Raw genomic sequence first — 70,586 nt, 5'->3', positions numbered from 1 at the left:
AACATTAAAATATAAATAAATAAAACCTTGGAAGCATTGCTGAATGTTTGTTAAATTTCAAGTGCCACTGTAGATCTTAAGTATGCACCTATCTTTTTTTCACAAATGTAAAATTCATGGGGCACCTGCCTAGGTGTCTCAGTTGGGTAAGTGTCCAACTGTTGATTTTGGCTCAGGTCATGATCTCATGGTTTGTGAGTTCAAGCCCCGTATCAGGCTTTGTGCTGACAGCATGGAGCCTGCTTGGGATTCTCTGTCTCCCTCTCTCTCTGCCCCACCCCTGCTTGCTTGTATGCTCGCTCTCTCTCTCTCTCTCTCTCTCTCTCTCTCTCTCAAAATAAATAAATAAAAAGAATGTAAGATTCATAAGGTGAAATGTTTTTGTCTGTTATAAATCCTCTTTATGTATGCCAGGCATGAGGGGACTTGAATAATGTCCTGATTTCCAAAAGCTTCGTACATAATAGTCTTTGAAAACTCTAAAAACCTGCTGAGGTTGTTTGTTTGTTTGTTTTTAATTTTTTTTTCAACGTTTTTTATTTATTTTTGGGACAGAGAGAGACAGAGCATGAACGGGGGAGGGGCAGAGAGAGAGGGAGACACAGAATCGGAAACAGGCTCCAGGCTCCGAGCCATCAGCCCAGAGCCTGACGCGGGGCTCGAACTCACGGACCGCGAGATCGTGACCTGGCTGAAGTCGGATGCTTAACCGACTGCGCCACCCAGGCACCCCTGTTTGGTTTTGTTTTTTAAGCATTTATGATCAAGTGGGTAAATTAATAGACATAAATACGCATGCATCTTAAAATCACTTGATTAGATTTGCCTTAATGACCTTTATTTACATCATGGTCTCTCCGTAAGAGAATATTGTGTAGCCATTAAAACTCCTGTGGTAATGACGTAGGAAAAAACTTATTGTAAGTTAAGAACAACGCCGTCACCCCACCAGATTGCATATAGATGATCTGATAGGAATTTTGGGGGGGGTGGTATGGAAAGCATAAAAAAAGGAATGAAAAGTAAACTCCAAAATGTTAATGAAGTTATCAGTGGTTGAATTTGCAGGTGCTTTGCTTGGTAGGTTCTCTAAAATTTCTGGAGTAAAGGTGTTACTTAAATCTACAGAGGTGCCTGGGTGGCTCAGTTGGTTAAACATCCAACTTCAGCTCAGGTCAGAATCTCACAGTTGGTGAGTTTGAGCGCCTGCATTGGGCTCTCTGCTATCAGTACAGAGCCTGCTTCAGATCCTCTGTCCACCCCCTACCCCTCTTCTGCTTTCTCTCTCTCTCTTATAAGTAAAATATTTAAAAAAAAAAAAAATATATATATATATATATACACACATACCTACAGAAAAAATATAATGGAAAACAGTAATGAAAGCTTTACTGGCTTGGCTTATTTACAATTTGTGGAACCAGGGGCACCTGAATGGCTTCGTCGGTTGAGCGTCCGACTTCGGCTCAGATCATGATCTCTCGGTCCGTGAGTTCGAGCCCCATGTCAGGCTCTGTGCTGACAGCTCAGAGCCTGGAGCCTGCTCCGGATTCTGTGTCTCCGTCTTGTTCTGCCCCTCCCCCACTCACACACTGTCTCTCCCCTTCAAAAATTAAATAAACATTAAAAAAAAAATTCAGGGGGCGCCTGGGTGGCTCAGTCGGTTAAGCGGCCGACTTCAGCTCAGGTCATGATCTCACAGTCCGTGAGTTCGAGCCCCGCATCGGGCTCTGGGCTGATGGCTCGGAGCCTGGAGCCTGCTTCCGATTCTGTGTCTCCCTCTCTCTCTCTGCCCCTCCCCCATTCATGCTCTGTCTCTCTCTGTCTCAAAAATAAATAAAACGTTAAAAAAAAATTATAAAAAAAAAAAATTCAGTTTGTGGAACCAGGGGTGCCTAGGTGGTTCAGTTGATTGAGAGTCCAACTCTTGATATCGGCTTAGGTCATGATCCCGGGGTCATGGGATCAAGCCTTGCATTCGTCTCCATGCTGAGCATGGAGCCTGCTTAAGATTCTCTCTCTCTCTGGGGCACCTGGATGGCTCAATCAGTTAAGCATCTGACTTCAGCTCAGGTCATGATCTCATGATTCATGGGTTCGAGCCGTGTGTCAGGCTCTGCTGACAGCTTGGAGCCTGGAGCTTGCTTTTGGATTCTGTGTCTCCCTCTCCCTCTCTTAAAAAAACAAAAACAAAAACAAAGATATCCTCTCTCTCCTTTCCTGTCTCTGTGCCTGGGTGGCTCAGTCGGTTAAGCATCCAACTGCAGCTCAGGTCATGATCTCATGGTTCCTGAATTTGAGCCCCACATTGGGCTCTCTGCCCCTCCCCTGCTTGCATGCATGCTCTCTCTTTTTCTCAAAAATAAATAAACATTAAAAAAAATTTTTTTTAAGATTCTTGGGGTGCCTGGGTGGCTCAGTTCAGCGTCTGATTTCGGTTCAGGTCATGATCTCATGGTTTGTGAGTTTGAGCCCCACATCAGGCTCTGCGCTGACAGCCTGCTTGGGATTCTCTCTCCTTGTCTCTCTGTCTCTCCCCCACTCATGCTTGCTAGGTCTCTCCCTCAAAAATAACGTTAAAAAAAAAGGTTCACCCCTGCTCACGCACTCGTGCTCGCTTTCTCTCTCTCTCAAATAAAAATAATAGGGGCTCCTGGGTGGCTCAGTTGGTTAAGCATCAGACTTTTGATTTCAGCTCAGGTCTTGATCTCACGGTTTGTGGGATTGAGCCCTCCGTCAGGCTGTGCACTGACAGGGCAGAGCCTGCTTGGGATTCTCTCTCTCCCTTTCCCTCTACCCCTCCCCTACTCGTTCTTGTTCTCTCTCTCAAATAAGATAAACTTAAACAAAGTAAGAAGTATTTTATGGGAATGCAATCCTAAGGGTCTTGTTAAAGACTCTAGGTTAATATTTGCATTGTTCTCTGAAATGTTGAGAGTTAGGGACTATACAGTCTTTCCCATTATTATTTGAGCTGGTTGGGTTTCCTCAGTGTTATAACTAATACTAAGCTGTCTGTGTTCATAACCTATGCAAAGGTTTATTTTTATAGCCCATGGGTGATGTTGAATTTTGTGGCAGATGTAATGAACAGGGAACAGCAAGTAGGTATAATTATTACTACTGTTGGAAGAAACCCGAGACAAAAGTGAATGGAATGAGCACCGGATGCATGCCATTTACAGCTGTACAGCATATTTGGAATCAGGTTGGAATTGAAGGTCTGGAGGGTATGCCTGGAACTCAAGGTGAGTGGCTTGAGTATAGTACCAATTCAGGTAGCAAAAGTGGCATTTCAGGTTTAAGATTTATAGACTTTCATTTTCACAGTCATTTGTGTTCATCCTCTACCTTGGAAATTGAACTCCCAAATATGGATGGAAGTGATACATAGAAAGTACAGCGTTTGAGGCTCTACTTTCTGCTGTTTCGATAAGAGTAAGTGAACACAAGGTTGCTCTTGGCACTTCAATACCGGTAGCAGCAGCAGTAGCAATTATCGGTGGAGAGTGCAGGTTACGACTGAGCTGGCTTGTGGTAATCTGTCTGTGAAGGCTGCCGCGTCTCGATGCTCCGCTTTGCGAGGAAAGCTGTCCGATGGGTGTGGAACCAGCTGTGCCAAAAGTGGGAAACGTTACCCTCCTTCAAGTTCAGAACCTATTCATGTAAAGGGGTGATAGTTACTCGTATTCAGAACTTTCTTCCCAAATGGCACCCAGAGTCTCTCTTTTGGTCATTGGCCAGGAAAGGCTCTCAAGGTAGGAAGGGTGAGTAGGTCCCCATGATAACAAAAACTTCACTTGAGCCCGTATGTTTGTTTCTCTGCAGTTATATGATAGTCTGTCAAGCAGCCAATCTACTTTATAAGGAGCCCTTTTAAAAATCGTTTTGGGGTGCCTGGGTGGCTCAGTCGGTTAAGCGTCCATCTTCAGCTCAGGTCATGATCTCACGGTTCCTGAGTTCAAGCCCCGCATTGGGCTCTGTGCTGACAGCTCAGAGCCTGGAGCCTGCTTCGGATTCTGTGTCTCCCTCTCTCTCTCTGCCCCTCCCTGACTCCTCGTGCTGTCTCTCTCTCTCTCTCTCTCTCTCTCTCTCTCACAAAAATACACATTAAAAAAATTAAAGTAACACACAAAAGTAAAAGACCTTAATGGACCTCCACGTGCCCATCACCTGACTTCGGAAATATCAACTGTCTGTCATGCTGTCCTTCTCCTTTCATCTATTATGCCCCCCGTTCCTTGTGGGAGATAGTCTGGAGTATATTAAAATCTTGGGGTACCTGGATGGCTCAGTCAGTTGAGCATCAGACTCTCAATTCTCTCTCTCCCTCTCTGCCCCCACCTTGCACTCTCTCTTCTCTCTCTCTCTCTCTAACTAAATAAACTTTCCAAATACTTCAGTATGTATCTGTACCAGATAATTTTTTTAATTTATGTTTTTTAAGTTTATATGTTTGAGTGAGTGACGGAGAGAGAGCAGGGAAGGGGCAGAGAGAGAGGGAGAGAGAGAATCCCAAGCAGGCTCCACACTGTCAGCACAGAGCCCGATGCAGGGCTTGAACGCATGAACTGTGAGATCATGATCTGAACCGAAATTGAGTGAGATACTTAACCAACTGAGCCACCCAGGCACCCCAAGAATTTTTAAAAATAGAGTTATAACGCCATTATTTACACTCAACAAAATGAGCAATAATTTCTTAGAATCATCCAATGTCCATGTTCAGTCTTCTCCATTTGTCTCAAAATGTATTTCTTTTAGGATTTTAAGTAATCTCTACACCCAACGTGAGGCTCGAACTCACAACCCGGTGATCAAGAGTTGCATGCTGTACCGACTGAGCCAGCCAGGTGTCCCTCAAAATGTGTTTTACAGTTGGTTTGTTTGATTCATGGTCCAGACCAGGTCCATACGTTGTATTTGGTTGATCTGTCTGCTTTAACCTGTAAACCCATTCCCCTGTCCTTTTTATTTTCACGCTATTTGATGAAGAAATTGGATTGTCACATAGTGTTTCCTTCGTTCTGGATTTGGCTGGCTATGTTCTTGTGGTGATGTTTAACATATTCCTGGGAATTAGGGGCTTGATTAGGTTTGAGTTCGATTATTTAGAGGGCCAGAATACTTTATAGATAGTGCTTTGAAATTCCTGTCATCACGTAAGGGGACACATGTCTACTTGTCTCATTTTTTGTGATACTAAGATTATAAAGTTCCCATCAACTTTTTTGAATTGAAATTTTCATTGAGGTCATTGTAGATTCACATGCAGTTGTAAGAAATACTACAGAGATGCCCTGCGTTCTTTAATCAGTTTCCCCAATGATAACATTTTGCAAAATTATTGTGTAATATCACAATCAGGATAATGCCTTTGTTCACAATCCACTGATTTTATTCAGATCCCCCCAGTTTTACTCGTACTCGTGTGTGTACTCAACTTACTTAGTTGAGTACAGTTTATTACATGTGTAGGTTTGTGTAGCCACTACCATAGTCAAGATACTGAACAGTTCGGGTGCCACAAGGATCCCTCTCCTGACCCTTTTATAAGCACATCCCTTTCCTTGCCCCTCCTGTGCAATATCGTGTGTATCTGTTTGTTCCTTTTTATTGCTGAGTAGCGTTCCGAGGTGCGTATGTACCAGAGCTTAACCACTCACCTGTTGAAGGACTTTTGGGCTGACTGCAGGTTTTGGCTGTTACAAATAAAGCTGCTGTAAACATTCACGTACACGTTTTTGTGTGAACATGAGATTTGATTTCTCTGAGATAAACGGCCCGAAAAAAGTGCAGTTTCTAGGTCCTGTGGTAATTGTGTGTTTAATTTTGTAAGAAACTTCCAAGTTGTTTTCTAGAATGGCCATTCCAGTTTACACTCCTAGCGGCAGCGTATGAATGATCCGCATTCTCTGTGTCCTTGTCAGCGTTTGATGTTGTCGCTGTTTTTCACTTAGCCATTCTGAGGGTGTGTTGTGATACCCCGTTGTGGTTTTCAATTACATGTTCTCTGATGATTAATGGTGTTGACCGTCTTTTTGTGTGCTTATTTGCAGTGCGCCTGTCCTCTTGGTTAAATGCTGTTCACGTCTTTTTGTTCATTTGTAAATACATATTTTTTACGGTTGCATTTTGAGAGATGTTTGTACTAGATACTCGTTTTTTGTCAAGTGTGTGGTTTGCAAATAGCTCTCCCAGTCTGTAGCTTGTCTTTTCATCCTCTTCGCAGGGGCTTTAATTTTGATGAAGTCCTTCTTACCAATTTTCCCTTTTATGGGTCATACCTTTGGTGTCCAGTATGAGAACTGTTTGCCCAGCCCTAGATGCTGAAGATTTCTCCTGTATTTTTAAATCAGTGTTGTAGTTTTACATTTTACATTTAAGTACATGGTACATTTCAAATGAATTTTTGGATGAGAAGTAAGGTTTAGGTTAAGGGTTTGTTTTAAACATGTACTCATTTTTGGGGCGGGCGCAAGGGGGGAGGGGCGGAGAGAGGGCAACAGAGGATCTGAAGCGGACTCTGTGCCGACAGGCTGACAGCCCGATGTGAGGCTCGAACTCACGAACCGTGAGGTCATGACCTAAGCCAGAGTCGGATGCTTAACCGACTGAGCCAGCCAGGGGCCTGTAGGTTGAGGTTCTGTTTGTCGCCTAGAGATGCCCACTTACTCCAGCACCCTTGGTTGAAAATGCTGTCCTTCCGCTGTTGAGTTGCTTTTGCAGCTTTGGCAACAATTAGTTGAGCGTGTTTCTGGGAGTTGTTTTTTGGATTCTTCCCCGGCAACTTTTTACCTAATAGATTTAGCAGCCGTTGCTGATTATTTCTTAGTTGCTCAGAGGTACGATTTATACAGGAAAATTCCAGATAAATGCTTGCTTTCTTCCTTTATTATTATTTTTTTTTTTAATTTTTTTCAACGTTTTTTATTTATTTTTGGGACAGAGAGAGACAGAGCATGAACGGGGGAGGGGCAGAGAGAGAGGGAGACACAGAATCGGAAACAGGCTCCAGGCTCCGAGCCATCAGCCCAGAGCCTGACGCGGGGCTCGAACTCACGGACCGCGAGATCGTGACCTGGCTGAAGTCGGACGCTTAACCGACTGCGCCACCCAGGCGCCCCGCTTTCTTCCTTTAATACTACCTGTTTTGGAATAATGACTTGATTCCCTTACTGATGCTCAAGTTGTCTCACTTTGCCGGTAGTAGTGTATTCAGATTGGCTTCTGAGTCCATTTGACACAACCCATGAGGTCTTTCATACCTTTCTTGTTTCCAAGCACAGTAATCTCTCCCACGTTCATCTTGTACATTTCCTGCTCCAGTCTTGGAATCAGCCATTCCTCTAAGGACCCCGGTTCCTTTTTGTGGGAAATGGCAGAGACCACAGTTTGGATGTTAACAACCCAGCCACTCTTAACACTCTTAGTACTTCTGTAAATATAGAAAGTGGTTATTTACATATAGTATACATATATGATAGAAAAAAATGAATCATGAGTCTATATGAGTACTTGCAAATCAAAGATAAGATCTTCCCCTAAATATTTTAAAGTTTATTTATTTATTTTGAGAGTGAGAGAGAGTGCAAGTGGGTGGAGGGGAACAGAGAGAGGAGAGAGAGAATCCCAAGTAGGCTCTGCGCTGGTAGTGTGGGCCTGAATTTGACGAAGTGAGATCGTGACCTGAGCCGAAATCAAGAGTCAGACGTTTAACCCACTGAGCCACCCAGGCGCCCCCACTTAAACTTCTTGATTTTATGTTTTGTGTCTTCTAATGAAATAACGTAATTACTCCTTTGATAGGTAAATGTTTTAGAGTAGATTCTTCAGTTTTATAGCCAAGATGCTCTGTTGATAAGGTCCTCTGGGAGCAATTACAAGATTGGCTCATTTAGAAGCTTTTTTCAAAATGACATTCTTGTCTGTTTTAACTATAGATTATATTAATTTAAATAGGTACAGCCCACGCCTGATGGAAAAAATTCTGCAAATGGCTGAAGGTATTGATATTGGGGAGATGCCTTCATATGATCTGATGCTGTCCAAACCTTCCAAAGGTCAAAAGCGTCACCTCTCAACATGTGATGGTGAGTATGCTTGTTTCTGGAAGGTGGGATTTGAAGAAACGACATGGCTTTTTCAGAATGATATGAGCGTGGTATGTGATTTTAAATAACATGGGTAACATTGGACTTACGTAAAAGAGTTTTAACTTTTAGTTATGTACAGTATTTTGTTGTTGTTGTTTTTCCCGAGGATGCTAAATAGAACTGAAAACTAAGAATATACTGAGGTCACACTATAATGCTATCCCTGAAGTCCATGCCATGGAACCTCCCTCCAAATAGAAGAGCCTTATTACTCTGATCATTAGAACATCTAAGTAACTAAATCCTCCTGGATGGGTCCAAGATGGACCAGCTTTCTACTGAACGGTGTTACAGGGAGGAAGCTCTAGTGTCTGCTATAGCCTCGACAGAGTTCTTCCATAGCTTTAAATTCGATGTCCCCCATAAATCATTAGTTCCCAGCTCCTGTTTGTTCTAGAAATGAAACATAGCAAACCGCCCTTTTGTGCTGAATAGGTCGGAACTAAGATTTTGACTTGAAAACCTTTGGGGTCTTTTGATAATTCTTATTCTTTGAGTTCTAGTCACAGCTCTGTAGAGAACGATCACAGAGTCACTCACCCCTGGTACCAAAGAGAGAGGCTGTGTAAACGCCACTGGCCGTCATCTCTTTTGCATCAGAGCCATCTGTTCCATTTGCAGGTTTTCAGAAGGGCGCTTGTCAGCACAGGTGGTGCGAGAGTATACTGGAACTACCTCTTCCCCAGTGCACTTCACCTGTGCTTGAGCTCATTGGCTACAAAAGTTTCCACCGGTCACGTGTGGTGGTGCCCTGCGTACTTGATGCGGTGGCATATTTTCTATCAAGGTTCTTCCCTTACACTTAGGACAGGGAACATCCGTCCTTATGCTGGAATCCTACGTTGATCCTTGAGTCCCTTTGCCTAGATGACCTGAAGTTTTTGTGATGGGAAGTATCTTGTACCGACAGTGCCACTTGCAAATAATACAGTTGGTACTCTTTTCCTGTTTGCTTCTTTTGAAATATTCCCTCCTTAATGAATTGTAAATTTCACTCATTCTGTAGGTCAAAATCCTCCTAAAAAGCAAGCCGGTTCCAAATTCCATGCGAGACCTCGTTTTGAGCCTGTACATTTTGTAGCTAGTAGTTCAAAAGACGAAAGACAGGAAGATCCTTATGGCCCTCAAACAAAAGAGGTAAATGAACAAACACATTTTGCCAGCATGCCGAGAGACATCTACCAAGATTATACTCAAGACTCTTTCAGTATACAAGATGGGAATTCTCAGTATTGTGATTCATCGGGATTTATTTTCACAAAAGACCAGACCGTAACAGCCAACATGTATTTTGACGGTGGGAACCCTGCCCCGAGCAGCACATCACAGCAGGCAAACTCTCAGTCAGCTCCTGAGCCTTCACCGTCACAGACATTTCCTGAGTCAGTGGTAGCTGAGAAGCAGTATTTTATTGAAAAATTAACAGCGACTATCTGGAAGAACCTTTCTAATCCAGAGATGACTTCTGGATCTGATAAAATTAATTACACATATATGTTAACTCGGTGTATTCAGGCATGTAAGACAAATCCTGAGTATATATACGCTCCTTTAAAAGAAATCCCTCCTGCTGACATCCCCAAAAATAAAAAACTTCTAACAGATGGTTATGCTTGTGAAGTTAGATGCCAAAATATCTACTTAACCACAGGTTATGCCGGCAGCAAGAATGGGTCCAGGGATCGCGCCACTGAGCTAGCTGTAAAACTCTTGCAGAAACGTATTGAAGTTAGAGTTGTCCGACGGAAATTCAAGCACACGATCGGGGAGGACCTTGTGGTGTGTCAGATTGGCATGCCTTCCTATGAATTTCCTCCAGCTCTGAAACCACCAGAAGAGCTGGTGGTGCTGGCCAAAGATGCTTCTGGGCAGCCGATTTTTAATGCTTCCGCCAAACACTGGACCAATTTTGTCCTTACGGAAAATGCAAACGATGCCATTGGCATCCTTAACAATTCTGCCTCATACAACAAAATGTCAGTTGAATACAAATACGAGATGATGCCAAATCGCACGTGGCGTTGTCGAGTGTTCTTGCAAGATCACTGTTTAGCTGAAGGTTACGGAACCAAAAAAACAAGTAAGCACGCAGCTGCCGATGAGGCTTTGAAAATCCTTCAGAAAACACAGCCCACTTACCCATCTGTCAAAAGTTCACAATGCCAAACAGGTTCTTCACCCAGGGGATCTGGAAAGAAGAAGGATATAAAGGATCTCGTAGTTTATGAGAATTCTTCGAACCCAGTGTGCACGCTGAACGACACCGCTCAGTTTAACCGGATGACGGTCGAGTACGTGTACGAAAGGATGACGGGCCTCCGATGGAAGTGCAAGGTGATCCTGGAGAGCGAAGTAATCGCAGAAGCAGTTGGGGTGAAGAAAACCGTCAAATACGAAGCTGCCGGAGAAGCTGTAAAGACCCTCAAAAAGACCCAGCCGACCGTCATTAACAACTTGAAGAAAGGAGCTATTGAAGACGTGATTTCAAGAAATGAAATCCAGGGCCGCTCGGCAGAGGAGGCTTACAAACAACAAATCAAGGAAGATAACATAGGAAATCAGCTGCTGAGAAAGATGGGCTGGACGGGTGGCGGGTTAGGTAAATCTGGCGAGGGCATTCGGGAGCCCATCTCCGTCAAAGAGCAGCATAAGCGAGAAGGGCTTGGTCTCGATGTAGAGAGGGTGAACAAAATCGCCAAGAGAGATATCGAACAGATCATCAGAAACTATGCCCGCTCGGAGAGCCACACGGATTTGACTTTCTCTACGGAGCTGACTAACGATGAGCGGAAGCAAATACATCAGATTGCCCAGAAGTACGGTCTTAAGAGTAAGTCGCATGGGGTAGGCCACGACAGGTACCTGGTGGTAGGTAGAAAGAGACGGAAGGAAGACCTCCTAGATCAGCTCAAACAGGAAGGCCAGGTGGGGCATTACGAGCTTGTGATGCCTCAAGCAAATTGAGATGTTGCTAATTTATTTTGGAAATGCCCGACGAGGCAGATTTGTGAATTAAAGAAATGCTACATGTCCTGACTGCAGAGTATATTCATTCTTAAGATGTTTCACCTTGTTCATTTCATATAGTGCTTTATTAGGTATTGGAACCCGAAGAATTCGGTCCGCTTGTATTAGCTTCATTCAGCAGAGGATACTGTGCGGTTATCGTTTGTGTCTCTGATATCGCTGTGTCCCTCAGATTTTACTAGTTTGTACAAAGCAAGAACACACGTCCAAATGGAATTTCACCCCGAGAAAGAAATTCTCATTTGAAAGGGCATAGCACAGCAATCTGCAACAATACGTAAAGTTGATATCGACGACGATAAAACTACCGTCTTAATTCCAGACTTACTGAAAACGTCAGATCGTTTTGTATTACTATTTTCATCTTTGTGTGAAGCCAGTTACAGAATGTTTAACAGTAAATTGTGCTGTACGTGTAAATGTCCTTACCGACTAAATGATGTAAAACTTTCTTAAAGTAATTTTAGTGTTCCTTTATTTATAACTTCTACCATGTGGTTTCCAGAATATTGAAAGTGATTTACTGTATCTTGTGATATAGGAGTTTTAACCAATTCTAGTTTTCATGCTGAGAGAGCACTACTTGAGAGAGCAGTTGAAAAGTTTCAAAAACTTTGATTCAGTCTGAAGAAAGGAAGCTGGAGCTGTTTGTTCTTGGTGCCTTGCAGAGAGACTCACAGCAACTCTCCGTTATAGCTTTTTCACACGGTTTGGACGTACCGCACGTCCAAGGCGGCCACAACCGTGGTAGAACTTGGTAAAAGACTGCAGATACATTGGTGCTTTGATGAAAAGGTCAGTTGGCCGGTCCCTCTCTCAAAAAGCTTACCAAGCCCCAAAAGCCAACTTTGTAACATATTTAAAACTGCTATTTTCGCTTATTTCTGGAATGTAAAAAAAAAAAAAAAATGTATAAAAAGAATTAGCATATGCTTCCTGAATAAAAAGGAGCCAAAGTTGATCAAAATGGTGGCGTGCTTATTTCCGGGCAGCAGCCTAGTGGCGGCACTTTGGATCTTTGGAGGGGGGAAGTGGTGTTTGCACAAAATATTTCCACCCCAGAGCGCATGTGGATGAACATAAAAGGACTTGGCAGATACGAACAGCTAGCCAGTCACCCGTCACGTTTTCCTATGGCCCAGCCTGCTGGCTGCAACCAGATCTCAGGCTGTTGGTTTACTTTTACGTGATCTGGGTTTTGTATCTCAGAGCAAGTATTAATATTTACAGTATTACTATTCAGAGAGGACTATTCATATCGATAGTTAAACACTCCAACGAAATGACAGGGCAGTTAGGTGGCTCACAGTGTCTTAAAACGTTTAGCACCGTATCTGAGATGCAGTCGGCCCACCATAAACAGTAATTTCCTTTCCCCTCTATTTTGCATGAAGAAGCTGTCCATGGTAGTTAAACCGATATTTTAAACATATAAAGGGATTCACTTTTACACCTGGATCTCCATCTTTTAGTCACCCACGGTGATTAACTGTGTGTGATGTTTGCTTCTCACTGACTCCCTTTCTTCCTACAGTGGGTGGCCTTTCCTGACGTTGGTAGAAAGAGCAATGAGGTGTGCGTTCTGTTTTGGCCCTTCACATTTTAACAATAGCAAAGGGAACAGAAGCCGGCATGTTTATGGATTTTACAGGATTTTTTCTTTTTTTTTCCACCCCACAAGGCTCATGCCAGACTTGAGAAGCTGTGGTTCAGCTAGTGAGTTGGAAAAGCCAGCCTTCGTTCCCTTGAGTAGGAGTTGGCTTTGGGGAATCAAGGGGTGTGAGAGAACTCCTTTCTCTCTTTACATTGCTTTCCTCTTCCCAGCATGATTTTGGGGGCGGGGCTGGGTGGGTGGGGTGGGAAGTAGGGAAATGTTATCTATGAATCTGGTTTACTTAGATGAAGTTCAACGGAACAGAATATTAATGTGGTCACAGTTAAGGCTCCCAAATAATTGGGCCAAGTGTGTGTGTGTGTGTGTGTGTGTGTGTGTGTGTGTACATATACATATATATGCACACGTAGACAATTTGTGTGTGGAGGGTGGGGGACAAGTATATATTTGGTTCTGGATTTGAGGGTTCAGATTTCCTAACTTCTTAGGTTAGCTTTGCTATTGATGTGGAATTAGGGTGAAGTCACTTACCTCTGTTTGAAAATAAAATCTGTTGAGAAATGGGTTTAATGAGAATGAGCTGTTGGACAACCTTGCTGCTCTATTTTGTCCCCATTCTGTTGGCTCCTGTATTTTCCCTTTCTTCAAAATTGCAGTCCTTTTTAACTCAGTACCTTTGCTATAAAACCAGCACGCATACATGAGCCGCTTCAAGTTTTATTTGAATTACTTAAATACGTTATACTGAGGAAGTAACTCTGTCAGTTATATATAGCCTTGAGTCTCACAGATTCACTTTCTAGATTTTTCTCCTCCCCTTTGATTGCAAAATGAATGGGAATTTCATGCGTTCTGTTGGGATTCTATTTTTAGTAGAATACAATGCATTCACTTTGCTGTGAGTAACCCCTGAAGCTAGAGATGGGTCCTAAATAAATAAGGGACTCTTGATTACAACTTTGGTTCTTCCTCATACCCCCACCCCGGTATCAGCAGGTGCAGAATTGAAGACTCAAGTTCAAATCACACTGTCATTTTATAAAGAGATCTCCAAATCTGTTTTAACTTGTTGGTTATAATTATATGCAGGCAGCCTGTGGCATTTGTAAAAAAAAAAAAAATTGTAAAGAAAAAAAGGCAAATTAGCATTAAATGTTTGAATGAATGGTTTTTGTAGTGCCTTTGACCTCGAGAAATGATGCTTTTCAGAGATCAGCTTGATCAGCTTGTTGACTCGGGTGCAAGGTTTTCAAAGGATTATCCCATGAAACAAATTGGGAATAGGGTTTCTCAGGAGGTGTGGGAAAAGAAAACAAAAATTAAATCTGCGCACCCCGCGTCTCACCTTAATTTTTTCAAGTGTGACTAACAGTGTCAATATTTAAGGTACCCAGCCACGGTAGGGTGAAAAAGTTAATGTCAAACTAATCTCCCAAATAAAGAGCAATGTAACGTGGCTCTACTTCGAAGCAGAAATGGACTTAAGGGAAAATCGTGAGCACATGTAAGGATGCTGCCGCCTGTGACGTGTTGAACGCTCTCTGCCACGGAGGCCCCTCTAAGTGCCGCGTCTTAAAGGCTGAGTGAGTACACACACCAGAAAGACTCCGCTTAATGTCATCTCGCCCCTACCCCGAACGAGAGCGGAGAGTTTCTGCGAAGTCACTGCTCTGGCGTCTTTAGCGCGAGCTAGGCTGCTCCTCGGGAGAGAGCGGTTTTGTTGAAACAAGGGCAGGCTGAGGCTACCTGTGGGCCCCAACTTCATCCGGGGGTTAAAGTACCGGTCTAGAGTAGTTTGGTGCTATTTGTTACAAGCCAGGGCTTTTGAAAGAGGTGGAATGTCAGGATCGACAAGTTAGGTCTCGGTAGGGGAGGGTGCCGGAAACACCCAGGTGTGTCCACGCCCCCAACCCCACTGCATTCGCTTGATTGACCATACTGTATGCTGAAGGAACTTTGTTTTATTTAACAGTTTTACATTCTTGTTAAAACGTTAAAAAAAGAACAGAGCATTAACACTTATGACAAGAAAGAAGGTCCTCTCCAACAAGATCTACTCCTCTTGTTCCTCTCGCAGAGTGTTTTAATTTTGCTTTCACCAGGTTTATTTCAAGGGGGAAAGTGAGTAGCTGTGAGATTCCAATAAGTTAATACTAAAAGTTCATAGTGAGCTAAAATATAATTATACCTTGACTACAAAATTTTAAGGTTATTTTTATTTACAAGTTTTGAAAAATGTACATTTTTTTACATGGGTTACTTGTGCAAAGTTTGATTTAGAAGAGTGACAAATGCACAAAAGGTGACGATGGAACATTAGACGAAACATGTACAAGCCTTGTCCCACGCTGCTGCTGAAACGTACTGTCTATCTAAAGTATAAATATCCACAGAAAGAACGTTAAGGTTCTTATAATACTGAAAGGGAAGAAGAAACTAAAAGCATGCAGCATGAACTCAGGAGTCGAGTGGAAAAACAGTTTGCCACAGACAGGCTCCCTTCCTTGGGCTAATTAAAACTCTAAAAAATGATGGGGGATTAGAAGTCTATCTAGGGTAGCGCTTCTCCTTTAAAAAGATTAAAGGATCTCCAACGTTCCCTAGCTGCAAACTAATGATTGTTTCCATTCCTCTGCTCCCACACCTCTTCGAAAAGCAAAAACCCAGAAGATGACCTCGGTCTTCTGAAACTTAGCATGGGTGAGCCCGGCGAGCATCCCGCAAGGAGAGGACGTGTCAGTTACGGCGATTGCTGCGCGCCTGTGGCGGAGCCCTTTCACTGACCGTTCCCTTCCTACCGGTAAAAACCATCTTGTAATTCGTACTGGTTGGACCTTACCATCCTAGCGTTTTGGGCTTCCATTGCTCTTTCAAAATGGGTGTTTACACGGATCTGTTCCCCCGTTTTCCATAGGCCATATCGCAAACATTCACGTCTAAATCCAACACGAGTGAAGGGCCGGCCAGGATGAAACACTCCAGCAGTCATTTTGTTAAAAATAACATCCTGGTCATCGAGCTGTGCGCAAGCACCACTTGTGTAACGGTTCACTTTAAAAGCTCAGTGTAAAGCACAGTAGCACAATCCTGCCCTAAAACTGGAGATGAGACACAACAGAAAAGGAGTTGAGCATTAGTCAATTTTGCACGTAACCCAGGTACAGTACATTTGATCTCCTAGAGGGTGTTTTCTGATGTTCAAGGAGAGGGGAGAAGGGGTAGGAAGAGCTTGGCAAGGGAAGATGGAAACAGCACAACAGCTATTTTGCTTTTAATAAAGTAAATGTAATGACACTGAAGAATAGGGAGGTGACAAACACATCAATATAGATTTTTCTCTTGACCGGCCTCTTCTTTCGCTGCACCCGGGTCAACAGTCACGCCAGCTCTGTTCTACTATCGCAGAGACACGTTTTTCATATTCCCGCTTGTTCTCCTGGTACAGCTGAGCAGCCTGGCTGTTTGCTGGACTATTGGGATTGGGTTCATCCAATAGAGACTATAGAAACAATTTGTAACAGGTCAGTCCCTCGAGGCAAAAAAGCGTATATTCCAAACAATCCGCTGAACTGTCCTAAGTAACGACTACATTTGCTCTCTTAGCATCCTAACCTAGAGTACCATCAATCCGCTGCTCGCTAGGCAAATACATGATTTCGGGGCGCTTGGGTCTTAATGACCCGCCCTTTGCCTTAAGGTAGGACTGTCAAAAACAATTCAAGTGCTAAAAGACACACAGCAAAGGCCATAGGTGGTCACATGAAGGAAAAATCACCTGTATGGATGTTAAAATGGAAGACACGTCATAGGTTGGACTCCAACGGTTCTGAAGTATGTCCAGACATATACTACCATCTGCATAGACTGAGAGCATAGAAATGGTACGTTAAACACAATAAAACCCATTAATATCGTAACATAGTCAAGACCAGTATAGTCAAGAATACTTTGCTCGTGAGGTTTAAAAAGACTCCAAAACTGCTTCTCACTTAGCTTCCTAAAAAGAGTCCTCATCACTGTTAGTGAAATAATCCGAGAATGTCAAAGAGAATTGGTATAAAACTAGAAGCTGCTTCGTGCTCTTTCTTCTGAAAAGACTGCCGTATTATCCAGGATAGCACACACGTTTTTCCAGCAGGGTCCCTAGGCATCCAGATTTGTGGGAAATTTATTCCACTAAATGTGTAAACTCGGTCTCTTATCTGAAATAACAACAGATAGCGCAGAGTTCGCAAAGTCTCGTTTTGACACGAAGATAAGAGTATCTGATATCCTGGAAAATACTTTACTAACCTGAATAAAAAGCAAGCTGTTCTGAAGCTTAGTACGAGGAGAGAAAGGGAAAAAATAAAAAAGGCAGAAGGTAAGTTAGGATCACCTGTGCTGCTTTTCCGATACACTGTAGCCCCTCAGCCACAGAATCTGACACTCACTGGCTCTGGAGTGGGGCCAAGGCATCTGTATTTTTGAAAACGTTCCACGGTAATTTTGATCTGCATCTAAATTTGAAAACTGTTGTTCTAAATAAATAAACTGTTCTAACGTGAAAATAACCACGCCACAAGACTACCCCAATCCCAGCCTGACATTAAAAGGAAACATCAAGAGCATTTATTTTTGTGCAATAAGTAAATGACAAAGATCGTCGGCACCAGGCGGCTTGCAGGCTCCAAGCAAAGGCAAAGTGCCTTCACTGCTTCAGTTCTGTCACTAGAGATCAAGACAGCAACAGACCCTCACGGACGAGTTCAGTTTTCAGGAAACAGCAAGATGCCTAAACAAATGCCCAGGTACTATAGACCGATAAGTAGGAAACGTGAGACACCTCCATAATTAACAGTGGACCCGTTTAAAACGTTGCATTAAGAGTGCTACTTGCCATTTGGATGGAACATCTTAGAGACAAATCTAACCGTAGGTGGCTTATTTGGATACTCTTCAGTGAATTCTATTGTAAGCTTGAATGTTCCTGTAGTTGGAAAAGAAAAGGTTTAAGAAACAGATTTATCACTTTGTTCAGTAGCACTTTCTTTTAATGCTAAGTGGCATTTTTTCCAGTATTAAATGAAATAATGCAGAGGTATATTGCAGAGAGGAAAGAGAGGCCAGGGAGGGGGGAAGGCAAGATCTCCAGAAACTGCTCTAAAAATAGATAGGGTAGGAACCACCGCCCAAAGGGGATTTTGTCTTGTTTTGTTTTGCCATCATTCTCCCCCGAACTTAAACACAGCCATCTTAAACGCAAAATTATGGCCTGCAGGATAACTTTAGCCACTGTACATTTTGAAGACATCCTCAAAATGACCAGAAACAAGAGCCAAAATTTGGCCTCCTTCCCTTAGATGGCTGAAAGGCCTCAAAGGCCTGTTTTAACCAGCCTCCATCTTGAACTCTCCGGTGATTTGGAAACGGACTAGAAAAGAACGGAGTACAGAGGTTCCAGAATCCATGCTAGAAATACAAATCGATAACCAAATTATTTTTTAACATGGAAGGGAATAAGTATACAAGTGTTCACTGGCTCCTTTTCGTATAATAGCAACACTATAACGAAAACATAATTGAACGCAAGCCAGGAAAAACTTTACAATCTCTCTCAAAAGTCCTTAAGTATGACTCACAAGGTACTTCACTATAAAATCAACTCAATTATTCACACTAATAGAGGGAATTAATGGCAGAAATAATTAAAAAATCACATTAGATTGCATTCATGTCTCCAGCAAATTTACCTTTCTAATGATGTTTGTTTAGGCCACTGGTGAAATGAATTTATTTCCCTTGAATGCGCGTCAACGAAGGTAGCAGGAGGCCCTAAAGTATACTACAGACTTATTTATAGGGAATGAACAAACTGGATCTCATTCAAGAATCATAGGATGTTGTGATTGGGGGAGACTATTTCCTCCAAAACAGTTTTTAAATTGGGTTTAATAAATTCAAGGAAACAATTGGGCGATTGTTTTTTCCTGACTGAAATCTCTTCAGGTTATCTTAAGGAATCAGTTACCGTCTGGCCTAAGGTGATGGATGTTCTACTGTATTACTCTGGTCCATTTAATACATTTATTCTGATACCACAGACCACCCTTCACGTGGAGTATACTCTGTTAACGGTTCCTTTAGAGTTGGCAATTTATTTCCTCCCTCCGTGAACAGGTTTATCCACCACTTAAGAAAAAAAAAAAAAAAGACTACATTCTGTTGCTAGATCTGTTACATGTAACAATACCAAAGTTTGCTTTCTACCAGCACACTGCTAGGAAACAATTTGGTAACAAAGCTGCCCTTAGTATGAACATGTCTCCCAAAGTTTCAGAATAATTTAAAATGTAACATATAGACCTATTCCCCCAAACTACTGTTACTCCCTAAGCTGTGTGCAAAGCCAGATCTGAAGATACTATGCATTATAACTAAGAGCAAAAAGTAAAATATGTTGGAATGGACAAACATGCTATACTCCATCCGAACCTACTTTATTAACCTACCACCTGGTCATAAATCTTCCTATTTTTGAGGGAAAAAACAGTGGTTCTTCCTTGTCAGTACTACTGATATGAAAATACGCAGGAGAAAGTGGGAATGAGCGTTAGTCCAAAACTTTGAGCTTCCTTAGGTATCTCAAGTATAAACACATTGGCTCGATGTTGAAATCTGATTAGATTATAGGTAAGAAGAGATTTATCATCAAGGAATTGCTCTAAAATTGGGTGGATTTAATAGCACACAGAGCTCCCAGGTACTTTAGATTCAAGAGGATAGCCTAAAAGTGGTAAAGCAACGCATAAGGCGGGCGTGCGTGGAAACGGTAGAGCATAGTGGGGAAAACAGCATCTTTGCACCAAGACGGGGGCTCAGTTCCTTGCTTTGCTACTTACTAGTTGTGGGACCTTGGGAAAGCCACTCAACTCGACTAAACCTCAATTTCCTCATCTGTAAAATGGGATCAAGAACAGTAACCAGCACACAACATTGTTGTGAGGTTTAAAGGAGGGGGAAATACGCACAGTAACACAAAGTAAGTGCTCCATACATACCGTTGCTATAAAAATGGCAAACGTTCAACTGAAGGAGGCAAGAACCAAAAATCCAAACTTCACCATCAGTAAGAAATATACAAGTAATGAATTCAAATCCTAAACAGTACTTACTTTCTGACCTACACCAAACGCTCACAGCTGAATTCAAGGTGAGTATGTATGTTGGTGGCTCTCAAACTTTCTCAAAAGGTTCTTGACTTGAATTTTCTGCCTAATGCTCGCCCAGAAGTTCAACAAGGTGGTTACCTAGCTAGCTACCAAAGAAGTTAATCAAGTCTTTTAAAACAGCCCGTTTAGTATCTTGAGTAGTGAAGCCACCTGCTTACGTGTACTTGAATATAAGTTAGGACTTACCCCCAAATCTTACACTTTTAGCCACATTAAACAATCAGAATCTCTTTAATACAACCCTCAATGCCATTTCGGAGATCCGAAACAAACGTTAAGGAAATTTAAAATCTTAGAACATTATGCAATTGAGACCAGTGCTCTTATCCTCTGGATATTTAGATTCGGCTTTAAATTAACTGAAAACTTAAGCCTCACCATTGTACACAATCGGTACTGATTGTGTTCATCTTCCTGAGGAGGACAAAACGTTGTACGGAAAGTATCAGTTAATCCATCTATACATAGGGGCTGGGAAATTATATGTATTAAATGGCTGGTGTATGGCAATAAGGAGTGATATCATTAAACTAGAGAGTGTATGTTCTGCTAAAGACATTTACAAACTCAAATTTTTGGAAATACCATGTTGGTCAAAGGAAACACCTCGGCAGGTGTTTTCTGCCATTTGGCCACCAGTTTGTGACCCCGGAGGAGAAAACAAAGTACATGCTTCTGTTTCGTTTTGTTTTGAACTGGAAATTCTGATTTTTAACATAATACCTCTTCATCATAGGATGTATTTAACTTAAGAACACCCTCAGTGAATTTTAAGTGATTCATTTTTAAAAGACTTACATCCAAATTCTTAAGAATACACCTATTATGAAAAGCAAATACTAGTATCTTACTGTGTCTATTAATAATTTTTAGATGATGAAAGGAGAATACTTTTTTCCATAGTCTTTGAATTCAGCATACATACTATGATATTCTGATGAGGAAGCATTGCCCCCCAGTGTTTCGTTTGGTAGCAAGGTAAGTTCTTGGGAACATCTTCCTCTTACTTTAAGTGTGTGAAGTTAAATCAAAATACCTTGAAGGGTTCCTTTTCTTAAGTCTTCATCTCTTTAAGTAGGGCCTGGCTGTTTCAGAAATTTCCACCACAAAGCGTTTACAAGGAAGCAGCAAAAGTAGTTTTGGAGCTGTTGATTTATATACTACATCGGAAACCTCACAACCAATTATGACACTTGTCCTTAATCAGTCTTTTCTAGTAAATTCCCTCATTGCCAACAAAGCGTATTAAAATATGGTCAAAATATGTTTTGTCCCCACAGTCAGTGTTCTAGACACCCGAGGAAGCATCCACGGATAGCAGACTGCTCGACAGAATGAATCAGAGAAGGGTATTGTTATTTAGCTGGAGTAATTCCTTTCCGTAATGCCAGTATGGATAGGCACATCATCAAAAATAGAACAAGTGATATCAACGGGGAAGATTCAGGTAGATAATGGATTCCTTAAGTACCTTCTCATTTCATACCACTTAAAACAAGTGAAGCACCCTTGAAATATTTAAGTAGCCAGTCCTCCGGCAAAGTGATGTACTATTAATAAAGCTGTGCCCAGCATGAAGCTGTCAGAGGAAAATGGGGGGGGGGGGGGGGGAGAAAGCCGATGAAAACAAAGTCTGCTGGAGCTAAAGCAAAGACACAGTTAATCTGCACACAGTGCCCAGATATAAAGAACTAGCACCAGTCTAGTAGAGGAAAATGAAGTCTAGCTAGCTCTTGCTATGTATGGATGTGTTCAAATGATCTACTGCACCCAAGGAGCGTGCCTTCAGAATCACTCACTCTTGCTGTCATTTCTTTTTCTTGCGACACTGAGGAGCAGTGATATTTACACTCAGGGGGTGGAGGAAGTATTCAGGCGACTGTCCACAGTCTCCTCGGGAAACCTGAGTATTTCGGGCAAAGTATAAAACTGGCCAATGTTGCCCCATCTCACGACGTCTTGTAGGCTGGTAGCATCAAAAGGCAATCCAGCTCAGTAACAGAAGTATATACTTAGTAGTTTGCAGTAATATTTTTGTTCCTACTTTCAAACGGGGTTATGTGCATGCGTGTGTGCACGTGGGTATGTGGGTGGGTGTGTGTGTGTGTGTGTGTGTGTGGCAACTGCTAAATGAGTAGAGATGGTCATTGCAAAAAATAACAAAGATTCTTCTGTTTTCTGAATACCTCAAGTATTAAAGATGTCGATCGGTAGTTCAAATACTTTTAATCACGTTTTAAATGTTTTAAGCTTTCAGAAAACAACCACACATACATACACGCACACAACTGGATGCACGTAAAACTCTTATCGGTGTCAATTTCCCGGTTGTGATATTGTAGGATAGTCATTCAAGATGTTACCAGAGGGGTGGAGGAATGGGTGAAGGGTAGACAAGGTCTCTCTGGAGTATTATTATTAATTACAACTGCACATGAATCTATAATTATCTCAAAAGAGAAAAAAAAATTTTTTTAAATCCTTAAAAAGCAACTCAAGTGTTTTTAAAAGTCAAACCCGAATCCATGAAAACTCACGTACCTCTAGGTACACATGGTGCCTTCAAGTAGGCTGGACATTGAGGATGCCCTCTATTGTGAAGCTGCTTGGAGACTACTCACCGTAAAGTCTTGATAAAAGCACACTGAAAACTCATTTTAAAACGAGAAACAATGTTATACTCAAACTGGCCATGAGAGACCACGGTAGAAACCCGACAGTTCTGGGCAAGGGATTCTTGCACCCCTCCAACATCCGGCCAACACGAATTAAGCACCTGCTGAACACAGTTCCTGCCCTTGTGGTAGAATTCTGAACTAGGCGGTCCCTGGGGTCTCTGAGTCTATCAGCAAGTCGCTGGGTTGATACTAACTCAGTATCTTGGGAGGGAGCTGAATTTAACAGGATCACAGCCCAGACCTCAAAAATCCTTAACATCGGTGCTATGAAGCTCCTTTCAAAAAGCGGCTGCCTTACCCAGATTTTTTTTTTTTTTTTTTTTTTTTTTAAAGAAACAAGCAAGGAAAAAGGTGCAGTTCTAGTCAAGCGGACAATGGTCAGAACCACCGGCCACTTATTGGATTCCAGTCAAGCCTTTAGCAGGCAGAGGCTAGGGAGAAGCGGGTTCCTAAGTAGGAGGCACTTCAGGATGACCGGGACCCCTTTCCCCCAGAGACGACCAGGCTCCTGAAAGGTGGGTAAAGAAACTCTCTTACCATCCTCAAACGGGGTCCCTTCGGGCCTGCAACACAGAGAAAAACAGTCAGTTCCCGCTTAAGGGGCTCCCTTCTCCCTTAAGAGGCTCATCTTAAGAGATGGCTATTCCAAGCTCTGCCAAGTGAACCTCTGGTAAACCGCTGCTTCCTGGGTCAGAAAAGCCAGTCCAGATCCATGTTTCGGGCTCCGAAGCCCGGCGCAGGCCGCCGCGCCTGACCGCCACCACTCCCCGCTCCGCCCCCCTCAGAACCCCAAACGGTTCCCCTGGCAGCGGGAACGGAGCTAATCGAGGCACAGGCTCCGGGGAGGCGCCTAGGCCCAGCCGGACCCGAACATTTTCCCTCTCCCCTTCCGCCCTCGCGAGGGGGGCCGGTCCCCGAGGGCAGGCTGGGCCGGCCCGCGTCCCCCGCCTCTCGCCACCATCCGGAACGCAGACTCACCCGAAAATGACCGCGTTCCAAACCATTATGTTGTTCTCGGACGGAGCCCCGCTGACTCCAGCCGGAGGATCCTCCTGCAACCTTCAGGGAAACAGACAGGGGCTCCGCAATCCGGCCCCCGCGTCCGCTCCGGGCTGCCCCCTACCGCAGCCAGCCCGCCTCGGGACCCGCCCTGTGCCCCGCCTGGCAGCCCCCGGCCTCGGCGCTCCCTGTCGCTTTACCTCTTGAAGTCCCGCATGAGGCGCCGCCGAGCCGGGGTGGACATATCTCTAGCGGGGTCAGGGGTGGGGCATACACCGACGTCTCGGGTCCCGGCGGAGGCTGAGGAGGCTGAAGAGGCCGACGAGGCCGAAGGAGCCGAAGCGGCCGCCGAGGAAGCGCCCAGAGGAACGGCGCTGCCCCTCCGAAGTCGAGGGTCGGTCTGGCGCCGGCTAAGCACCACCCCAGAGTAGACGGGGGCTGAACCAACCTGGAAGGAGAGGGGGGGGGTGTGGAACGCCGAACGCCGGACAGGCCGTACCAACACCGGGCGGGGAGGGGGGTGGCAAGGAAAGTTGCTTAGGTCATTAAACCCCAGCGGGAGGCGGGGAGCGCCCTGCTCGGCTCGTGCCGGGGTGAGAGGCAGGCTACGGGCCGCGCGCAAGCCCGTAATTCACTAGGAATTCGTGGTGCAGTGGGGTCCGTCTCCACCTGCCCGGGCTGAAACGAACCCAGGGAAGCTTTTTTTTCTGTCCCCCCCCCCCTTTTCTTTCTCTTTCTTTCTTTCTTTCTTTCTTTCTTTTCTTTCTTTCTTTCTTTCTTTCTTTCTTTCTTTCTTTCTTTCTTTCTTTTTTAAGAGAAGATCACTTCTTACAGTACTGTACGCCCTGTGGCTGCCGGGCGGGTAGCGAGAAGGGTGGAAGTCCCTAAGTAGAGAGGAGGACAGAGTGGACGGAGGCAAATCTAGTTCTCGAAAAGCGGGAAATCTAGGGTGTAGACCCCCTGTGCACACGGGAGAAGGGGGGGGGAGGAGGCTGTGTGACTGGTTAAAACCACTGCAAAGCAAAAGGATAAACCGGCCCCGACTAGGAAAGGGAGCTGTGGGTCCCTTGTCTATGAGACGAATGTGCGGCATTCCGGTCCCAATGTTTAGGCCCGTGATCACCCCCAAAGCAGAATAAAATGGTGGCGTGTGTCCTGGGGGGAGGGAATGAGAGCTTAAGGCAAGCGGAATGAGAGCTTAAGGCAAGCAGAATGAGGTTTTAGCTCTGGGCACTCACAATTTGGCTCTGGAACCACATTTCCCCTTGGCACGTCAACAAGCCAAGCGGCTACTATATATTCAGAAGAGTCCAAGGTATGAGAATATCCGACTGCAGAGAAGTGCAAGGGCAGAGAGTCTGAAGTAAAAGTAACGGTAAGACGCACGTGAAAAAGCTGCAGGTTGCAGAGAAGAGTCACAGGTTAGTATGTGGAACCTGCAAAAGCAATAACAGTTTTAAAGAATAATTTGTTAACGTCAACCCAAAGTAATTTACAAGGTCGGCAGAACACTCATTTACCAATTTGTGAAAATATGACAAAGGTAAGTTTGGGTTCAATCATAGACAGCTTGGAACGCCAACCTAATGGGTTCTTTGGAAGGTGGCTGAACATAATTAGAACCGAGCTAGCCAGAGACTGGTCCCAGGAGAGCAGCTAAGAGACATTGGAAGTAGTCGAGGTGAGAAATACAGAACTAGGCAGTGACAACAAAAATGGAGAGGAGGGGATGACTGGAGAGGACTTGGCAACGGATTGAACCTGGAGGCAAGAGAGAGGAAGGAGTCAACAATGGTTGGAGTTTTAAGCCCCAAGATAACTGCGGGTTTGAAGGTGCCATGAACAGAATTGGGGAACAGAGTGGGGAGGGGCAGTTTGGGGAGAGAAAGTTTGGGGACCTCTTGAATTCATGGGACCGGTGAGACATCGAGCCATGATATCCATAAGATGTCAGATGTGCAGAAATTTGTTTCTAAGGTGGGAGGCGGGGGATGCTTGGGAATGCTAGGGATTCTAGCTGCTGCAGTCACAGACAAGGATTTATATCTCCCACCGACTCCAACACATCAGGAGTTAACGCAAGTGTCCCTAAAAGCATTGCATAGTGAGTGTGGTGGGAAGTAGGTACAAAAATAACTTGAAAATTTCCTCTCGTATAGTAGCTTGCAGTCTAATACACGCATATGTAATCTACAAAAGCGAGTGCGTTAGTTTTCTATTGCTACTCAACAGATTATCCCAAGCTGTTGGCCAAGTTCAGTTCCTTGGGGTTGTAGGACTGAGGCCCCCGTTTGCTCCCGGGCTGCCAGCCACCTACCATGCTCAGCTCCTAGAGGTCACCCATATCCCTTGCCACATGGCCTACTCCATTTTCAAGCGAGCAACAGACAACTTGTCTCCCATTAAATCCCTCTCAAGCTCTGACTCTTTCTTCAGGAAGAGCCCCGTTCACATTATGGGCTTATCTAATTGGGTCAGGCCCACCATGGGGGAATCTCCTTATCTTAATATCATCTGATTTGGGACCTTAACTGCAACAGCTGCAAAATGCCCTTACAGCAGAACCTAGATTAGTGTTTGATTGAATAACTGGCAGAAGGTAGGTGTACATCAGTGGCCAGGAATCTTCGAATTCTGCCTGCCAGAGCGGCCACAAGGTACACAGCAGAAGCATGTGAATCTATCAATGCTGAGGGGCCACACGGGGTGGGGTGGGGGGTGGGGGGAGTCCTCAGTCTGATGGGGTTAGAATGAGCTTCCTGGAATGGCTCAGTTTCAATTTTCTTTCAAAACAAGCAACAGCACGGCTTGGAGAGGAGTCCAGCACTTTCTATGAGAACAACAGCAGAAAAAAAGACACGGGGCTCAACCATGTTCTGGGGCTATTGGGCAGGTTAGCAGGGCTAATGGGGAATGCCGAGACGTCTGCCTGGAAAAGTGGGGGTGACAGAGTTGATTAAATGCCCTCAAATGCAAGGATGAGGGCTTTAGGCTTGATAGGCAGCTTTGACAGGTTTTAGAGGTATAGCTTTCATTGGTGCTGAGAAGCTGCTATCACGTACTGGAGAGCAGGAAGGAGACTGGGAAGCTCCTGCCGCTGGAAGTCAATGTCTGAAATTCACTGAAGGCCAGAGATGTATCTGACTTTGTTGGAGGCCTGTTTATTTTCTGAAACTCCTTTGCTCTAGCTGATGAGTAGCTCTTTGACTACCTAATCAAGAAAACTCAGGGACATGAACCAAAGCAGTTTGGGAGCCCCGTGGCAGCAGGGTACGGGGAGAGCACGCCCTGACTGCCCTGTGGAATTGCATTGCAGAAATACTGTGTCCTCGCGTTCCTCATCAGGAGCATAGCAATCAGCAACACAGAAGATTGCTCTCTAGCACAGATGATTATCAGGGTAGAACATACTAGCTATAGCATAGTTGGCCAAGCATTCCTTCCATCCCCTTTTCACCTTGACATCTTGAAGAAATAACCCTCTTCACAGCCAAGCATCACTCCCCTCCCCAAAAGCAGGGGTCAAGAAATAGAAGTCTTTTTCAGTGCAAAGAAAAGCATGTTAGCAATGCAGCTGCAGGAAAGAGAAAAAGTTCCAAACCATCCATAGGCAAGGATCTGAGAATTTTCCTGAAAGGGAGGACTGTGAAATATGGGAATATATAACTAGGGAAATTGTGGAATTGCATTCATGAAGCCTTCAAAATGCAGACTGGATTGTGATTTTCCTGAACTATTTTGGGTTGGAGAGAGAGACTGAATAAACTATCATTTCCTGCCTTATGAGGCTCTGAGTTCGTACTCCTGTTAGCCAGTGAAGGCAAGGAATTTTATTTTCTTATAGTTCCCACTTCTATTGCTAAAATTTAGTACAAACAGGGGCGCCTGGGTGGCTCAGTCAGTTAAGCGTCCGACTTCGGCTCAGGTCATGATCTCACGGTTCATGAGTTCGAGCCCCACATCAGGCTCATTCCTGTTAGCATAGAGCCCACTTCAGACCTTGTGTCTCTCTCTCTCTCTCTGCTCCTTCTCTGCTTGTGCTCTCTCTCTCTCTCTCTCTCTCTCAAAAATAAATACATCTTCAAAAAATATTTTAAAAATATTTTTAAAAAGTCCATCTTGACTCCAATAACCTCAGAAGACAAGTCAAGAGAATTGCTTATAGGAAACAACAGTTGTCACAGTGCGTGCTCTTGGCAGTAAAAGTAACAGTCTGCTGTCCATCGATAGCCTCTAGGACATAAGGAGAGAAAGAGAGAGGGAGAGAGAGGAGAGAGAAGTAGTGATGTTTAGAGAAGTGAGGAAATTAGGGCCATGAACATAAAATTTCACTACCTGCTACATTGCAGAATCAAAAATAAAGGCGTGGCTTGCTGGGCTGAAGAATGCACCCCCCTCCCCAAGATGTTCTCGACCTCATCTCTGGAATTTATAGATATATTGCCTTATGATGGCACAAGGGACTTCGCAGATGTGGTTAAATTAAGAATCTTGAGATGGGGAGATGATCCAGGATAAAACCAGTGGGCCTGATGTAATCACATGATCCTTATAAGAGGGAAGAAAGTCTGAATTCAGAGAGAAGGCCACGTGACCTGGAAGCCGAGATTGGAGTGATACAGCCACGGGCCAAGGAGCCAAGGGATGGCGGTAGCTTCTAGAAGCCGGAAGAGGCGTGCTCGCTTCGGCAGCACATATACTAGAAGCCGGAAGAGGCAAAAATGGGTTTTGCCCTTGAGCTGCTAGGAGCCACCAGCCCTGCTGACCTCTTGACTTTAGACCAGTGAGGTTGATTTTGGGCTTCTGATCTCCAGAGCCAGAAGGTAATACATTTATGTTGTCTTAAGCCATTAAGTTTGTGGTACTTCATTACAACAGCAATAGGAAACTGCATGGCTGCAATGTTGGGTGTAGGAATTCAATCAAACTGGCCACATCCACCGGCAAACCCCAACCAAATCCATCCTGCCATCTTTCTCCTAGGGCCTGCAAGCTAAAAGTGATTTTTCTATATTTTTAAATGGCTGCAAGAATCAAAAGGAGAATATGTAATAATATTTCATGACACAGGATGATATGAAATTCAAATGATCAATGTCCGTAAATAAAGTTTCGTTGGGACGCAGCCATGCTGTTTCATTCCTGTATTGTCTTTGGCTGCTTTTGTGCTCCAACAGCAGAGCTGAGTAGCTGTGACAGAGACTGTACGTGGCGCTGTCATCACACCGTTGCTGGGTGTACCACAAATTGCGGTGATGCAGCTGTAACTCGACAGCATTTTGAAGGCCACGTGTACCACCATATTAAGGCATTTTTGGTGTTTTTTTTATTTTATTTTATTTTATTTTATTTTTTTTTATTGCAAGTGCCTACCTCTCATGTCAAAAAAAGAAAAGTGGGTTTGGAATGTCATGCTTTTTAAGGCACAGGGGAATGGAGATTACTTGGTTATCACATTTGATGTCAAAGCGCTGTGCTTATTACACAATGACACCGTAGCATTGCTGAAACGATACGCTACACGACGACATTACCAAAGGAAGTGCTCAGGGCAATGTTCCCAACTCCCAGGAAAGCAACGGTTAGAAAAATTCGAAAGGTTAAAATGGGATATCTCATCATAGCAGAATTCTTCACAAAAACGAAAATGAGGCTGCAACCACAGTAATTTTTCTGAGTGGCTCATTTGTTAGCCAAGCTAGGAAAGCTGTTTACTGATGATGAGTTAATTAAATCGCGTTTGATTGCAGAAGCCAAGGAAATAGGCCCAGGGAAACTTTGCAAAGACTGTTAGCCTTTCAAGCAAGAATACTGGCTTAAAGAGTTGAGGACATTGGAAGCAACACCAACAGTCATTTAAAAAACAGGGCGGGGCGCCTGGGTGGCTCAGTCGGCTAAGCGCCGACTTCGGCTCAGGTCTTGATCTCGCGGTTCGTGAGTTCGAGCCCCGCATTGGGCTCTGTGCTGACAGCTCGGAGCTCGGAGCCTGGAGCCTGCTTCAGATTCTGTCTCTCTGTCTCTCTGTCTGTCTCTCTCTCTGCCCCTCCCCCACTCATGCCCCGTCTCTCAAAACTAAATAAACATTTAAAAATTAAAAAAAAATAAAAAACAGGGCAATGAGGTGGCCATACTGTTCAGTTGCTGCACTTCACTCAAAGAGTTTAACGTGATGGCAGAATTGGCCTGTGTGGATAGTCTGTGTGGAATGACTCAGAGGAGACTGTTTTCAAAGAAGTCAAGAAAATACTAATTCGGTACAACCTGAAGTAGAATCTGCTAAGATGTGTTGCAAACACGTATGGAGCAGAACAAGGCTTCGTTGGAGAAATGTACAAAGCCCAACCAACAGCAGTGGTAAAGTTTTTCTCAGTCAAAAAAAACCAGCCTTTTTTTTTTTTTTTTTTTTTTTTTTTTTAGTTAAGGGAAAGACCCAAAATTTTTGTGAATGAGAAGACCCCCCTGTACCCTCTATTAAACACTGGATTTTTTTTTTTTTTTTTTTAATTAGCTTTTGCTGTAGGCTTAATGTTACTTAATGCATTGAGACTAAAATTACAAGGCAAAACCCTGCTCGTATGTGCAACTTGTATTTCAGTAAAGTCATTTCAATGACAACGAACATTGTTTGAATCACAAGTAACGCCTTTACTTTGATCTCTTCCTGCGCCGTCAAAAATGAAAACAAAAATCGGGATTTGAATTCCCTCACCAATTTGCAATGAATACATTTTCTGAGTCCAAATTTATAATTCCAGTGGCGTTTTTCGGAACTTGATGCAAAGCGCAACGGAAATTTCTATATTTAAAAATCAGTTTAACTGTGCATCTCGGGAGCTTCCACCTAAATTTCAGTTGGAAGTGATTGTTCCGTAATGTAATGCCGCACTAAAAAGGCAAATATCAAGAGAAGAATCCAATTGAATTCTATAAGTTCCTTCTAAAATATGAATATGTTCAGTTGAAATCAGATATTTGGTATCAGTACTTGGCAGTGTGTATCTGGGTTAAAATTTTTTTCAAAGATGAAATACATAAAATCTCACTGCAGATAAGTATTAACAGAGGGATATTGGCGACCGCTTTATTTCAGTAAGACTTTTATTAACAAGCGCTTTCAGTTTGTTGACTCTTGGAAAAAAGCTGTAAACTTTCATTACAAAATCAAAATGAGGTTCTGAAAAATCTCACCTTGACCAGGTGTATTGAGATTGCAAGAGATTTTGATGATAGAGAACACTCACTTTGAGCCCTAATTAAGTGAAATATTATCCCCTCTATAAAAGAATGCTATTCTTCTCATTAGCAGACCTGTATCGCAAAAAATTAATTACTTTTATATTTTGAATTTCATCAATAACACATTTGTGGAAATTTGTTTTCTCTCGCTATAGAAGTACCTGAATAATCTTCTTGGTTTTGCCTCTCGGCCCTCCAAAGGCTGAAATATTTATTTCAAAAGTTCACCCGGCCCTGCATTTGACTATGGCACACGAGGGGGTGAGATTATTTATAGGTGATCACTATACAACTGCCTGTTGTACAAATGTACATATATACAAATGCACTGCCTGACACACAGCAGAGGATCAATAAATATCAAATAATATGAAATCATATGGATGACATTGGAGTAAGACCTGAGGAGCAAACACTGTGATTCTCTAAGACTTGAATTAATTTTTTAAAATTTGTTTTTACATTGATTTATTTTTGAGAAACAGAGTGAGACAAAGCGTGAGCAGGGGAGGGGCAGAGAGAGAGGGAGACACAGAATCGGAAGGAGGCTCCAGGCTCTGAGCAAGAGGTCAGCACAGAGCCTGATGCGGGGCTCGAACCCACGAGCTGTGGGATCGTGACCTGAGCCGAAAGTCGGACGCTCAACCGACGGAGCCACCCAGGCGCCCCAAGACTTGAATTGATTTTTAAAAATTTGAATACAGGCTAAAAAATGGTGAATATAGTTGTCACGTGATGTGACGTTAGTTTCAGTTTTACAACATAGTGATTCAACGACTCTATAAGCTATGCTCATCGCGATTGTAGCTACCATCCATCACCGTGCAATGCTAATACAATGCCATCGATTATATTGCGTACGCGGTACCTTTTATTCCCATGACTTCTTCATTCCATAGCTGGGCGCCTGCATCTCCTACTCCCCTTCGCCCATTTTGCCCATTCTCCTACCCCCCTTCCCTCTGGCAACTGCTTGTTCTTGGGATTTATAGGTCTGATTCTGCTTTTTGTTTGTTTTACTTTTTAGGTTCCACATACGAGTGAAACCATGTGGTATTTGTCTGTCTTTGTCTGACTTATCTCACTTAGCATAATACCCTTTAGGTCCATCCATGTCGCGCATGGCAAGATCTCATCCTTTTTTATGCTTGAGTAACACTCCATTATATATATATATATATAATATATATATATATATTATATACATATATCATATATATATACACACCACATTTCTTTTATATTTTATTTAATTCACATTCGTTCGAGGTTCTAGCAGATGCCTTTAAATTCCCCTTGGTTTACACCTTGTGTGTTTTGAGCTTCTTTCAGCCAGCCAAACTGTCAGTTTTCTAGTCACATGCTCCTGCTGCCTTCACTAAGTTCTGTGTTAAAAATCCACTATTTTGGTGTTGTCACTTGGATTTTTGAAGCTATCCAATGTGAACTGCCTCAATGTCCTTATTCCGGATTGCTCCAGGCTCTCGTCCTCCACAAAGAACATTCTGGAGCAGTTTCTGGGTTGGGGAAGGAAGGGTGGAAACTGTCCCCTTACGACCGTGGCAAACAGGATTATTAAGAGGCCTCTGTTTGTAAGTCATTTGCATGATCAGGGTCTAGTATCTAGAAGGTATAACCAACTCTTACAATTCAGCAATAAGATGACAGCCCGTTTCAAAATGGGCAAAGCATTTGCATAGACATTTCTCCAAAGGAGATACATAAACGACTAACAAGTGTGTGAAAAGGTGCTCATCATTAACCACCAGGGAAAGGCGAGTCAAAAACCACAAGGAGATGTCACTTCACACCCACCAGGATGGTCATGATCAAAAAGACAGACAAAAGTAATTATTGGTGAGGCTGTGAAGAAATCAGGCCCCCTCCCCTGTATATTCATAGTGGGGATGCAAAACGGTATGCACCGAAGAACACGAAAAACGTTCGTCCTCACAACAACTTGTACGCCGACGTTCATAGCAGCGTTAGTCGTTATATCCAAAAAGTGGGAACAACCCAAGTGTTCATCGACGGCCGAGTAGATCAACAACATGCGGGATAGCCACACAACAGGATATTCAGCCGTAAAAAAGAATGAAGCTCCTTTTTACTGATTCATTACTGCTGTTTACCCATTGACGCTACAACATGGGATGAACCTCCAAAACACGATGCTGAGTGAAAAGAAGCCAGACATCAACAGCCACATGTTGTATGATTTCATTCATAGGAAACGTTCAGAAGAGGCAAATCCACAGGGACAGAGATTACACTAGGGGGTGGCGGGGGGGGGGGGGGGGGTGCTGGGAAAAGGTGGGGAGTGACTGCTAACGATATGGGATTTCTTTGGGGGATGATGAAAATATTCTGGAATTAGTTCTGCAGGTTGCACAGCTTGGTGAATATACTAAAAACTACAGCATTATATACTTTTTAAGGGGTGAATGTTATGCTACATGAATTATATCTCAACTTTGAAAAGATATCTCTACTTCATTAGGTTCTCATCCTGAATACAGCCATTAAAATCAAGACCGTATTTAGATGCACACCTAAAATCTGTATGAAGCCGGTAATGTGCACATATAGTTCTTTGTTCTCTCTGGTTTCATATATCTGCATATACAGACGTGTATACCAATATACATGAATTAACTTCAGCAGTATCAGGACTGTCCCAAGCAAAGAAGTCCCAGCTAACTCAGGCCAAGGCAGAGGAGGTTCTGAGCGCTTCAGGGCGCGCCCCCCCCCCCCCCGCATCCTGGTCGAATGGAACCACCCGGAAGTCCACGGGACTGCTACTGACACGTGACCAGCCTTCCGGCTGGGAAGAGGCTCGAGGCACGTCTGTGACATCATTTCTGCGCGACCCTTCTTTTTTGGCAGGAGTTTTCCTGCTGCTCTTCAGAACTATGCCTAAAGTAGTGTCCCGGTCGGTAGTCTGCTCCGACACCCGGGATCGGGAGGAGTATGACGACGGCGAGAAGCCCCTCCACGTCTACTACTGTTTGTGTGGCCAGATGGTCCTGGTGCTGGGTGAGTGGTCGGGGAACTGGGCGGCGTCTGCAAGACGGGAAACTTGGGGATCTAGGAGGCACGTCGCTTTGAAGAGTGGTTTTCCTCGCTCTCCATCCCTGCCCCGCTCCAGGATAGCTTTTCTGTTTTCTGTTTAACTTTGTGAGTGTATCCAGGCTTCCCTCAAAAGCAAATTTCTCCTTCAGGAAAAATGAACTGGCCATCTCCCTCTCCTCCCAGTCCGCCTCTATAAACTTTGTAACCTTTCTGCCGGGTGCTAGGATGCTGCTATGGCTCTTCTCTTAAACCAGAATAAAATCCTCCCTTGATCCCTCCATTTTCTTCCAGCTGTATCCCCATTTCTTTGTTTCTTTTATAGCAACACTTCTAAAAAAAAAAAAAAAGCTGCCTATATTGACTGTCTCTGTATCCTCACTTCCCATTCCCAGTCCCATTCCTGTTGAGCTAATTTCAGGCAGGCTTTCCTTCCTGCCCCACCACCGAAACCGTATTTGTCAAGGTCGGTGACTGAACGTGTTACTAGTCCCAGTGGTCAGTAATCAGTGCTCATTTTGGTCCACATCTTAGTGTCATTTGACAGAGATGATGATTCCATCCTTCTTAAAACACCTTTTTCTTGGCACCTGGGTGGCTCAGTCGGTGAGACCTCGGACTTCGGTTCAGGTCATGATCCCATGGTTTGTGAGTTCCAGCCCTGCACGGGGCTCTGCACTGACAGACAGTGTTGAGCCTGCCTGGGACCCTCTCCCTCTCCCTCTCCCTCTCCCTCCCCCTCCCCCTCCCCCTCCAAATAAAATAAAATAAAACAAAAAACACAGCAACAACACTTTTTTCTTTTACTTCCAAGACTCCACAATCTCCTGATTTTCCTCCTACCTTGATTTTGCCCTTTGTCAGTGTCTAGTTCCTTTTTCTGACTCAGGTTTTTAGGCATCGCAAGGCCCTAGGGCTCAGTCCTCTTACCTACTCTCAACCCATACTCGCTCTCTAAGCTATCTCAACCATTCCCAAGCTTTAAATACCATCTCTACGGTGATGACTCCCAAATGTTCATCCTTCAACCACACTTCCCCTCAAACTCCAGCTGCCTGTTCCGTGTCTCCACTCGGATGTCTAATGGGTCTCTCAAAGAGATCATGTTCAAATTGACTTCATGACCCCCTACTTCCCACTCTCCCCTATTCGCCCAGAATCTCAGAATCATTCTTGACTTGTCTCTTTTTCATACCTTTGATCTATCCAATGCATCAACACGCTGTGCCGGCCCTTCCTTGAAAAATCTATCCAGAACCTTACTGCTTCTTCCCACTTCATTTCTGCCACTCTAGCCCAAGCCACCGTCGTCCCTCACCTGGAACTGCCACGATAGCCTTTTACCCTCCACTCTCTGTTTCCTGGGGGCTTTTTCCCACACAGCTGCCGGAGTCCTGTTCCAAACTTGGTGTTTTCCTATAAAACCAAGAGTAAAACCAAAGCCCATACCTAGACCCTGCACGATAAGATCCTCAACTACCTCTCCGACCTCATCCCCTACCCCTCTTCCCCTTGCTCACTGTGCTACAGCTACAGTGGCCTTTTTGATTTTTCTTCATCACGTCAAAACCTGCCTCCCCGAGCCTTTGGGATTGGCATTTTTTCTGCCTCGAACACTCTTCCCTAGGTGCTTCCTTATTTCATGGAGGGCTCAGCTGAAACGTCTCTTCATTTGAAAACTCTTCCCTGGGGGCTCCTGAGTGGCTCTGGCAGTTAAGTGCCAGAGGTCGGCTCAGGTCATGATCTCGGTCATGATCTCCCACGAATCCCAGTTCGTGGGCTCGAGCCAGCATCAGGTCAGGGTCTGTGCTGACAGCTCAGAGCCTGGAGCCTGCTTCGGAGTCTGTGTCTCCCTCACCCTCTGCCCCTCCCCCACTCACGCTCTGTGTGTGTGTGTGTGTGTCTGTCTGTCTGTCTCTCTCTCTCTTTCAGAAATAAACATTAAAAAAAAACCCAGAAAACTCTTCCTTGGCTATCTAAAACAGCACCCTTGTTACTCTTTGCCCTCTTAACTCTGCCTGATTTTTCTTGGTAGCACTTATCACTGAGATCACTGTCCATCCTCTTAATATCCGGCCAGGTTTTTTTATTGGCACTTATCATTATCCAAGGTCATATTTTGTAATTCTTATTTAAAAATTTTCTGGGCGCCTGGGTGGCGCAGTCGGTTAAGCATCCGACTTCAGCCAGGTCACGATCTCGCGGTCCGTGAGTTCGAGCCCCGCGTCGGGCTCTGGGCTGATGGCTCGGAGCCTGGAGCCTGTTTCCGATTCTGTGTCTCCCTCTCTCTCTGCCCCTCCCCCGTTCATGCTCTGTCTCTCTCTGTCCCAAAAATAAATAAAAAACGTTGAAAAAAAATAAATAAAATAAAAATTTTCTGCCTCCTCCGCTAGAATGTAAACTGCATCAGGGCAGGGACTTGGCTCTGTTATTTGCTGAATCCCCAGCACTACGTTTGAACGGCACCTGGTACTTTGAGGGCCCTCGCCTATTCATTGAATGAATGAGTTCTCTTTTGATCACCTAGAGTTGAGTCTGAATACTTGTTGTCCTCAGTAAATGCACACTCTTTGGCAGCCTCAATTCCCTCACCTTCAAACTCCGAATTGGGCTACGAAATGTCTACTCCAGCAGGTCATTGTGAAGATTAATCAACATGCAAACTGCCTGGCGTTCTCTGACTCCCCCTCCCTCTCTTCCATTAATCTCGAATCACTGTGGTCACTTGACTTCTCCATGACCCTTTAGGTGCTTAATTTGCATTATATCAGTTTCCATCTGCTTTGTAACTGCACCTCATTTATTTCCTGCGTGTTTTCATTGTTTTCGGACGGAAACGCCTCTAGCCTGGCCTGGGTCATTTGCATACCACTTGTAGCATAGCACCTCCCCCGTCTCTCTCCTTTTGTAAGCGCGGATCCACCCTTCCCTATGCCTTCCTAAACGAGGCTTGATGACGCTTGATGACGATGTCCTCCTTCCTGTCTGATTCTCATGCATTATAACACGAGCCAAGTGTCCCAGGGTCACAGAAACACTCATGGAAAACTTGCAGTGCTGGGAAGGACTTTTGAGACACTGTGATCTACTCATCCTTCAAATAAGGGGGAAAAAAAAAAAACCCAAAGGAAGTTGCCAAAGATCACCAAGATGGTAACGGAACAGCTGCGGGTGTTCTGACCCCAAGTCATTTTTTCGCTGGGGAATCCAGTAATAGCCATCAATAAGCATAGCAATTATAGTGCAAAATTACGGCGCTAAGGGCCCCACTGAAAACTTGTGGTTGCCTCCAGGTATCTCTCAGTGGCTCCTGTGACCGAATCTTTCTCCATTTCTTCAGACTGTCAGTTAGAGAAACTGCCCATGAGGCCCCGGGATCGGTCCCGGGTGATCGATGCTGCCAAACACGCCCACAAGTTTTGTAACACAGAAGACGAGGAGACTATGTACCTTCGGAGGTAAGAGGTGGATGCTCTCTGTCTGGAATTTCCTTTCTGTGCCGCAGTCGGGTTCTGAGGAATATAAACACCCCGTCCAGCGCTGAACGGGTCATTCTTGTGGGCCTAACGCTTTGACCTTTGCGTTGGCCCTAACTTCTGCGGACACAGCAATATCTTCGCTGTGCTCTGTTGAAATGCTGCGGATATGCACTTCTGTTGCCATTTGATAGCTGTAATTTGGGGGGACTTTTGCAAGTAGAATGAGGTCATTTAACCTGTAATCTCTGGGAGCATGCCATGTGCCAAGCACTGAGCTGGGGACTGGCTCTGGGAAGGTGGATAAGGTATTGGGGCGCCTGGGTGGCTCAGTTGTTTAAGCATCCGACTTTGGCCCAGGTCATGATCTCGCGGTTCGTGAGGTCGAGCCCCGCGCCAGGCTCTGTGCTCACAGCTCAGACAGAGCCTGGAGCCTGTTTCTGATTCTGTGTCTCCTTCTTTCTCTGCCCTTCCCCTGCACTCACTCTCACTCTCTCTCTCCCTCTCTCTCTCTCTCTCTCTCTGTCAAAGATAAATAAACTTGCCAAAAAATTAAGATGGATAAGGTACTGCCCTTACCATTAAAGAGCCCATCCCTCATCGAGTGGACTGGTCACCTGTTGTGTTAGGATAAAAGCGGACTGGTCACCTGTTGTGTTAGGATAAAATGCCGGCATGGTGGACAAAAGGCTATGGAAAAACAGATGGGAGTGGGTCATTCTCCTGAAGGGTGATCAGGAAAGGCACCGAAAGATGATGGCATTTGTGTGTGGCCTTGAACTAGGATTTCACCAACTAGATGAGGGGGTTGAGAAGCATCCCAGGTGGAAGGGATATGGAAGCATTGAAAGCATCACATATGATGTGCTTGGGAAATTTGAATGGTCCTTGGTGACTATAGCCCAGGTTACTTTACAGGAAGGGGTTCGTGCATCCTGGGGTGGGGACAGAGTAAAATGCCGAAGTAGACAAATTTGGACTTTATCTGTCGGCAATAGCTTGTTCTCTTTTTTAAGCAGGAGAGTGACATGGTTAGATCTGTTTTAGATTGGGAGTCCTTGCTTGAGATGGGGAATTGAAACCTGGGAAGGGCTAACGTTATGTGGAGTGCGGAGCAAGAAGAGAGAGGACTCAAGATACAATCCTGGGAAACACTGACGTTTAAAAAGCAGACAAGGGGGGATGCGCCTGGGTGGCTCAATCTGTTAAGCATCTGACTTTGGCTCAGGTCATGATCTCACAGTTCGTGAGTTTGAGCCCCGCGTCGGGCTCTGTGCTGATAGCTCAGAGCCTGGAGCCTGCTTCGGATTCTGTGTCTCCCTCTCTTTCTGCCCGTCTCCTTCTCACTCTCTGTCTCTGTCTCTCTCTCAAAAATAAACAAACATTAAAACAATTTTTTTAAAGGGACGCCTGGGTGGCTCTCTTGGTTAAGCATCCGACTTTGGCTCAGGTCATGATCTCACAGTTCATGGGTTCGAGCCCCGCATCGAGCTTGGTGCTGACAGCTTGCTTTGGATTGTGTCTCCCTCTCTCTCTGCCCCTGCTTGTGCTCTGTCTCTCTCTCTCTCAAAAATAAACATTAAATAAAAAATGAATAAAATAAAACAGACAAGGGGGGCACCTGGGTGGCTCAGTCGGTTAAATCCAATTTTAGCTCAGGTCATGATCTCATGGTTTGTGAGTTTGAGCCCCGCTTCAGGTGAGCCTGAGCCCTGCTCTGGGCTCTTCACTCTCTCTTCCTCTCTATATCATGTGGGATTCTCTCTCCTACCCCACCCCTCACCTCCGCCCCTTGCTCACTCATACTCTCTCTCTGAAAAATAAATAAAATTTAAAAAAATAAAAATAAAAAGCAGATAAGGGGCGTCTGGGTAGCTCAGTCGGTTAAGCATCCAACTCTTGATTTCCGCTCAGGTCATGATCTCATGGTTCGTGAGTTTGAGGCCCCTCATTGGGCTCTGCGCTGTCAGCACGGAACCTGCTTGGGAGTCTGTCTCCCTCTCTCTCTGCCCCTCCCCCACTTGCACGCACGCATGCGTGTGCGCTCTCTCTCAAAATAAATACACTTAAAAAATTAGACAAAAATAATTAGGACCTGGTGACGTGGGAACCGAGAGGAGAGAGCATCAAGGAGTGTGTACATCAGGGGACAGTGGCCGTCAACAGGTGCCTGATACCACAGAGAGGTCGGTTGTGGGGAATTAAAAAGTCCATACGTCCCTTGACGTATATTTTATTTATTGGGCCCCTCCTGTGTGCCAGGCACTGTCCTAGAAACCTGGGATGTGCCACTGTATTCTTTTGCGAGGGCTGCTGTAACAAAGTACCACAAACTAGGTGGCTTAGCACAACAGAAACTGCCTCGCATTTCTTCTGAGTCCTAGAAGTCTGAAATGAAGGTGTTGGCGGGGCAAGTTTGAGGGCAGGATCCTTCCTTGGCCCTTCCCAGCTTCTGGTGCTTGCCGCCAGTCCGTGGCGTTTCTTGGCTCGTAGATGCCTATATTATCATGTGGTCTTCTCCCTGGGTCTCTGTCTCTGTTTTTCTTCTCTTCTTTTTATAGGGACACCAGTCATATTGGATTAAGGGCACATCCTACCCATCTGCATGACCTCATCGTAACTAATTATATCTGCAAGGACCCTCTTTCCAAATAAGGCCACGTTCTGAGGTTACTGGAAGGACATGACGTTTTAAGGGATCCATCCAACCCATCACGACCAGTAAACAAGCAACGCACCCTGCCTGTATGGAGCTTGTGTTCTAGTGTTGAACTGGGAAAAGCTACAAGCTGACCTCTTACTATGTTAATTTAAGAAACCAAACTGCTGTCAGCCCGCACTAACAAAGAGAAGCGGAAATACTGCTAGGCGATTCAGTAGCAAAGCAGGCACCAAGCCCCATTGGGACAACTGGGTTTCTAAAATGGTGTAGCTGGGGGTGCCTGGGTGGCTCAGTTGGTTAAACGTCTGACTTCTGCTCAGGTCATGATCTCACGGTTCGTGGGTTCGAGCCCCGCATGCTTGCTCGCTCGCTCGCTCTCTCTCTCTCTCTCTCAAAAATGAATAAGTGTTAAAATTAAAAAAAAAATTTTTTTTTTAATGTCTGTTTATTTTTGAGAGGGAGCAGAGTGCAAGCTGGGAAGGGGCAGAGAGAGAGGGAGACAAAGAATCCGAAGCAGGCTTCAGGCTCTGAGCTGTCAGCACAGAGCCCGACGCGGGGCTCGAACCCACGGACTGTGAGATCATGACCTGAGCCGAAGTCAGACGTTTAACCAGCTGAGCCATCCAGGTGCCCCAGTGTTAAAAAAAACTTTTTTAAATACAATAAAATGGTGTGCCTGAAGCGACAACAGTTGGTTCTATACGAGATACAACTCGAGGCCAATAATACGACCAGATTCTAAAATTGATGAGATCTGCAAAGGAAGGCCCTTCAGGAAACATTGGGGAAAAATACTCCAAACACTCCATTATGGTATACAGGAGGCTTTACGAGGAAGGCACCTTGTCCCAAGCTAATCCATTGTCTTGTGCTTTTTCTCCCTCCGTTAACCTTTATTTAATTTTCTGATTTTGAAAATTGCCAACTGACTGTCTTTAAGATCACCAGGATATTTATTATGGATTTGTTATATGTATTGTAATTACATGTAGTAACGTATAATTGTATTGTATATTATGTGTATCGAACGGATGTATATTACTCAGTTAATACAGAAACTGATCTAACCACACAGCCAGGCCACAGGCCCCTATGGCACTAAAAGGCAGATGCCCTCCCCTCCGGGCCAGAAAACTGAACGGCCTTTGGCTGAAGTAGAAACCCCGGAGTCCAATCAGCCTGGCCCTAGAAGCGAGCCAGCTCCAGGCCTAACCTTAGGACCAGGTAGTTCTTAGAGTTTACCAACGAGGTGTCGTCTGCTCCCCCCCCACCCCACGTTGGCACTGTTCCCTCTCTAATCAACAGTCTTTCCAATGGCCCGTTCTTGGGGTGCCCCCCCGCTGGCCAGGGTGGAGTTTCGCTCTGCTCTTCTGTAGCCAAGCTGTGTGGGAGAGCACGGGTTGCTGAAAACGTGGCGGCCTGGCCACCATAGGCCCTGGAGCCTGTCGCTGTCCACCTCCAAGTCACGCATTCTCGAGTCCTTCTCTTTTGGCACTGTCGTTCCCCAGGCGCCCCTTTCCCTCCTCTGCCGCTCGCACAGTTGCAAATCCGGTGCTTTTCTGTCTGGATCTCTGTTGACCGTGCCTCCCTGGTTGCTCTCCTTCCTTGATTTCTGTGAAGCTGTTCTGGAGATTCTCCTCCTCCTCCTTTGGCTTTCTCAGTCTTCCGGATTCTTCCTCTGCCTGCCCGTTAAATGTTGGCATTCCCCAGGACTCTGACCTCCCCTCTTTATACTCTCCTCGGACATTCTCACCGCCTTTCATGACATCAGTTACACTTAGATGCTGAAGCCTCACAAAGTCTCCCATCTGCCTTCATTTCTCTCCCGTACTCAGAACTGTGTACCTCACTGCCTCCTCTCCTTCGTCGCCTGACGTTCTCTCTCAGATCCAACAGGCTCCATCCAGGCTCTGAGCTGTCAGCACAGAGCCCGATGCGGGGCTCGAACTCACAGACTGTGAGATGACGTGAGCTGAAGTCAGATGCTCAACCGACTGAGCCACCCAGGCGCCCCGGTTTTGTTTTGTTTTTTTTTTTTTGTTTTTGTAAGCTCTACGCCCAGTGTGGGGCTTGAACTCGTGACCCTAAGATCAAGAGTTGCACGCTCTGCTGACTGAGCCGGCCAGGTTCCCCTTGATTTTTTTTTCTTTAAACACAACAACATTTACCATGTCATCTAGTTTCTGCGGGTCAGGGATTCAACAGCAGTTTGGGCGGGTGGTTCCCGTCTCTTCGTGAGGCTGTGGTTACGAGGCCGACCAAGGGTGCAGTCATTTGAAGTCTCGCTTGGGGCTGGCGGTCCCACTTCCCAGGTGGCTCACTCACAGGGTTGGCAGCTGAGTGCTGTTGGGGAGGAGCCCCAGCCCCTCATCACAAGGGTCTGCCATAAGGCTGCTTGAATATCCTTGTGATGGGACAGCTGGCTTCCCACAGCATGAGTAATCCAAGAGAGAGCAAGCCACAATATCTTTTGTGACCAAGACTCAGAAGTCCCCATCATTTCTGCAGTGTCCTCTTGGTATTACAGGTCAGCCCCCCTCCTTTTGGGAGGGGACTGTGCAGGGTGTCAGTACCAGGGTGCAAGGATTATTGGGGGCCGTCTCAGAGACTGCCACAGCCAGGGAGAATGTTGTGTTGCGTTTTGGTTTTGGCCTTCCCTCCCTCACATATTCCTAGAGATTAAGGGCAGGACAGAAAATCAAGGTCAATTAGTCCAGCTAGCTAGCTCATGTTAATCACTTCCTTATACCAGTTAAGTACCTTGTCTCCATATCAAGGTGAACTTTTCGAGCGCAAGAATCCTGCCTTATACTTCCAAAACCCTTAGCACATCTTGCCTGATTCTTGGCACATAGTTAGGAATAGATAAGTTTTTATAAACTTGACAAAATCCCATCTGTCACTGGTATTTGAAGGTTAACTCATTGAGAAGTATACAGTCCCCTTTATTTGAAATCCTGTGGTTTGAAAGCTCAGGTTTATGAGATTGACCGACTTGGGGATTCTAGAAGTCGCTTGCGTGGCGCGTCTCTCCCTTCAGGCTGAGGTTGGATTTAGAGTCCCAGTAGGAACCAGAAGTGGTACACGGAAGCCAAAATATTGCCAAGGCCCTAGTCGCGTGATGTTGGCGAATGGTGGCGCGTTTGACACAAGCGGTACTTGGGAGAGAAATGGAACGTTAAAGATGGCACAGACTTCGGAGTTCTGCCCCAGGCAGGACCACTTTGTGACTTTGGGCAAGTCACCTAAGCTTTTTGGGCCCGTTTCCATGTCCCTCAACTGGGAGAATAATAATCGTCAGTCTCTACAGTCTCTATTCCTCAGCAGTTCTGCTCTTCGCACGCACCCTCACGTAGTGACTCTCCCCCCTGGCTGTGTTAGCACCATCCCGGGGACTTTGTTTTGTTTAAGTCCTGACGCCGGGGCGCCCGGGTGGCTCAGTCGGCCGACTGCGGCTTGGGTCATGAGCTCGCGGTTTGTGGGTTCGAGCTCCGCAGCGGGCCCTCTGCTGTCCACGCAGAGCCCGCTTCGGATCCTCTGTCCACGCCGCCTCTCTGCCCCTCTCCCGTTCATGCCCTCGCTTTCAAAAATCAACAACAACAAAAAAGTCCTAATGCCTCAGCTCCACCCTCAGAGATTTATTATTTTTAGTTGAGGCCCACGTCGTATGCCATAAAACTTACGATTTTAAAGTGTGCGGTTCGGTGGTTTTAGTATATTCACGAGAGTATGCAACCCGTCATCACTACTTATCATTTCCATCACCCCCGCCCCCCAAAACAAACCTTGTACCTGCTCCTAGTCACTCTTTATGTCCTCCCCCAGCCCCTGGCAACCATTGATCTTTTTCTGTCTCTGTGGATTTGCCTATTCTTGATAACTTCATTAAAAAGGAACCAGGGGCGCCCGGGTGGCTCAGACCGTTGAGCGTCCAACTTCGGCTCAGGTCATGATCTCGTGGTCCATGAGTTCGAGCCCCGCATCAGGCTCTGTGCTGACAGCATGGAGCCTGCTTCGGAGTCTCTGTCTCCCTCGCACTCTGCCCCTCCCCCGCTGGCACTCTGTCTCTTTCTCTCTCTTCTCTCAAAAATAAATAAACATTAAAAAAAATTTTTTTTAAAAAGGCACCAGAAATATTGTAGCTTTTTATGTCTAGCATCTTTCATTTAGCATGTTTTCTTTCTTTTTTTAAAATGTTTTTATTTATTTTTCTTTCTTTTTTTTTAAATGTTTTTATTTATGTTTGAAGGAGAGAGAGAGAGAGAGAGAGAGAGAGAGAGAGACAGAGCATGAGTGGGGGAGAGAGAGGGAGACACAGAATCTGAAGCAGGCTCCAGGCTCCAAGCTGTCAGCACAGAACCTGACGCGGGGCTCGAACCCATGAACCGTGAGATCATGACCTGAGCTGAAGTCCTACGCTTAACCAACTGAGCCACCCCGGCACCCCTGTCTTTCTGATCATGGTGATCCTAGTGTGCGTGAAGTGGGAGCTCACTGTGGTTTTGATTTGCATTTCCCTCCTGGCAGATGATGCTGAGCAGCTTTTTCATGTACTTTTTGGTCATTTGCATGTCTTCTTTGGAGAAATGTCTATGGATTTTTTGCCCATTTTTAATGGGTGTATTTGTCTTTTTAATTGTTGAGGTGTAAGAATTCTTTTTTTTTTTTTTTTAGTTCAAGGGTTTTAATCCAATTCTATCACATATTAATTCTTTGACCTTAGGCAGGTTACTTAACCTTGTTTTTTTAAATTTTATTTTTAATTTTTTAAAATTCACAGCCAAATTAGTTAGCATATGGTGCAACAATGATTTCAGGAGTAGATTCCTTCGTGCCCCTCACCCATTTAGCCCATCCCCCCTCCCACGATCCCTCCAGTAACCCTCAGTTTGTTCTCCATATTTATGAGTCTCTTCTGTTTTGTCCCCCTCCCTGTTTTTATATTATTTTTGTTTCCCTTCTCTTATGTTCATCTGATTTGTCTCTTAAAGTCCTCATATGAGTGAAGTCATATGATTTTTGTCTTTCTCTGACTAATTTCACTTAGCATAATACCCTCCAGTCCCACCCACGTGGTTGCAAATGGCAAGATTTCATTCTTTTTGATTGCCGAGTAATACTCCAGAGTTGTAAGAATTCTTTATAATGGATACTGGCCTCCTATCAGATAAATAATGTGCAAATATTTTCTCCCATTCTGTGGATTAGCTTTATACTCTCTTGATGATATTCTTTGAAGCATAAAAGATTTTAATTTTAATCAAGTCCTATTTATTTTCTCTTTGATTGCTTGTGCTTTAGGTGTCTTGTCTAAGAAACCGTTGCCTAATTCAAGGTCTTGAAGGTTTATGTCTACATTTTCTTCTAAGAGTTTTATAGTTTTAGTTTAGTTTTTTTTTTTTTAATATTTATGTATTTTGAGAGAGAGAGAGAGAGAGAGAGAGAATCCCAAGCAGGCTGGCTTCATGCTGTCAGCACAGAGCCCGATATGGGGCTTGATCTCATAAACCGTGAGATCATGACCTGAGCCAAAATCAAGAGTTGGATGCTTAACCAAGTGAGTCATCCCGGCGCCCCTTTATAGTTTCAGTTCTTACGTTTAAGCCTTTCATCCATTTTGCGTGAATTTTTTAGATGGCCTGAGGTAAGGATCTAATAAATTCATAAGAGACTCTGAAATACAGAGAACAAATTGAGGGTTGCTGGAGAGGGGGTAGGTGGGTAGGTGGGGTTGAATGGGTGACGGGCATTAGGGAGGGCACTTTCTGGGATGAACGCTGGGTGTCATATGTAAGGGATGAATCGCTGGGTTCTACTCCTGAAGCTAAGACAGCACTGTATGTTAACGAACTTGAATAAAAAATCAATCAATCAATCAATTAATTCATCCTTTTACATGTGGATATCCAGTTGTCCCGGTACCGTTTATTGAAAGAAAGAATGTTCTTTCTCCTTTGAATGGTCTTGACACCCTTGTCAAAAATCCAGGGGTGCCTGGGTGGCTCAGTTGGTTAAGGGTCTGACTCTTGGTTTTGGCTCCGGTCACGATCTCACAGTTCCTGAGATCGAGACCCCTGTGGGGCTCTGCGCTGATAGGGAGGAGCCTGCTTGGGATTCTGTCTCTCCCCCTCTCTCTCTGCCCCTCACCTGCTTGCACTCTCTGCCCATTCCCCCCCCATAAATAAATAAATAAACATTAAAAAAAATCAGTTAACCAAATATGTATGGGTTTGTTGTGGACTCTCAGTTCCATTCCATTGCTCTGTATTTCTATCTTTTATGCCAGTACCACCCCGTCTTGATTACTGTGGCTTTTGTGGTTTCAAAATCAGCAAATGGGAGTCCTCAAGCTTTGTTCTTTTTCGAGATTGTTTTGGCTATTCTGGGTTCCTTGCAATTCCATGTGAATTTTGGGATCAGCTTGTCAATTTCTGCAGAAAAAGCCAGCTTGGGTTTTGATAGGGATTGTGTCGAAGGTGTAGGTTCATTTAGGGAGTATTGCCATCTTAACAATAGTAAGTGTTCAGTTCACAAATACGGGATGTCATTCCGTGTACTTAAGTGTTCTTTAATTTCTTCCAGCAGTGTTTCATAGTTTTCAGCGCACAAGTCTTGCACTTAATTTGTTAAATTATTCCCAAGTATTTTGTTCTTTCTGATGCTATTGTAACTGTTTTCTTAACATTATTTTTTATCGTTCATTTTTAGTATATAGGACTACCACTAATTTTCATATATTGATTTTGTATCCTGCAGCCTTGCTAAATGTATTAGCTTTAATTGTGTGTATGTGTGTTCTGAAGGGTTTCTACATGTAAGATCATGTCATCTGCAAATAGAGATGATTTTACTTTTTCCCTTCCAATCTGGATGCCATTTCTTTTTCTTTCTTTCTTTCTTTCTCTCTCTCTCTCTCTCTCTCTCTCTCTCTTTCCTTCCTTCCTTCCTTCCTTCCTTCCTTCCTTCCTTCCTTCCTTCATCTAGTTGCCCTGGCTAGACTTTGTGTAGTGTTGAATAGAAGTGTTGAGAGTGAGTATCCTTGGCTTGTTCCTGATCTCAGGGAGAAAACTTTCAGTCTTTCACCATTAAGCATGATATTAGTATATGTAGCTTAGGGATTGTGGGTTTTTCACAAATGCCCTTTATCAGGTGGAGGAGGTTCCCTTCTATTCCTAGTATATTGAAAGGGTTTTGAGTTTTGTGAAAAGCTTTCATTTGGGGCCTATTGAGATGATCGTGTGTGTTTTCTCTTTTATTCTATTACTGTGGTGTATTATTGCTTTGGTTAATTTTTTTTTTTTTTTTGTATGGTGCACCAATCTTGATTTCATGGGATAAATTCCACTTGGTCATGTTATATAATCTTTTTTCTATGTCGCTGGATTCAGTTTGCTAGTATTTATTTTCATTTGAGGATTTTTGCCTGTGTATCAAGCAGGATTGATCTCTGTTGTGTTGTTGTACCTTTGCCTGGTTTTGGCATCAGAGTAATACTGGCTTCATGGGATGAGTTGGGAAGTGTCTCCTCCTCTTTTGAAAAGTTTGTGAAGCACTGGTATTCATTCTTCTTTGAACTTTTAGTAGAATTTACCAGTGAAGCCACTGGTCCTGGGCTTTTCTTTGTGCAGGTTTTTGATTTCTAATTAAATGTCTTTACGTGTGATAGTCCATTCAGATTTTGTTTCTTTTCTAGTGAGTTTTGATAGTTTGTGTTATTCTGTTGTTTTAGGAGTTTGTCCATTTCACCTAGGTTGTCTAATTTGTTGCCATACGGTCATTCGTAATGTAATCTTAGAAGTCTTTTTATGCCTGTCAGATCAGTAGTACTCCCTTGATTTTTTTTTTTAAGATTTTTTTTTTAAAAAAATTTTATTTTTGAGAGAGAGAGGGAGGGACGGAGGGGCAGTGAGAGAGAGGGAGATACAGAATCTGAATCAGGCTCTGGCCTGATTCTGAGCTGTCAGCACAGAGCCCGACATGGGGGCTCGAACTCCCAAACCACGAGATCATGACCTGAGCTGAAGTCGAACGCCCAACCAACCGAGCCACCCAGGCACCCCCACTCCCTTGGTTTTTTAAAGTCCTAATAACATTAGACTGTTTCCCTGAGTATGCTATACGGTTTTGGCTTTGCGCATAGTATTCCCACTGCTTGAAATACTACTTTCTATCAGGAGTGTTGGCTTGAAATCACCTCCTCACGAAGCCTTCCATGACTGCCTCAGACAGACTTGGTGTGCCCACCTCTGTGTTCCCACTACAAGGCATACATTTTTCCATTTAAGGACTTCCCTCCATGATTATAATTTTTCTCACTAAAACCGAATTCTTAAAAGGATAGTTTCAACCAATATTTATTGCATGCCTACTTTGTTTCCAGTGCTTTGCTCAGCTCTGTGAATAGAGTGGTCAGAGAGGCATGGTCTCTGCTGCTTTCGGATCCCATGGACCTTACAGTCTAGTGGGCTGACAGAAAAATAAAGTAATTATGATTATGGAAAGTTCTGTGAGTGAAACCAAGGGCTTATACAGGGTATCTCACGAAAACTTCTCTGAAAAGCTAGTCAGGGAGGGTCTCTGTGACTAGGTGATATTTGATCTGTGACCCCCAAAAATGAGAATCAGAAAGCAGGGAGAGGAGCATTCCAAGGAGAGAGAGAAGGGTGTGTGTGTGAAAGGTCAGAGGTGGGAAAGCGCTGGTTTGTTCCAAGAATAGGAGGGAGGGAGGGCATCTGTGGGATGAGGCAGGGGCCCGAGCGGGTGCTCAGTTGGGGCCGGGTAGGCCGTGGTAGGGAGTTTGGATTTTCTTCTAGGTGTCTTAGGAAGCCACTCCTGCTTCTGTTTCAAGAATGACTTGTAGTGGAAGCAGGTTCTAGAATAAGCAGTTGGGAGTTTGTATGTTAGGTATGAACTTAGGATGGGGAAGGCCTAACTAAATACCCCCCCCCACACACACACATGCACACATACTATCGATTTGACTGCACAAAAATCTAAAATTTCCACACGGGTTAGGAGGAAGTCAAAGACAAATGTCAAACTGGGGAAAAAATATCTGCAAGGCCCGTTAACATTGGCAAGTCTCAATAAACAAAAGATGTGAACTGACCACTCACACGAAAAAAGAAAACACAAATGCCCATTAAATATGTGAAAAGATGCCTGACTTCACTCCTTAAAAAAAGGAAATGCAAATGTTGAGATCACGGTTTGCACGAGCCAGATTGGCAACTGTGCATTTTATTAAAAAATTAAAAATTTTTTTTTTTAATTTTTGAGAGAGCAAGCAGGGGAGGGGCACAGAGAGAGGGAGACACAGAATCCAAAGTAGGTTCCAGGCTCTGAGCTGTCAGCACAGAGCCCGACGCAGGGCTTGAACTCACGAACTGTGAGATCACGACCCGAGCCGAAGTCGGACGCTCAACAGACTGAGCCACCCAGGCGCCCCAGCAGCCGTGCATTTTAATAACATACCTTGTTGGTGAGACTGTAGAGAAACAGGAACTCTCACATTGGTGGTGGGGATGTAAGTTGGTTCAGCTTCTCTAGAGAGTAATTTGGCAGTATTTATCAGAATTTAAAGTGGATACACTTCTAGGAATTTATCCAACAGGTAAAAGACACTTCGGCACATCCATACACAGGAATACAACGCAGCCCTTAGGAAGAATGACGCAGCTCTTTGTCGATTGATAGGGAAGGGTCGCAAATATATATTTTCCAACCAGGATACATTTTTAAGTGAACAAAGAAGTAGAGGACAGTGTAAGGTGTGCTCTCTTTGTCTAAAAAGGAAAAAAAAATCTGTTTTCTTTATATACCAATAAGGATTCTTTGCTTGCATCATCAGCTGTCTCTGAGAGGAACAGAAGAAACCAGAACAGTGTTTGCCTCCAGGGAAGAGAACTGGGTGGGTGAAGGGTGGGGGGGATGATGTTTACTTTTCTTTGGACGCCTATAGGGTACCCCTATATTTGTACCGATATGTACCACGCATACATATTGCCTATTAAAAATTTGAAACCAACAAGGGGAGGGGGCGTGAGGAGACCAGTCTGGAAGCTGTGACAAGTCATCCAGGGAAGAGATGCTGGTGGCCTGGGCTAAGACAGTGGCAGGAAGGTGGAGCAAAGCAGATCCGTTCAAGGACTTTTTTGGGAGGAATCCAAAATCTACTGATGGAGTAGATGTGGGAAGTGAAGGAAAGAGAAGAAACAAGGATGAATCCTAGGTTTCTGTTAAGCACCTGGGTGGGTGGAAAAGCCACTTACCTAAGGCAGTGTTGTGGGCTCTTGAGCTGGACGGGCCTGAGCCTGAAGTCAACCTATTCTTTTTTTTTTTGTTTTTAATTTTTTGTTTTTGAATTCAACCTATTCTGCTTCCTAACTGTGACCTTGGGCAAATCATGTGATTGGTTTGTACTTAGGAGCCTTCATCTATAAAATGGGAACAATAATATGACCTACCTCACAGAGCCACCGTAAGGATTAAATGACTTAATACATGTATACTTGAGGGGCGTCTGAGCGGCTCAGTCGGTTAAGTGTCTGACTCTTGGTCTCAGCGCAGGTCATGATCTCACAGTTCGCAAGATCGAGCCCCGAGTCAGGCTCCGTGCTGACAGTGCGGAGCCTGCTTGGCATTCTCTCTCTCTCTCTCTCTCCCCCCCACTCATGCTCTCTCTTGCACTCGCTCTCTCTCAAAATAAAAATAAACATTTTTTTAAAATTAAAAAATACAGGGGCGCCTGGGTGGCGCAGTCGGTTAAGCGTCAGACTTCAGCTCAGGTCACGATCTCGCGGTCTGTGAGTTCGAGCCCCGCGTCGGGCTCTGGGCTGATGGCTCGGAGCCTGGAGCCTGTTTCCGATTCTGTGTCTCCCTCTCTCTCTGCCCCTCCCCCGTTCATGCTCTGTCTCTCTCTGTCCCAAAAATAAATAAAAAACGTTGAAAAAAAAATTTAAAAAAATAAAAAATATAGAGCACCTGGGTGGCTCAGTCGGTTAGGCGTCCTCCCTCCTCTTCGTCTTGGCTCAGGTCATGATTTCATGGTGGTGAGACTGAGGCCCCCCCCCCCTTTCTCCACGCTGGGCATGGAGCCTGCTTAAGATTCTCTCCCTCTGCCCCCTCCTCTATGCACTTTCTGGCACGCACGTGTTATCTCTCTCTCTCAAAAAAAAACAAAGATTAAAAATGAATACAGGTTTAACTAACCAGTCAATCTAGGAAATGAAAATTTTTGAAAGGCCCTATTACCATTTGAAGAAATGAGGTAGTGAGGTGGGTAGGTTATGAGATTTGTTCATATCTTTTTTTTTTTTTTTTTTTTTAATTCCATTTTCTGCGCAGGCCTGAAGGCATTGAACGACAGTACCGGAAGAAGTGTGCCAAGTAAGTATTTAACAGTGTGGGTTTCTCCAAGCATAAGAAAGTAGAGGCAGTAATGTGTTCGGAAAAGAATTACTGGATACAATTCTCTGTTGTATCTTTATCCTTATAATCTCCATTGCCTTTGAACTTCCACTGCACAACCACCAATATGCTCCCCAAACAGACTAGTCAAAGTCACATCTCTGACCAGCTGGCCACAAAAATGTTTTTCTATTTTAAAACATAGTATCAATTTTTAAAAAAAAAATTTTTTTTAACGTTTTTATTTATTTTTGAGACAGAGAGAGACAGAGCATGAACGGGGGAGGGGCAGAGAGAGAGGGAGACACAGAATCGGAAGCAGGCTCCAGGCTCTGAGCCGTCAGCCCAGAGCCCGACGCGGGGCTCGAACTCACGGACCGCGAGATCGTGACCTGAGCCGAAGTCGGACGCTTAACCGACTGAGCCACCCAGGCGCCCCCATAGTATCAATTTTTAAATGGAGATGTGAGACTACTAAACTACAGTAAGCTTAATCTTCTTGATGTAAGTACAGTTACATCTTGGCTCTCGGAAGACTAGGAGAATTAAGGCAGGGAAATGGCCAAGAAGGCATTTTAGTTCGCAGCCACACTGGATTCGTTAAATTCGTTTTAACATGTCTCATGGGTCGACTTCATGTACCTGAAAACAAGTCTAATAGAAATGACCGACCCCAATCCCTATCAAAATAACACCAGCATTCTTCACAGAGCTAGAACAAACAATCCTAAAATTTGTGTGGAACCAGAAAAGACCCCGAATAGCCAAAGCAATCTTGAAAAAGAAAACCAAAGTGGGAGGCATCACAATCCCGGACTTCAAGCCGTATTACAAAGCTGTAATCGTCAAGACAGTATGGTACTGGCACAAGAACAGACACTCAGATCAATGGAACAGAATAGAGAACCCAGAAATGGACCCACAAACGTATGACCAACTAATCTTTGACAAAGCAGGAAAGAATATCCAACGGAATAAAGACAGTCTCTTCAGCAAGTGGTGCTGGGAAAACTGGAGAGCGACATGCCGAAGAATCAACCTGGACCACTTTTTTATACCACACACAAAAAGAAATTCAAAATAGATGAAAGACCTAAATATAAGACAGGAAGCCATCAAAATCCTTGAGGAGAAAGCAGACAAAACCCTCTTTGACCTCGGCTGTAGCAACTTCTTGCTCAAGACGTCTCTGGAGGCAGGGGAAACAAAAGCAAACATGAACTTTTGGGACCTCATGAAGATAAAAAGCTTCTGCACAGTGAGGGAAACAATCAGCAAAACTAAAAGGCAACCGACGGAATGGGAGAAGATATTTGCGAACGACATATCGGATAAAGGGTTAGAATCCAAAATCTATAAAGAACTTATCCAACTCAACACCCAAAAAACAAATAATCCAGTGAAAAATGGGCAAAAGACATAAATAGACCCTTCTCCAAAGAAGACATCCAGATGGCCAACCGACATATGAAAAAACTCATCACGTCACTTATCCACATCACTCATCATCAGGGAAATACAAATCAAAACCACACTGAGATACCACCTCACCCCTGTCGCAATGGCTAACATTCACGACTCAGGCAACAACAGATGTTGGCGAGGAGGTGGAGACAGAGCATCTCTTTTACATTCTCGGTGGGAATGCAAGCTGGTGCAGCCATTCTGGAAAACAGTATGGAGGTTCCTCAAAAAATTAAAAATAGAACTACTCTAGGACCCAGCAATTGCACTACTAGGCATTTATCCACGAGATACAGGTGTGCTGTTTCAAAGGGACGCATGCACCCCAATGTTTATAGTAGCTCTATGGACAATAGCCAAGGTATGGAAAGAGCCCAAGTGTCCATCGATGGATGAAGGGATAAAGAAGATGTGGTCTATATGTGTCAGCTCAGGTCACGATCTCGCGGTCCGTGAGTTCGAGCCCCGCGTCGGGCTCTGGGCTGATGATGGCTCAGAGCCTGGAGCCTGCTTCAGATTCTGTGTCTCCCTCTCTCTCTGCCCCTCTCCCATTCATGCTCTGTCTCTCTGTCTCAAAAAAATAAATAAACGTTAAAAAAAAATTAAAAAAACCTTAGACCAGTTACCCAGACTCTTGGAAGAATGGCAGCAACTATATATATATATATATATATATATATATATATATATATATGTGTGTGTGTGTGTGTGTGTATATATATATATATATATATACACATATATATATAGTATGTTTTTAGAAACTTCTATTACTTTAAAAATTTTGTTTATTTTTTAAGTAATCTCTACACCCAACATGGGGCTCGAACTCTCAACCCCGAGATCCAGAGTTGCATGCTGTACCGACTGAGCCGGCCAGGCGCCCCGGAACGGCAGCAGTTGTAACTGGAAAGCCGTCAATAGCAGGAGCCAGCATTTCCCAAACTTGTCGAATGAGAAGAATCCCTTGGGATCCTGAGGGAAATGACAGATGCCCGGGCCTCAGCTCCCCGATTTGCTGAATCAGGATCTTCTTGGGGAGGGACCTGGGAATCTGAGCAGCAGTTTTAACAAATTCTTGCTTGTAAAAGTGATCCCTCAGTGATTCTTAGGAAGTAGTTTCGGGGAGCAGTGGAAGGAGCGGATCATTCGTTTATGCCACAGACAGAACTATTCCCTGGATCTGAGCACACTTCGTGAATCCGTGTCTTGGGGGATTTGTATTCTGAGCTCCCCAGAGATTCATTCTGCTGTTTGCAGGTGTGGACTGCCACTCTTCTATCAGTCCCAGCCGAAGAACGCTCCTGTGACCTTCATCGTGGATGGAGCAGTGGTCAAGTTTGGCCAGGGTTTTGGCAAAACAAATATCTATACTCAGAAACAGGAGCCTCCTAAGAAGGTAACTATTGACAGACAGGTTAATATAGCTACAGATCGCCCTACATTTCTCAATAAGATTATAATGAGAAATCGCCCTTTATGGACGCATCCCTTATTAAGAGAATGCCATTTTCATGTATAAGCAGATGTTACATGTGACACATCCATTCTGTGTTCTTTTTTTCTTTCCTAGAGCTGTCCTCTGAGTAAAGTGAGAAGTTGTATGGTTTTAATGACCATTTATTTCCTTTGAAATGTCTTCCTTTTTCAGTGTGGACAGTGTATTATGCTGCGGGGAATAAGTCAGAGAAAGGAAATAATATGATTTCACTCATGTGGAATTTCAGAAAACAGATGAACATAGAGGAGGGGATGGAAAACTAAGATAAAAAACAGAGAGGGAGGCAAACCATAAGAGACTTAAATACAGAGAACAAACTGAGGGTTGCTGGAGGGGTGTTGGGTGCGGGGCGGGGGCGTGGGCTCAATGGGTGAGGGGCTTTAAGGAGAACACTTGTTGGGATGAGCACTGGGTGTTACATGCAAGTGATGAATCACTAAATTCTATTCCTAAAACCAATACTATGCTGTATGTCAACTAACTTGAATTTACATCAATAATGAAATAAGTAAAGAAATAATGAAATGAATCGGGCTGAGTTTTAAATATACTTTCTAAAGCCTTGATGGCAGATGTTAGAAAAACATAATCCAAATAAAAACCATTAGCATTTGTAGATAGGCCAGCCTGTCCCAAAGAGGGGAGTGTCCCCTGCCCCAGCCCCCAGCCCCTGCAGTCAGGCATGTGTGCCCGCAGGGACACGCGCGCGCGCGCACGTGGCTCACAGAGCCAACTGCAGTGAATGAGACCGAGTCCTCCTCCTGTGACTCCAGGTGATGATGACCAAACGGACAAAAGATATGGGCAAGTTCAGCTCTGTCACGGTGTCTACGATTGACGAAGAGGAAGAGGAGATCGAGGCTGTGAGTGCTTTTGCTCTCAAGGGATCTGGATGGACTGGGGGTGGGCCCGGAAGGAAGGGGGACTCTAGAACCAGCCCATTCGAGTAGCAGCATAATTAGAAACTTCGGTCATAGGCCTAACTCTGCTGGTAAGGGACTAGAGAACGCAGGGCTAGTCCCCGTCTCCCTGGGTCTCAAGGACATCCGCACGGTGAGAGCCAGGGAGCTGGACTAGCTCAGTGCTTGGTGTCCTACTGTGTTTTGAGCCGCTTTCAAGGGGGCAACCCCCTCATCCCTCTTCGGTTTCAAAACTATTGGACTCAACAATTTCAGGTCCCTTCCATTCCGGCTCGAGTGGTTTGTGTGGCTCTCAGCGGTAGCGGCACTTACCTTTACGGTACTTGCGTATAACGAGGTTTGCAGAGAGGTGTGATCTGCTGGTTTTCAGCCGCTTTTGCTGCGATCTGCGATCTGAGCTCTTCGGGATTTACTGAAAACCCGAAGCCTTTGAAAGGGGACCGAGTCCGTTTCGGTACTTTTGGAACCGGAGGAGTCTGCTGCTTAAGGGCGACTTAAGGGCTCTGTTGCTCGTGGGCAAGACCGCTGGTTTAAAGGTGCCGCTGCCTCACCCGCAGAGAGAAGTCGCTGACTCGTACGCGCAGAATGCCAAGGTCATTGAAAAGCAGCTGGAGCGCAAAGGCATGAGCAAAAGGCGGCTGCAGGAGCTGGTGAGTGGCCCGGGCTGGCAAGGGTTTCTTGGTCTGGAAGACCCTCGGACGCTCAGGGAGATCCTTTCGCAAGTCTGTCAGGGGCTCCCGGCGTGGTGGGCTGCCAGTGTGAACCCCGCTCTGGTGACCACAGCGTCCAGGCCCCCCGGTTAGAGTCCTGGTGAGCTGGCCCCAACCGGAACGATACTTCACTCTGCTGCCTGTGGTCCAAGGTCAGGAGTTAACGGATCGGGGCTCCTGGACACTCTCCCAGGATGCGACGGCGGGTGGCGTTGCTACAGCGACAGTACCGGGACCGGGGCTTCGGCACTTCTGAGAGCACGCTCCGGTTTCTGTGTTATCCACGGGCTCATCGCGGAGCACGCACGTTTATATCTGATGGTGCCCGCGTTTGTGTCTTCTTGATAATAACGTGCGTGTGCTATTGCCTTAAAATCCGACACCGCTGCATTTGTGCCTCCTCAGAGGGTGTACCAGTCTGTTCGAATGACCGTAGAGGATTTTTTGGCGACAGAGGTGGGGGGGGGGTGGTCTCGGGAGCTGCATGACCTTGCCATAGTGTCCAAAGCAGTGCTTACCGAATGTTCTGAGGTGAAGGGCCAGTGCTTGTTTTTTTTTTTTTTTTTCCTAATGTTTACTTATTTTTGAGACAGAGACAGAGCATGAACGGGGGAGGGGCAGAGAGAGAGGGAGACACAGAAGCCGAAGCAGTCTCCAGGCTCGAGCTGTCAGCATGGAGCCTGACGCTGGGCTCGAACCCACAGACTGTAATATCATGAGCTGAGCCGAAGTCGGACGCTTAACCGACTGAGCCACCCAGGCGCCCCCCCCCTTTTTTTTTTTTTACAGTGCTTTGTTTTTTAAATTTCCAGCTTGTCAAGAGCAAGTTTATAATTTATCAAATGCAATAAAAATGAATTTGCCTCAGTTACTCCTATCAAATTACTTGATTTTGTTATCCCTCTGTCAAATGGCTACGCAAGTTGCAGAATGCTTGCTCTCGATTCTTATACGTATCTTGCACGAACCAATAACAAACAGTTCGTGGGCAGCACAACTTGAAAACACTGTTCTAGAAGAGCGTTTCTTGCTGTCCTGCCGGGAATAGGATACCGGTATGCCACGATAAATTGCTTCCCTCGGCCCTTGGAGGAACCTGGGGCTGCAGGAGCCCTGCACTGATCACCTTTGACCACAGCCTTGCACACTGCCCCCATTTTGCCACGCAGACGTCATCATTTCCTCTGTGAACCGTAACATCAGAAACGTTGGAAAGCAGCTGCTGGACACCGCCCTTCGGGTTGCTCTACTGAGTGAACGCGACAGGATAGAGTTTGGGCAGTTAGAGTAAGAAAGGAAAGTACGAATTTCACGTCATGTATCAGGGCGTATGCTTTTCTTCCTCTCCAGGCTGAACTGGAAGCCAAGAAAGCGAAAATGAAGGGGACCTTGATTGATAACCAGTTCAAATGATCAGGACCTTTCTCTCAACCCACACTGGAGATCGCGAGGAAAAAGAACTTTTTCTTGACTGCATGGACCGCTGTCTACCTTTTTGCCCCTGCAGAAGGCTTTCCATTGCTTTCCATTGATTTCTCCTACCTTCAGTGAGGTCTTTGAGTCCATCTGACCTGCTTTCTAGAGATGGGGTTTTTTTCCTCAAATCTTTCTGTATATAGGTCCTCTGTACTATTTTTGGTCCATTTGATGTAAACTTCTTCAGCTGTGTAGAAACTCCCTGAATACATCAGTGCTTGAGAGTCTCCAGTTTCTAAAGTAGCTGTTCTTACACCTTCTTCAAAGTTAATAAAGTGTTTAAAGATTTTTGAAAAAGATACTATGATGTGTCACAGAAGAAAGTGGCATGAATTATATTTAAAGCCATAGCAAGTCAGACTCTTTGAAGTGACTCTCTTCTATTCTTAGACTGGCAGGTATCAGCTCTGGTTTGAATCTCTCTGCTGTCGGAAGAAAATCCATAAAAAGCCAGGATGTACGTAGAGCTTCCTTTACTTGATGTTCAGAGAAACTTGCCCAGTCACAGACTCCAGAAACAGCACAGCCTTGCTTCCTGCACTTCAAATATTAAAGCTCTGGGTGAGTTCTTCCTTCTCAGACTTTGTACTTACGAAGGAACAGCCAGATCAGAGTGGGCGGGGGCAGGGCAGCTCGGCTCCAAATGGAACTGGGGTCTCGGTAAGCAGCCTCGGCCAATAACTGCCACCCCTTCACGCAGCTGACAAGAGTGTGGGAGGGAGACGTAGAGGAAGAAACGATACTGAGACAAAGGGGCCTGTCGGCCATCGGGCATTTCACATTCGCTATCCGTAGAGGAGTGTTGTACAGTTAGACACTTAATGCCCCGCTCTTTCGGTGATGTCAGTACGTAGTGTTGTGTACGTGGTTTTATCTGTTCCCCGGTATGACGAGCTGTCGGGGCAGGAAGGGCACTTTAACCTCGTTGCGTCGTCTGCCGTGGGTTCAGTCGCCCCAGACGTGTGTGTGAGGTGCTGTTGGGAAATAATAGGGCATTTTTCTCTGCCTTTTTTTCCCCAGCTTCCTTATTTGGAAGGAGAAGTAGGTTGGAGTAGGGGTGGACGGGAGTTAGCAAGAAGTGGGAGAAGGGCAGGGGGGTGGGTGGCGGTCCGGGGACAGCCCCGGGCGGGTCTGTGTTTCCATCTTCCCAGTTAGCCTCCTGCACCCAGCGGGTTCTTTGCGTCTGAGGCGTCCCTCCACACCTCATTTCCTGTCCTCACCCTGAGAGGTGCTTAGACACCATGCGGGTGGTCGGCTGTAACCTCCGCACAGTTCCTTGACTTCGCCTCCAAACGGTGACCTTTACCTTCACGCTAGCCACGAACTGCCATGACCACAGCCCGGCGGGCCTGTCCCGCCACCTCTGAAAGCCAAGATTCTAGAGATCCAGAGCTCTGTTCTGGGACCACAGCCTCCACTTCCTCTCGCTTCCACTGGCCCTGTTCTGTTCGGTTTTTGATTCGAAGGGTGGTTACTTCCTCATTTTACAAATGAGTATCTCAGGCTCTGGGAGTTATAAGTTTCCCGAGATCCCATAGCCATCAAGTGATAAAGCCAGAAATCTGACTGCAGAACAAGGTGAACTGCCTCTCCTGGGGGACTTTTAAGAAATATATTGTTGACAACAGATAGCAGTTTCATTTTGAGAAACCAAGTAAAATGCGTTGTAAAGACACTTACGTGGGGGGCTCCCTGTAGGAAACGTGTCGTTACCTTTCCACACATTTTCCGAAATATTCATCCTTAGATACTAGCCCTAAACCATTGGAGCATCTGGTTCAAATTGTGCATTTTGATTGTCTTAATCATTAGGTCATTAGCCCTAGATAAGCACGTGCCCTTTAGTGTTTTATTCTCTCGTTCTGAAATGCTTATTGACATAGTTTCTCTATCACCTTTATTTTCTTGTAGAATGTGAGCAGCAGATACAGGGTTTTAGTGTTAGGATAAAGAGCCATGTGGAAATTTTGGAGTCTTACTCTGTGTGTGTATGTGTTTGCACATTGTCAACTGTCATGAAATAGTAAAATGTAAAATGTTTAATAGCTGTAATAATTGGTGACATCTGGAAGTGTAATTATACTGCATAAGAGAAGTTAAAATGCTTTTTAAAAACTAGCTTGCCTCGACCATGTGGGGATCCTTATCACCGGGGACCACCTCCTTTCCTTACCCTTTTTGACTTCCTTGATGTTTTGTTCTGCCGCGCCGTCACCTGTCTGACTGCTCCAAGTTTTCACTCACTTCGAACAAAGCACAGTCCCTGACACTTGAGCTTTTAGTGTTTGAGAATTCCTCCAGGAAAACGAAAAGCCTCACTTAGGGTGAACTGAACCGGCTTCTAAACTTCGTAGGACCCCGATCCTCCTGTTGTCTCCCAGTGTTGCCATTCTGTCACTACCTCGCTTCCTTTGGGCCCAGCCTGATTCTGTGGTTGGGGATCTGAAGGCCCCTCACCTTCAACTCTTCTCACCTTGAGTTTGTGTGTTTCCTTTTTTTTTGAAGTAGGCTCCACGCCCAACGTGGGGCTTGAACTCACGACCCTGAGATCAAGAGTCGCATGTCTACGAACTGAGCCAGCCAGGTGTCCCTAGTTTTGTTTCCTAAGTAAGCTCTACGGCCCAACATGGGGCCTGAACTCATGACCGGAAGATCAATGGCCGCATGCTCTACCGACTGAGTCAGCCAGGGTGCCTGACCTTGAGGTTTTTTACCTTAGAAAAAAACCTTTTTTTTTTTTTTTAATGTTTATTTATTTTTGAGAGAGAGAGAGAGAGAGAGAGAGAGAGAGAGAGAGACCATGAATGAGGGAGGCTCAGAGAGGATGGGAGACACAGAATCGCTGATGCCAGCGCCGCCTCTAGCTCACTGAGCTCCAAAGGAGAAGGGGATTAAGTAAGGAGGTCTCCCCACCGTTGCTTGGACAAAGCAGGCTGCACGCGAGTCGACCGGTGCCACCGAGGAAGCAACCGGCTACAAAAGCCGCTCGCAAGAATGCGCCCTCTACTGGAGGGGCGGAGAAACCTCATCGTCCCAGGCCCAGTACCGTGGCATTCCGCGAAATTACAGGTTATCAGAAGTCCGCGGAACTTCCGATCCGCAAACTTCCTTTCCAGCGTCTGGTGCGGGAGATCGCTCAGGACCTCGAAACAGATCTGCGCTTCCGGAGTGCGGCTGGCGGTGCTTTGCGGGAGGCAAGCGAGGCCTACCTGCTGGGCCTCTTGGAAGACACCAGCCTGCCAGCTGTCCGTGCCAAACGTGTACCAATCATGCCCAGCTAACACGCAGCATACATGGGGAACGTGCTTAAGAATCCGCTCTGATGGAAAACGTTTCATTCTTTAACTTAAAAAAAATTCTCTTCTTCCTCTTATTGGTAGGTTTTTTTTTCCCATGGGGTCAGAGGTACCTAAGTATATGATTGCAAATGGAAAAACAGGGGACAGAAGTAGGTATTGGCAGTTTTTCCATTTTCATTTGTGTGTGAAATTTTTTTAAATTTTTTTTAACGTTTATTTATTTTTGAGACAGAGAGAGACAGAGCATGAATGGGGGAGGGTCAGAGAGAGGGAGACACAGAATCCAAAGCAGGCTCCAGGCTCTGAGCTGTCAGCACAGAGCCTGACGCGGGGCTCGAACTCACAGACCGCGAGATCATGACCCGAGCCGAAGTGGGCCGCTCAACCGACTGAGCCACCCAGGCGCCCCTGTGTGTGAATTTTTAATACAAACGCGGGGACACAAAGCATTGATGCAAGTCAAAATGTTGCGGTGAACACGTTTGTTTCAGCAGTTCAACTTTATAACCATTATAAATAAACCTGTTACATTTTTCTGGACAGTGCCAGCGTTTGGACTTTTTTTTAAGACAAGTAAATTTCTTATTGAGGGCAAAAGCAAATACATAAATACATAAAATTTAAAAATTAAAAAAAAAATCTTTGAATAATTTGAGATGTACAGAAAAGTTCCAGAGATCGTTCAGAGAGTTCCCATATACTCTCCACTCGGTTCCCCTAATATTAACATCCTGTATAATGGTCCGGGCTGAACTGTGTCCCCTCCAGAATTCCTCTGTTGAAGCACTAACCCCACAGCGTGATGGGATTCGGGGGATAGACCTTTGGGAAACAATTAGGTTTAGATGAGGTCATGAGGTGGGACCTTCATGATGGGATTAGTACCCTTAAAAGAAGAGACCAGAGAGCTCTCTTTCTACCTGTCTCTCTCTCTCTCTCTCTCTACCACGGGAGGACACAGCAAGAAGGCGGCCGTCTGCTAGCCAGGAAAAGAGCTCTCCCTAGGAACTGAATCAGGTGGCACCTGGACCTTGGACTTCGTAGCCTCCAGAACCGTGAGAAAAAAAATGCCTGTTGTTAAAACCACTCGGTCGGTGGAATTTTGTTAGAGCAGCCCGAGCAGACCAGTCCATACAAAACCATAGCACAGTGGTCAAAACCCGGAGATTAACGCTGGGACAATAACGTTAAACTCCACACTTCGTTTGGATTGCACCAGTCGTTCCACTGTGTCCTCTTTCTGTTCCAGGACCCAGTCCAGAATCGCATACTGCGTTCAGCTGTCGCGTCTCTTTAGTCTCTCTCTCTCTCTCTCTTTTTTTTAATTTTAAGTAGCGGAGCCTAACGCGGGGCTTAAACTCACGACCCTGAGATCAAGACCTGAGCTGAGATCATGAGTCAGAGGCTTAACCTACTGAGCCACCCATGTCTCTTTAGCCTCCTCTGATCTAGGACAGTTGCTCAGTGGTATCTTGTGCTTTTGATTTGTGTCTCCCTAATGAGAGGAGGTCTTTGCAACCCTGCTCTCGATGCTTCAGGTAAATACCCGGAAGTGAGGTGTTTGGATCAGGCGGTAATTCTGTGTTGGGTTTTTTGAGGAACCACCATATGGCTTTCCACGGCGGCCGCCCCCGTTTACACTCCTACCAGTAACGTCCAGGGCCCCCACTCCTCCGCATCCTCACCAACACCGCTTACTTTTATTTTCTGCGTTTGACGGTAACCATCCTAACAGGCGTGAGGCTGGACTTCATGGTTTCCGTTAGCATTGAACGGCGGTGTTGAGGAACTTTTCATATGATTCTGAGCCATTTGCATATTATCTCTGGAGCAAGGTCTAGTCAAGCCCATTTTTCATTAGACTATTTGATTTGTTGTTGTTGTGAACGTATTTGTATTAGTTAATTTGCCACCTGTATATCTTCTCTGGAGAAGATCTGTTGAGATCTTTTGCCCATTTTTAAACGGTGTTTTCTTATTGTTTATTTATGTATTTTGAGAGAGAGAGAATCCCAAGCGGGCTCTGTGCCTTCAGCGCAGAGCCCAACGTGGGGCTCGACCTCACAAACTGTGAGATGGTGACCTGAGCTGAAAATCAAGAGTCAGACGCTTAACCAACTGAGCCACCCAGGTGCCCCTGTTGTTGGGTTTTAAGAGCTCTTTGTATAGTCTAGATAGAAGTCTTTTATCAGATATGTGATTTGCAACATCTCCCAGTGTGGGAGTTGTCTTTTTATTCTCTTAATAGTGTAGTAGCTTTCATGACCCAGGATCGTGCAGATTTTCTTCCATAAGTTTTATATTTTAAATTCAGTCTGTGACCCATTTGGAATTAATTTTTTTTAATGTTTATTTATTTTTGAGAGAGAGAGCGAGAGCGCATGAGCAGGGGAGGGGCAGAGAGAGAGGGAGACACAGAATCCGAAGCAGGATCCAGGCTCCGAGCTGTCGGCACAGAGCCCGACGCGGGGCTCGAACTCCCGAACCGTGAGATCGTGACCTGGGCTGAAGTCAGACGCTTAACCGACTGAGCCACCCAGGCGCCCCTGAATTAATTTTTGTAGAAGCCGTGAGGCATGTGTTGAGGTTCTTTTTTTTTTTTTTTTTTTTTTTTTTTTTTATACAGATTTTCAGTTCTGACACCATCTGCTAAAAAGCCTTTCTCCATTCAGTTGCTTTTGTACCTTTGCTAAAAGTCCGTTGACTCTAGTTTTGGACTTTCTCTCTTGTCTGTTGTCTCTGTGCTTGCACTAATACCCCACCATCTTGACTTGCTTATTACAGTTGTGTGCGAAGTCTTGAAATTGGGTCGTATGATTTGTCTAGCTGTGTCCTTTTTAACATTTGTTTTGGTTACTCTAGTTCCTTCGCCTTTCCTTCTAAGTTTTATTTATTTAAAAACATTTTTGTTTTAATGTTTGTTTATTTTTGAGAGAGAGAGAGAGAGCACGAGCAGGGGAGGGGCAGAGAGGGAGGGAGAGAGGGAGAATCCTCAGCAGGCTCCACGATGTCCGTGCAGAGCCCTCAGAGCCCAGTGTGGGGCTTGAACCCACACATGCCACGAGATCGTGACCTAAGCCAAAATCAAGAGTCAGACTCTTAACCAGTCGAGCCACCCAGGCACCCCACGAGTGGAATTTGACACTGTGACTATATGGTTCCAGGATCAGATGGGTTCTCCCGATAGCTAGCCAATCCTGTGTGTTTGGGGTCAGCAATCCTCCTGTTCCCCCCTGGATAATTTACAGCCTCCACCACTTTGCCCCAGCCTCTCTACCTGTGAGCCCCCTTTCTCCCAACAGACCTTTTTCTCCCCAGAGCACCGAGGACACAGGGGCACCCATTAGTTTCATCTCTTTCCATCCTTTTCTCCTTCCAGTCCCAGAGGAAGAGATGGCCCTCTTCCTGCTGAAGTTCATCTGTTACCTTACTCAGTGAACTTACTGTATACCGAGTAGCTGCTCTGTGCCAGATTTTGCAGTAGGAGCTGGGGACAGAGTGGAGAACAAAGCAGCTCATGTTCTGGGGGCAGGGGTGCCAGACAAACAAAGGAACAAGAAATGGGTCAGTTACAATAGTGTGATGTGATGAAGAATGACAGGTGGTCAGGGATGGACTCTGGGGCGGGGCCGTTGAGCCCAGGGGACCCGCAGGATGAGAATGAGCCAGCCAGGTAAGGATGGGTGGGGGAAGCAATCCGGGGGAGGCTAACAGAAAATACAAAGGCCCCGCAGAGGGATAAGCCTACCGCGTCGGAGGAACAGAAAGGCCAGTGCGCCTAGATTGTATTGAGCGAGAGAACAAGCAAGCAGCAAGAGGTGGTCAGGGGAGTGAGCAGGAGCCAGGCCATGTATGGCCTTGCGGGCCCAGATAAGGAGTTTCCATCTCAATGGCACAGTGGGAATTTGGAGACTTCTAAGCAGAGGAGTAACATGGTTTATGCTTCCGAACGGTGCTAGCTGTCACGCACAGAATGGCTTGTCACTGGGAGGCCAGAATGGAAGCAAGGAGACCCATCAGGGGACCCCTGTAGTAGCCCGGGAGAGAGAGGAGAGCGGTCGGCCCAGGGTAGTAGAGGAAGAGTCGGAGAAACTGAAGGGAAATGTGTCTGGGAGGATTTGTTATCGGGGCAAAAGCCGATGGGTTGGATGTGGGAAGCGAGGGGAAGAAGGGAATCAAGGACGACTTCTTAACTTGTGGCTACAATAACTGGGTGAACCGAAGCGCCATTTACTGAGATGGGAGGAACAGCTTTGGGGGGGAAGGCCAAGCACTCTGTCTCGGACATGTAAAGTGCAAAACGCCTGCCGGCTGGCAAAGTGGACACGTCAAGTAGGCAATATGCAGTCCGGAGCTCAACCGGGGAGGTCTGGCTAGAAGCTATCAACGTGGGAGGTTTTGGTGTAGAGATGTTCTTCAAAGCCACAAGACAGGATGAGATTCCCCAAGACGTAAGTGTACACAGAAAAGAGAGCTGGTGCAAGGATTGAATCCTGGGGGCGCCTGGGTGGCTCAGTCGGTTGGGCATCTGACTCTTGGTTTCAGCTCAGGTCATGATCTCACGGTTGTGGGATTGAGCCCCACATAGGGCTCCAACCTGTGCATGGAGCCTGCTTGGGATTCTCTCTCTCTCTCTCTCCCTCTCTCTTTCTCTCTCTCTCCCCCCCCCCCCCTCCTCTCTCTCCCCCTCCCTCCCTCCCTCCCCCCCCTTGGTGTTACTCAAGTCCAGGATCAGGGACCACCCAGAAGCAGGAAGGCTGGCCCAGCAGGAGCTTGGTCCATGGAGGGAAGGCCTATCCCGGGGGAGCCACAGAGTAGATACAGTCACTGTTCTCGAGACGACACTCAACACAGAGGGAAAGGAAGGGGGTACCGCAGCTTCTATTCTCCAGTCTTCAGCCAGTGGTTCCCATGAGCCAAACCCATCGGGAAGTGAGAGGGGAAGGGCGCCTGGGAAACGTAGTCGTCCGCTCCACACAACAGAGCAGAAGAGGGAAAATGGCTCTGAGAGCAAACAGGCAAACGACCAGTACGCGGAAGAAAGACGAGGACTTGGGAACGAGTATTGCATTTAGTGGGGGTCATTGGTGACCTTGACAAGAGCAGTTTAATAGAGTGGTATGAGCAAAAGCCTGACAGGAGTGAGTTCAAGAGAGAACGGGAGGAGGGGAATCAGAGGCAGCGAATACAGATGATTGTGGGTTGTTGTTGTTTTTTTTTTTTTGAGTTTTGCTGTGAAAGGAAAAGAGAAATGTGGCGTGTGTAGTGGGAAGTGAGAGTGACAGTAGGTGTTTTCTGTTTTTAAAAATTTTTTTTAACATTTATTTATTTTTGAGAAACAGAGAGATAGAGCATGAGCAGGGGAGGGGGAGAGAAGGAGGGAGATACAGAATCCGAAGCAGCCTCCAGGCTCTGAGCTGTTCGTCAGCACAGAGCTCAATGTGGGGCTCGAACTCCCGAACCACGAGACCGTGACCTGAGCTGAAGTCAGACGCTCAACCGACTGAGCCACCCAGGCGCCCCAGTAGGTATTTTCAAGACAGGAGAAATAACAGCATATTTGAATGCTGATGAGGAAAAAGCCAAGAGATAATGCAGGAGAGAGAGAGAATTACCAGGGCAATGTACCTGAGGAGACAGGAGGGGATAAGGACCCAGTGCAAAAGTGATACGGTAACACAATTTGTAGAAAATCAGTCCTTGTATCTTCATCACTCAAGGGTGGAAAACACCTTAAAAAATCATGAGCTCTACCCTCCCACATACAGGAATTCCCTGCACCACTCCCCCAGACACATATTTGGTCCAGCCTTTGCTTGAAAGTCTCCAGTCTTACTGACCCCTCTTTAATATAGCAGTGCTCGCAAGTGTAAGACAGATAACAAGCTTTTAAAACACACAAGGGACAGAACACTAGCCCAAATGATGAAACGGAAGAATTCTCCTCACAAGAAATGACAGCTAAAGAATTGATAAAAAAAAAAAAAAAAAACAGGTATAAACAACGTAATGAACCAGGATTTGGAATGCTAGTCATAAGATTAATCGTTGGGCTTGAAAAAAGCATAGAAGACAGCAGAGAATCTATTGCTGCAGACATCAAGGAACTAAAAAATACTCCTGATGAATTTGAAACTGTTGTGAATGAGGTGCAAAATAAACTAGAGGCAGTGACAAGCGAGGATTCAAGAGGCAGAGGGGAGAATAAGCGAAATGGAAGATAAAGTTATGGGAAAAGATGAAGCTGAGAAAAAGAGAAATTCTGGACCACAAGGGGGAGAATTAGAGAACTAAGTGACTCAGTGAAATGTAATAATATCTGTATCATAGGAGTTCCAGAAGAAGAAGAAGAAGAAGAAGCGAGAGAAAGGGGCAGAAGGTGTACTTGAACAAATCATGGCTGAGAACTTCCCCAATCTGGGGAAGGAAACAGACACTGAAATCCAGGAGGCACAGAGAACTCCCTTCAGACCGAACAGGAATAGATTTTCTGCACAACACAGAGTGAAATTGGCAAAATACAAAGATAAAGAGAGAGTTCTGAAAGCAGCTAGGGACAAACGGGCCTTAACCTACAAGGGTAGACACGTAAGGGTAGTAGCCGACCCATCTGCTGAAACTTGGCAGGCTAGAAGGGAGTGGCAGGAAATAGTCAATGTACTGATAAGGAAAAATACGCAGCCAAGAATCCTTTATCCAGCAAGCCAGTCATTCCGAATAGGAGAGATAAAGGTTTTCCCAGGCAAACAAAAACTAAAGGAGTTCATCACCACTAAACCAGCCCGACAAGAGATCCTCAGGGAGACTCTGTGAGTGAAATGTTTCAAGGACCACAAAGTACCAGAGACACCACTACAAGCATGAAACCTACAGACATCACAATGACTCTAAACCCTTATCTTTCAATAATAACGCTGAATGTAAATGCACTAAATGCTCCAATCAAAAGACATAGGGCATCAGAATGGATAAAAAACCAAGACCCATCTATTTGCTGTCTACAAGAGACTCATTTTAGATCTGAGGACACCTTCAGATTGAAAGGGGATGGAGAACTATCTATCATGCTACTGGAAGGCAAAAGAAAGCTGGAGTAGCCATACTTCTATCAGACAAACTAGACTTTAAACTAAAGGCTGTAGCAAGAGATGAAGAAGGGCATTATATAGTAATTACAGGGTCTATCCATCAGGAGGAGCTAACAATTATAAATATCTATGCACCCGATTCAGAAGCACCCAAGTATATAAAACAATCACAAACATAAAAAATCTTATTGGTAAGAATGTGGTAATTGCAGGGGACTTTAATACTCCACTTATAGCAATGGACAGATCATCTAGGCAGAAAATCAATAAAGAAATAATGGCCCTGAATGATACACTGGACCAGATGGACTTGACAGATATATTCAGAACTTTGCACCCCAAAACAGCAGAATACACATTCTTCTTGAGTGCACATGGCATATTCTCCAAGATAGATGACACATTGGGTCACGAAGCAGCCCTCAATAAATATAAAAGAATTGAGATCATACCATACACCTCTTCAGATCACAATGCTATGAGAAAAAGTTTGGAAAGCTTCCAAGTGCAAGGAGGTTAAAGAACATCCTGCCAAAGAATGAATAGGTCAGCCAGGCAATTAAAGAAGAATTTAAAAAATATATAGAAACAAAAAATGAAAACACGACAGTCCAAACCCTTTGGGATGCAGCAAAGGCAGTCCTAAGAGGAAAATACATTGCGATCCAGGCCTATCTCAAGAAATAAGAAAAATCCCAAATACAAAATCTAACAACGCACCTAAAGGAACTAGAAAGCAGAACAACAAAGAAACCCCAAGGCCAGTAGAAGAGGAATAATAAAGACCAGAACAGAAATAAACAATATAGAATAAAAAACAAACAGTAGAACAGATCGGTGAAACTAAGAGCTGGTTTTTTGGAAAAAATAAATAAAATTGATAAACCCCTAGCCAGACTTCTTAAAAAAAAAAAGAGAGAGCGGACCCAAATAGAATCACGAATGAAAATGGACTTATCACAACCAACCCCTCAGAAATACAGTCATCAGAGAATACTGTGAAAAATTATATGCCAACAAACTGGACAACTTGGAAGAAATGGACAAATTCCTAGACACCCACACACTACCAAACTCAAACAGGAAGAAATAGAAAATTTGAACAGACCCTTAACTAGTGAAGAAATTGAATCAGTTATCAAAAATCTCCCAACAAATAAGCTTCCCAGGGGAATTCTACCAGACATTTAAAGCAGAGTTAATAGCTATCCTTCTCAAGCTGTTCCAAAAAATAGAAACGGAAGGAAAACTTCCGGACTCATTCTATGAAGTCAGCATTACCTTGTTCCCAAACCAGAGACCCCACAAAAAGGAGAATTACAAGTCAATATCCCTGATGAACATGGATGCAAAAACTCTCAACAAGATACTAGCAAATCGAATTCAACACTATATAAAAAGAATTATTCACCATGATCAAGTGGGATTCATTCCTGGGCTGCAGGACTGGTTCAGTATTCGCAAATCAATCAATGTGATACATCACGTTAATAAAAGAAAAGAACCATATGATCCTGTCAATCAATGCAGAAAGATCATTTGACAAAATATAGCATCCTTTTTTTAAATGTTTAATGTTTATTTTTTTTGAGAGGGAGAGAGACAGAGTATGAGCGGGGGAAGTGCTGAGAGAGAAGGAGACACAGAATCCGAAGCAGGCTACAGGCTCTGAGCCGTCAGCACGGAGCCCTACATGGGGCTTGAACCCACAAACCGCGAGATCATGACCTGAGCCGAAGTTGGGTGCTTAACCCACTGAGCCACCCAGGTGCCCCTAGCATCCTTTCTTAATAAAAACCCTCAAGAAAGGATAGAAGGACCATACCTAAACATCATAAAAGCCATTTATGAAAAGCCCACAGCTAATATCATCCTCAGTGGGGAAAAAGAGTTTCCCCCTGAGATCAGGAACACGACAGGGATGTCCACTGTCACCACTGTTGTTTAACATAGTGTTGGAAGTCCTGGCATCAGCAATCAGGCAACAAAACGAAATAAAAGGCATCAAAATAGGCAAAGAAGTCAAACTTCCACTTTTCACAGACGACATGATACTCTCCATGGAAAACCCCAGAGGCTCTACCCAAAGGCTGTAGAATTGATACATGAATTCAGTAAAGTCACAGGGTACAAAATCAATGAACAGAAATCAGTTGCATTTCTATACACAAATAACAAAACAACAGAAAGAGAAATCAAGAAATTGATCCCGTTTATAATTGCACCAAAAACCATAAAATACTTAGGAATAAACCTAACTACAGATGTAAAAGATCTGTATGCTGAGAACTATAGAAAACTTATGAAGGAAATTAAAGAAGACACAAAGAAAGGGAAAAACATGCCCATGGATTGGATGAATAAATATTGTTAAAATGTCAATACTACCCAAGACAATCTACACATTCAGTATAATCCCAATCAAAATTGCACTAGCATTCTTCTCAAAGCTAGAACAAACCATCCTAAAATTTGTATGGAACCACAAAAGACCCTGAATAGCCAAAGTAATATTGAAAAAGAAAACCAAAGCGGGAGGCATCACAATCCCAGACTTTAGCCTCTACCACAAAGCTGTAATCATCAAAAC

General features: G+C 44.8%; 3 protein-coding genes across 5 annotated transcripts in view; 2 read left to right on the top strand and 1 right to left on the bottom strand.

The window, feature by feature from the left end:
* NKRF (NFKB repressing factor) overlaps nt 1–12,846 on the top strand; it is a 17,092-nt gene extending 4,246 nt beyond the window's left edge. The window contains exons 2-3 of the mRNA XM_049644773.1: nt 7,963–8,093; nt 9,163–12,846. Coding sequence (XP_049500730.1) covers nt 7,963–8,093; nt 9,163–11,120 — 2,089 coding nt within the window. The 3' untranslated portion in view covers nt 11,121–12,846. The remainder of the gene's footprint in view (nt 1–7,962; nt 8,094–9,162) is intronic.
* Nucleotides 12,847–14,744: 1,898 nt separating this feature from the next.
* UBE2A (ubiquitin conjugating enzyme E2 A) lies at nt 14,745–24,138 on the bottom strand. Of its 2 annotated transcripts, none has more exons than XM_049644801.1 (6): nt 23,887–24,138; nt 23,666–23,746; nt 23,189–23,250; nt 17,678–17,767; nt 16,574–16,662; nt 14,745–16,297 (listed from the first exon to the last, which is right to left on the bottom strand). In XM_049644801.1, the coding sequence occupies exons 1-6, from the start codon at nt 23,928–23,930 to the stop codon at nt 16,169–16,171; spliced, it is 495 nt and encodes a 164-aa protein (XP_049500758.1). In that variant the 5' UTR covers nt 23,931–24,138; the 3' UTR covers nt 14,745–16,168. The 2 variants fall into 2 exon arrangements, with proteins under 2 accessions (XP_049500758.1, XP_049500757.1); XM_049644800.1 differs by having other exon boundaries at nt 23,225–23,250; nt 23,887–24,136.
* A 9,623-nt stretch (nt 24,139–33,761) lies between these two features.
* Nucleotides 33,762–65,528, top strand: STEEP1 (STING1 ER exit protein 1). 2 transcript variants are annotated; one of them, XR_007460561.1, is made up of 8 exons: nt 33,762–33,958; nt 37,332–37,449; nt 51,476–51,517; nt 54,263–54,401; nt 55,277–55,366; nt 55,981–56,073; nt 57,484–58,170; nt 64,288–65,528. XR_007460561.1 is itself a non-coding variant. In XM_049644794.1 (7 exons), exons 1-7 carry the CDS (start codon nt 33,835–33,837, stop codon nt 57,544–57,546), a joined length of 669 nt encoding a protein of 222 aa, XP_049500751.1. In that variant the 5' UTR covers nt 33,762–33,834; the 3' UTR covers nt 57,547–60,586. The 2 variants fall into 2 exon arrangements, 1 of the variants encoding a protein (XP_049500751.1); XM_049644794.1 differs by lacking the exon at nt 64,288–65,528 and having other exon boundaries at nt 57,484–60,586.
* Nucleotides 65,529–70,586: the final 5,058 nt, after the last annotated feature.

Source organism: Panthera uncia, chromosome X (assembly GCF_023721935.1).
Source record: "Panthera uncia isolate 11264 chromosome X, Puncia_PCG_1.0, whole genome shotgun sequence".
NCBI classification, from domain to species: Eukaryota; Metazoa; Chordata; class Mammalia; order Carnivora; family Felidae; genus Panthera; species Panthera uncia.
The sequence above is the reverse complement of the archived record's forward strand: the minus strand, read 5'-3'. Positions and strand labels throughout refer to the sequence as shown.

Bases quoted from the DNA above. Each gene is read 5' to 3' on its own strand.
- UBE2A (XM_049644801.1), bottom strand. From the start codon at position 23,930: ATGTCCACCCCGGCTCGGCGGCGCCTCATGCGGGACTTCAAGAG. The intron at 23,251-23,665 runs GTGAGTCTGCGT...TCTGTGTTGCAG, and splicing joins TGGAACGCGGTCATTTTCGG to GCCCGAAGGGACCCCGTTTG. The intron at 16,663-17,677 runs GCAAGTAGCACT...CTATGCTCTCAG, and splicing joins TAAGATGTTCCATCCAAATG to TCTATGCAGATGGTAGTATA.
- STEEP1 (XM_049644794.1), top strand. From the start codon at position 33,835: ATGCCTAAAGTAGTGTCCCGGTCGGTAGTCTGCTCCGACACCCGGGAT. The intron at 51,518-54,262 runs GTAAGTATTTAA...TGCTGTTTGCAG, and splicing joins TACCGGAAGAAGTGTGCCAA to GTGTGGACTGCCACTCTTCT. The intron at 55,367-55,980 runs GTGAGTGCTTTT...CCTCACCCGCAG, and splicing joins AGGAAGAGGAGATCGAGGCT to AGAGAAGTCGCTGACTCGTA.